Source organism: Antechinus flavipes, chromosome 1 (genome assembly GCF_016432865.1).
Source record: "Antechinus flavipes isolate AdamAnt ecotype Samford, QLD, Australia chromosome 1, AdamAnt_v2, whole genome shotgun sequence".
NCBI classification, from domain to species: Eukaryota; Metazoa; Chordata; class Mammalia; order Dasyuromorphia; family Dasyuridae; genus Antechinus; species Antechinus flavipes.
Window position 1 is genome coordinate 666439848 of NC_067398.1, and position 72089 is coordinate 666511936.

Consider the following 72089-nt stretch of genomic DNA (forward strand, 5'->3'; position numbering starts at 1 on the left):
ACAGCCAGTAAAAAGACACTGAGTCAGAAAATGAAATGTCCTGTATGAAGATCAACAGAGAGTTAAGAGTAGCTAGATGATAGTGTATGGGAGGAGGGAGTAAAGTGCAAGAAGATTGAACAGGCAGGAAGGGACCAAGTTGTGAAGGGTTAAATGTGAAGGAAATGCAAAATTATATCAGATCCTGGAGGTAATAGGGAGCCACTGGGGTTTACTGAGAGGAATAGAGGTCAGAACTGGACTTTAGGAAAATGACTTTGGCAACTGAATGAAGGATGGATTAGAATAGGGAGAGACTTTTGGGAAAGAGAACAACAACTGGCTATTGCAATAGTCCAACCCGGTGAAGAAATCCGTACCAGAAAGATGGAAATATCAGAAATAAGAAAGAGATGCATAGTAAAGAAGTAATAATGGTAAAAATGTCAAGATTTGGCAACAGTAGATACTGTGCCAAAAATGTAGAATCTCTTATATAATATACTCCTCAAAACTTCCATTATTATATTTACTCAGTCAATAAACACATATAAAGAATCTCTGAAAGCAGCCTCCTAAATCAAGATGATAGTGAGCTTACTTCTGAGAGCTCATCATGATGTACAATAGAAGTACCTTTAAAAATATTATAAAGAATTATGTAGGCATTCAATAAATGATTCCAATAAGCCAATGGTATGAGGAAGAGGAGGCTCTTTGATTGGCTGAGAAAACATTCAGATAGAATTAGTGATCAGAGCCTTGGCCATTTTTTCCTTAGCTACATTTTTGTGGTATGACTCCTTTGTGATGGCATCTGCTGAGAGATGATATTATAAGATTAAAGGCCTTGAGATATTTTCGTCTCAAGCCATGGAACTTCATGAAAAAGTAACTCTCTTTAAAAATCAATATCATTTTGTAAAAGCTAACTGATGTTGTGATCAAATAAAGTTGAGTTAAAGTACTCATTGGAGGCTAACAGTGGGAGAGGAGGGGCTTAATCCATAGAGGGTTGATAGAAAATAAGCCCCACAGAAACTCTCAAAATACTCCTGGAACCATGAAGGGGTGATACAGTAGCTGGGTCTGAGAGAAAAGAATCAGAACAGGATGCTACGTTGGGGATGAGTGACAATAACTGATATTTTTTAAATTTCCTGGGTCAAAATGAAATGTACAGACTCTTATCTGGGATAAAATTGGAGTCTTTGTTTGAAAAGACCTTGAAGAATATTTAAATTTGGATACCACAGCTTGTGAGACCTTAGAGAAATGAGTTTTTTTCTCTCCTTTTTTTAGGGCATAATTTTGTAGTTATTTTTCTGACATATATTTCCCTTACAATTCAATTCCTATTGGAATGATTTGGCATTTTTTTATTTATTAAAAGTTTAACTATTATTACCTGTTATTTAGCTTAATCATGTACAAGTATTAATATTGAGAGTAATTCAAGAAACAGGGAATTTTGATCACTAGAATGATGATGCCTAATTGAGAAACATTCAAATTGTCTAGGTCTTCAAAATTTTTTCACACACACACATACGCTTCCCAGTTTTTTTAACCACTTTACTTAACTGGCTTTTTTTAGAGGAAATTTATTGGTGGCTGTCCAGTTCCAACAAAATGAAAAGACATTAAAGAACAAAAGCATAATCATTTTGCCCCATTATCTCAGGACACACCTTCCCTATGTGACCTATGCTACCTCAGTCTGGGTGGAGAGTGGAACTAGAAGAAGATGGTCAATGAATGAATGAATCACATAAATGAATAAAAAAAGTATTTATGTACGATGCACTCACCTAAGTACCAGGAATATAAATAAAGACAGCAAGACAATATCTATTTTCAAATAAATCAGACTTATAGGAAAAACAGCACACAAAAGAAGACTCAGTTGTAGACTTCATGGAAAGGCTTAGAAATCCTAAGAGTGAAACATCTGAGCATATGGCAAGGCCTAGGGTTCCTTAGGGTTACAACAGTTGGTCAGATGACAGTGCTAGGGATCTGGAGGTAGGAAGACCAGTAAAGATGGGAGAAACTTAGAAACCAGTTCCAAGACAAATATTAAAGTCCATTATTTTTTCAACTCACTAGGAATAGAAGCAGATATCTTCAGTCTCATGAAACCTTGTGGACAAAGTTCAGGGTATAGGGAATCAGTGAAGGAAAAAGCAAGAAGGAAAAATATAAATGCTGGTGGAGGATCTTTCTACTTCCTCTCTATTCTGAATATATGTAAAGTGGTCCCACCCTGAGCAATATCATTAAGAGAAGAGGCAAGAGGGAAAAATAGTCTCTAACCCAACCCCTAGTGTTAGACAATAGTGTCAAATGAGATGGAAGGGAAAAAAATATTTTTAAAATGTCATAATATTTGGTAATTAAAATATCTTAACACTGGGCAATTAATTGATCATTATTTGAACTTTGGAAAGAACAGTTTCAATTGAGTGATCAACATCTATATAGTTTATTACCTAGTGCAGGATGATATTGTCTTCTGAAATAAAAGTTTCAAATATAATTTTGAGATTCTGTGATTCAAAAGTCGTTATAAGCAAGAATATCTGAGAGAAGGAAAGAGAGAGAGAGAGAGAGAGAGAGAGAGAGAGAGAGAGAGAGAGAGAGAGAGAGAAGCTGTGTTCCTCCATGATACTAAGTGTGCTAAGTACAAAATCACTGCTAGAAGAACCTTTGTCTCAGATACTATTGGGATGAGTCCTGTATTGAAGATTCCTGTATTCTTGGAAGCTCACCCCCTTGACCTTTCAAAGCTTGCAAAATGGAGCCTCCATATTAGACTCCTTATCTAGAAGGAAAGAACAAATACTGAGTCAAGCAAAGAATCCAGACCAAATTTTCATTAGTCCACATGACTTCAGAAAGGAAAAGGTCTAAAGCCTCTCCTGTTATAGTCCTGACAATATCCAGATAGCATCAACAAAATAATCAAACCATTAGAATGTAGTCAAAGAGAAAATGATGAGACCATGATTTCTAAACATTTTTTGAAAGTCTCAGTAGCCACTCAGAGCCTTCAATTCACCACATGGCTAGCAGATAAAAAAATGTTTGCATAGACTTTATTTTCTAAGACCTTTTCATTACATATCATCAAAACTTTCTCAGAATCAGGCTCCCTTCCCTCTTGATATGGAAATATACTATCAAAGATACTCTACACATGTCTCAGACTGTCATTACATAGACAGGTGGTAATGAGAAACTCATTATCTTTGAGGCATCCTATTGTACTTTTGGAATGCTCTAATTCTAAATAATAAGCAAAATTACATTGGAAAGAGCACTGACCACGAAGGCCCTGCCATCATTTGAATAATGGGCACAGGAGTATTTCCTCTGGAAGCCATGATCCTTGTATCATTTCAAGGCATCTCTGACAGAATAGTCAACTATAGCAATCTAGTGTTTGACAAACCCAAAGATCCTAACTTTGGGGATAAGAATTCATTATTTGATAAAAAACTGCTGGGATAACTGGAAATTAGTATGGCAGAAATAAGGCATGGACCCACACTTAACACCATATACCAAGATAAGATCAAAATGGGTACATGACCTAGGCATAAAGAACAAGATTATAAATAAATTAGAGGAACATAGGATAGTTTATCTCTCAGACTTGTGGAGGAGAAAGAAATTTGTGACCAAAGATGAACTAGAGATCATTACTGATCACAAAATAGAAAATTTTGATTATATCAAATTAAAAAGCCTTTGTACAAACAAAACTAATGCAAACAAGATTAGAAGGGAAGCAACAAACTAGGAAAACAACTTCACAGTTAAAGGTTCTGATAAAGGCCTCATTTCCAAAATATATAGAGAACTGACTCAAATTTATAAGAAATCAAGCCATTCTCCAATTGATAAATGGTCAAAGGATATGAACAGACAATTTTCAGATGATGAAATTGAAACTATTACCACTCATATGAAAGAGTGTTCCAAATCACTATTGATCAGAGAAATGCAAATTAAGACAACTCTGAGATATCACTACACACCTATCAGATTGGCTAAGATAACAGGAAACAATAATGATGAATGTTGGAGGGGATGTGGGAAAACTGGGATACTGATGCATTGTTGGTGGAGTTGTGAATGAATCCAACCATTCTGGAGAGCAATCTGGAATTATGCCCAAAAAGCTATCAAACTATGCATACCCTTTGATTCAGCAGTGTTACTTCTGGGCTTATATCCCAAAGAAATATTAAAGAAGGGAAAGGGACCTGTATGTGCCAAAATGTTTGTGGCAGCCCTTTTTGTAGTGGCTAGAAACTGGAAATTGTAGGGATGCCCATCAATTGGAGAATGGTTGGGTAAATTATGGTATATGAATGTTATGAATATTATTATTCTGTAAGAAATGACCAGCAGGATGAATAATGAGAGGCTTGGAGAGACTTATATGAACTGATGCTAAATGAAATGAGCAGAAGCAGGAGATCATTATACACTTCAACAACAATACTGTATGAGGATGTATTCTGATGGAAGTGGATATCCTCCACAATGAGAAGATCAAATTCGGTTCCAATTGATCAATGATTGACAGAATAAGCTTCACCCAGAGAAAGAACACTGGGAAATGAATTGTGACTACTTGCATTTTAAATTCTTCCCAGGTTAATTTTACCTTCTGAATCTGATTTTTCTTGTGTAAGAAGAGAACTGTATGGATCTGTATATAGCTATTGTATTTAAGATATACTTTAATATATTTAACATATATGAGATTGCCTGCCATCTAGGGGAGGAGATGGAGAGAAGGAAGGGAAAAATTGGAACAGAATTGTTTGCAAAGGTCATTGTTGAAAAAATTACCTATGCATATGTTCTGTCAAAAAAAGCTATAAAAAAAATCTGAACATGGAGATTAAGTCCTACCTAAGCCTTTTCCAGTTCTTCCAACATATGGTCATACCTTTTATTTATTTGTTTGTTTGTTTGTTTGTTTGTTTGTTTGTTTTGCTGAGGCAACTGGAGTTGTGACTTGCCTAGAGTCACACAGCTAGGAGGTGTTAAGTGTCTGAGATCAGATTTACACTCAGTTTCTTCTGGCTTCAGGGAGGTACTCTATCCATTGCATCATATAGCTGCTCTTCATCCTCATGTTCTTGGGTAGGTTTCTTTTTGATACATGAATGAAAGATTTTATTTTTATCTTTCACTTTAATAGAGTCAGTCATTCAAGATATTTTTGAATTCTAATTATGTAAAGCTGGTGAATAATTTAAACTAAATTATTATTGGACTAGAAGTGACATGAGAAAAGCAAGATCATCATAAAAGTTATCTTCATCACCACCCCCATCCTCATTTGAGTAATGGTAACATGAATATTTCTTCTAACAGACATGTTCCTAGTAGTATTGTGAGATTTTTCTAAGCTCCAGGAGAGTATGCATGGGCTAGTGTTAATGAAGCAGGGTGGGGACAAGGACAGACGATGGCAAGTGATGGAAAACATTTCTTGTCCAAACAGAAAATACTGTTAACAGTAGTAGAGAGATAAAGGGGACTGATAGAAGCATTCCTGGATCAAATGAAAGGACATAGTTGGAGCTGGGAACCATGGAAGCCCAACAAAGGAGAAACAAGGAGGAAATGTAGAAGAAAGAGAAATATATTTTGACCTGGCCCTTTTCTGGTACTGTGAGTCACATGGATGGTGGCAATCTAGAAGAAAAGGGATAGGTACTCTAAAATTCAATGTTCTTTTCTTATTGAGTTGTTTCTTAGCCAGAAATTGATGTTTTAAAGTCTACAGACCCTCTACAGATCTCTGGGGAAGGCATTTATTCACTACTGGGGTAAATTGCTGTATTTCCAGGGATACTCAAGTTCTTCTACCACTTAGAATATGAGGTTGGGAATAGTACTAAACCCCAGAGGTAGTTCTATCGGGGAGGAAGTATGCAAAGATTGTAGGGAAGGCAGGCCACTGGAGAAGGAAAGGGAGCATTTTTACATTATTTCATATTATAGTAATTTAAGTATGAGTTCATTCTTTCATCTTTTCAAGGTGTTAAAAAACACATTATTATTTGTCTTATTTCTTATTCATTTAGTAGTTTCTAGGGAAATAACAACTAGACAAGAGCTGGGCACAAGTCTAACTCATATGTTCTCACATGAAATCTTAGATAAGAATATGAGTCAAAGAGTATGATTATTAAAAATCATTCAAGAGAAAAACTTGGGTTTGCATGGGCTCAGAACATTAGAAAAAAGCCACAACCATTTAACTTGGTAATTATAAATTAAAGAGTAGCAAGAGACAGCAGATGACAGGAAGGCTAATTTCATGCAGTTTAGAAGACAAGCCTAATAGATAACCCTCTTCTTGCATACCTCAATCCATTCCCCTAAAAACCATTTCTTTCTAAATTAGGAACTTTCTGCATAGTTCCATAAGAAGTCCTTATTCTTAGTATTCAAGAAAAGAGACAACATTGAAACAGGGAAGCATTTTGACCTTATAGTCAGAAAGGCTGAATTGAAGTCCTGGGGCTACATCTTGACAGGTGTTTAATTTTCCTCTGAGTCTCAGTTTCCCCATCTGTAAAAACAGGATATTACTAGTATTCACAGCCGTAAGTAGTTAATGCTTTTTAAAGCATCACAATGATGGGGTTAATTATTATTAACCCTAGTTCTTTCATACTTTGTCCAGATTTGTCCAGAAATGTGTATCTCCAAATCTTCAACTGAACTTGCTTTCAAACTACTTTCTATGTAAATCTCAGAGTAGCTTTGAATATTATTTGGGGAGAGACTTTGAAAAACAACTCGTGGTCATTCAATGATCTCATTTTTTAAATAAGGAAAGTACAATCCAGTAAGGCTAAGACATAAGTTCAAACAGTGGGTAAAAATAAGGGACAGAGAGATCAAGATAGAAAGCCACAGAAAGAGATGTATGAAGAAATTAAATATCTTTTTTAAAAAAAAATTATCATTTATTAATAAAGTTGTTATATGTCACACATTATAAATATATATTTGGAATTTCTGCAATACAAAATTTCTGAAGTATATGATCAAAACTTACTATGCAAAATGAAATGCTGAAAAAAAATTAAAATTAAATGCAAGAAAATATAGCATATATATGAGGATCAATAGTTGGTAAATTAACTCAACTTTATTTGCAAAAATATTCATTAAACATTTTGAATAATAAATGTCTCAAGATTGCACACAATAAATCTTAATTGTATGGCTAGTTTTATTTTCTTAACTGAATTAATTGGGTTAAAAACAAAATTAGTTTAATAAATATACCAAGTAAAATACTATAAACTGCCCTTTCATCAGAGCATGTATTATATGCTGAACATTGTGCTAAGCATTGGAGATATAAAAGCAAGATGGTTCCTACTCTCTAGGAGTTTACATTGTGATAAGGGATGACAACATATAAAGAAGAGCTGAAAAGTTCCAAGGGAAAGAAAGGTACAGGATTGGACTAAGGCAGCTCAGTATAGAGATGGAATGCCCTGGAAGTGTACCAGGAGTGAACAAGATTAGGAATTCTCATGATATCCAGGCAGGAATTCATCAACAAGGAATGAACATCAATAAAAGAAAAGGATTCTCAAAAATTCATGCTTTCAAGAGAGAGCAAAAGGTGGAAATGAGTCATGTGAGATGAGTATCAAGTAGATTGTGATTCTAGGCCTAGGGCTGATAATAAGGTCAGAGAATGTTCTCCCCCATGCTATTGGATGAGAACTTAAGAAAGTAAGCCATATATAATTTTTTCTATTTGTGTTTCCAACCCTTAGCACAGTACTTAGCATATATACATACTTAAAATTCATTTTCATTCTTTCATCCATCCATCCATCCATCTAAGAAGTGTTCCATAACATAAAACCTGGATCAAAAATAAAATACATTCTAACTCTTGACCATCTCATAGTATTTTCATTAAAGTCTTGAGGGGTACAAGCTCTTGAGAAACACTTTCTTCAGAGCATCCTTTAGTTCCTTATTTCTCAGGCTAAAGATGATGGGGCACAGAAAGGGGGTGAGAACACTGTAGGAAATGCCCATCAGGGTATCTCCTTCCAGGGCTTCTAAGGCCTTTGATTTGAAGTGTACAACAGAAGAAAAAGTATAGTGTATAATCACCACAATAATGTGGGAGGCACAGGTGGAGAAGGCTTTGCGTCGGCCCTCAGCTGAGGGAATCTTCAAGATGGTGGCCACAATAAAGACATAAGATAGAAGGATAAGGAGAAAGCAACCCAATAAGACAATGATGAAAAGCAGCTCAATCCCTATTGCCACTGCTAAGGAATCTCCACAGGCTAGCTTCACCAACGGGGGTACATTGCAAAAGAAATAATGGATCTCATTAGGTCCACAGAAGGTCAAGTTGAAAATAGGAAGAGTGATCACTAGCCCCATGGCTATACCGCTTAGCCATGAGAAGGCCACCAGCCAAACACAAACCTGTGAGTTCATAAGCACATTGTAGTGTAAGGGATGGCAAATGGCCACGTAGCGATCATAGCCCATGATAGTGAGCAAGAAGCAGTGAGTGAGACCAAAGGCAAACGTGAAAAACGTCTGGCTGGCACAATCCCAGAAGGAGATGGTGTGGTGAGTGGAGACCAGGTCAGCAAACATACGGGGATTAATTGCCATTGTGTAAGAGATTTCTGAGATAGAAAGAGTACACAGGAAGAAATACATGGGTTTGTGAAGACTTTGTTCATGCCATACAGCCAACATGATGAGAAGGTTGCCCAGAAGTGTGAATAAATACATCAGCAGAAAGAGCACAAAGAATGGCAGCTGAAGTTGAGGGAATGGCGAGAATCCGATGAGGATAAATTCAGTCACTGTGGTATGGTTTTGCCCCAGCATAGAGACTATGACAGAGGAGGACATGAGAAAAATAAAGTTATCACTGAATCTCAGACTCTGAGAGTTGCAAGAGAACTCCAGAAAGCATCTAGTCCAATCTCTATTTATAGCTAAAATCTCTAGCATATCCCCAACAGGTGGTTATCAAGCCTCATCTATAAAACCTTTAGTGATAAAGACCTTTCTACCTACACAAGTAAATTACTCTGCTATAGGACAGATTTCTCTTTTAGAACATGGGAACAAAAAAGAGCCAAGAAGAATGCCTGTGAACTTAATCCATTCCACAATGGTCATTCTGCCCTTGTGCTTCTCTGTGTAAAATCAAAATCAGACTCTAACTTCTACCCATGACTACCCATGACCTACTGCTTTCAGGGATTAAACAGAACGGAACTAATCCCAAGGACTTTAAACCCTTGAAGACAGGGATGATTTTTCCCCAAATCTCATCTTTTCAGGAACAAACCAACCTGATTTCTTTAAACCATTTGTATATGACTATCTTTAGTCCCCTCCCCATCCTGTTTGTCCTGCTATAGATGATGTCAGTGGCCTTAAAATATGGTGCCTGGGTCTGAGCAGAATACATCATATTTGACTTAAGCAAGCTGAGGATCAGGACAAATCTCCCCTTGCTCTGAATAGAGTTGTACGAGAAGAGAGTGCTGAATCTGGAGGAAAAGAGTGTGGGTTTAAATATTGGTTATGTGACTATGTGACAACTATTCTAGGTCTCACCCCTAAAAATCAGGAATTTGTACTGAATGATCTCTAAAGCCTTCTCTAGTTCTACTTTTATGATTTCTTATCTCTAGGCCTCCCTTAAAGCAGATTACAAACTTCAAACTGTTGTTTGTTTGGTTTTTTGACCCACTGTTATCTCCCCTTAAAATATACTAAAAGACATATTTTGTCTATTTCCTCATTGTTCTACTACTATTAGAACTCAAAAAGACCTCAGAGGTCTTTCAGTATGATCCTTTCATTTTTTAGATGAGGAAATTGAGGATTAGAGAGATCAATGGATTTGTACATTGTCACACAGGTAATAGGTGATACCAGGACAGAATTTGAATCTGATATGTTCAAATTGTTCAAAATATGTTCAAATACTTCAAAATCCCCCAGTGGCTACATTTTCCAACTTAACTCTACCCCAAACATTAATTACTTCCCTTCTTGGCTATTCTATCACATCCTATAGCTGATTATATTTCATACCACCTATCTCCTTTCCCTTTTTACACTCTTTGCAGTGTAACTTTTGCTTTTATCTCTTTCCTCTTTTGAATTGCAAACTACACCACACCCCCACCATGGTTATCTTCCTCTCTGGCTTCCTATGTCCTTACCTCTATCTGTTTCTGAGTCCTCATCTCCTCCACCAGCATGGGAATGAGGCTGTCTTTGACACAGTATTTGCTAATATAATGATGCTCCCTCCCCTTCCCCCCCAAATGGGGATTTTCTCTGTGCCTAAGGAACTTCAGGACCTTAGATCAGAGATGAAAGATTTCAAATTGGAAGAGACCTCAGAGGTCAACTAATAAAAGTTCCTCACAGTACCAATGTGGAAACTGACAAGTGTGGGGGTGAAGCAGCTATACCCTTTCCTGACCAGCTTGGATCCTTACAATGATTTCTCAACTATTAAGTAATAATCTGTGTCTGCAGTTTCTCCCCAGTGTTCCTAAATCTGCTTTCTGGCATCAAACAGAATGAGGTTAATCCTTAGTCCCCATGAGAGTTTTCACATGGTCAATGAGAAAAATCATATTTCCCCTAACTCATTTCTTCTCCATCCTAAGAATCTATAAGTCCCTCAATCCTTCCCCCCAATTGCCTTTATCCAAAAGTGTTACAGCTGGGAAATGTTTCTTCAGGGATCTGTCTGCATAAGGTCCTTTTCAGCCCTGATAAGTCATTTTTCTAAAGGCTTTCCCAGATATGACATTCTTTGTTTTAAGGGTCCTCCCAGTTCTAACTTGTATTCTAAGTTCCTTCCAACTTTCATATTCCATGTTCTAAACTCTCTCTCTCTCTCAGGGCTATAATTCTGTCACTCTTAGCAGTGGCCAGAAATGATCACATCTTTTCTGATGAATCCTGACCAGGTTAGATGATGCCTCCATCTTTCTGCCTCTGGACTTAGCACAAACTGTTCCCTCTCTCCTGTTTGCCTTCTCTTCCCTGGATCTATCACTTATGCAATTTTCAGACTACCAAGGCCCATGTTTGTCTGCCCACTTGCAGAGGATCTCAAAAGTGTTCTGATTATTGGGATAAAGTAGAGGGCAATTCCCTTCTCCTTGGTGAATGGGGAGAAGAAAATGGCTCACCTGAGGGGGGTGGTAGTCCACAGCCTGAGTGATTGCTTATTGCTATTCAACTTGATTCTGCTTCACCTGAAGCAAGGAATATGAATGTAGTAAGTTCAAACTTAGTTCCAGAGTAAAGAGAGAAGACTGGCCAGCTTGTCCATGAAAGAGCAGTAGGTAAATCCAAAGTGGGAAAAGATCAGGATATTTATATCTTTTCTTTAGATATTGCTTTTGCTAGGCCGTAGAGGTTCCAGCTCCCTAAGGGCACAATTCCCAGCTTTTAGAAATAGAGGTGCCCCCTAGAGAAAGTTCACAGAACAGATAGAATTAAGTGTAGCCCCTTTCACTAATTGCTGATTGCTGCCAAGGGTGCACCAATTATGCTAAGGAGCATAGGCTTGAACTCAGTGTCTGGGACTCTGAAAGCTAATAATCAAGGACCACACAGGTCCCAGCCCTGACTACCAGAACAGGAAGTGTCTCTTCAGAATAGTTGTGTTTATTTCTGAGAGTATTGAGGAAGATACTTTTTTATTCTTCCTTTATCTGGGCTACAGATTGTCCTTTTGTTTGTTTGTTTGTTAAGGAAAAATCAACAGGGTATTGAGAAGCTCCTTCTGGGGAAATAAAGACTACAGAACCTATGACTCTTGAAGGGGGTAGGACAGTTATATATGAAAGGAAATCAAAACAAATTTATTAACACATATTATGGATAAGGCACTGTGTTAAGTGCTTTCAAAAATTGATCTTATTTCATCCTCTCAACATTCCTGGGAAATAGTTGCTGTCATTGGAAAATATCTGCTGTTATCATCCCCATTTTGAAGTTTAGAAAAGTATAGAAAAATATTTATAGCAGTACTTTTGAATTGAAAATTAAGCATCAAGTGAAAGATGCATGAATAACTGTAGTGTAATATTGTAATGTATAAATAAGAAATGATTAAAGAGATGAGTTTAGAGAAATCAGGAAAAGATGTTTGTGAACTGATGCAGAGTATAGTGAGCAGATCTAGGAAAACAATTTATAATATAACTGCAACATTTAAAGAAAAATACATGTGAAGGGCAAATATGAAGAGTTGTTCAAAAGACAAGTTCTAAAGAACTCTGAGCAATGAAGTAAGAATTGGACCAAAATCAAAGCATGCAATTACTCTCTGCCTAATAGTGAGGTGAGAGATTAAAAGTGTAAATATCTATTTTACACTCTCAATTTTCAATTCTAACACTCATATACACAAACAGATAGGGTATAGAATGTTCAGAGAAGACAGTTACCTCTGGTATAAGGACTTCTAAAACCCTTTTCAGGACTTTCCATTTTTGATGAATAATCCAACTCTTGCCTGTGTCTCCAAGTAACTGTTGTATGCACAGTAGACACAGTCTGGTAAATCATTTAATTAGATGAACTAAACAAGTTGAGAGTAACCAAGGGGTCACAAAACATTAGTGAATTGAAAGGGGAAGTGTTTACTCCAATCATGTGAAGACTTCCTCTGATAGAATAGGCAGATGAGAACAATTTGTTCCAATGGCCAGAAAGGTAGATGAAGCAGGTGCTATGGAGCACTTAGAGATTAATTAGACATTTAAGATGCTAAAAGTGATCCTCTGAATCCTTAGGCATTGGCAGTCTTTTGTCTTGTCACTGGACTTCAATCACTGTGGAAATGAGCGAGACTGACTACTTCACAAAACTGCCTCACTTCAATCCAGCATATGTATGAGTCAAAAGACATCACCCATACCATTTTAACATTTTTACCTATATCAACATCCTTTGGTGACAGGCAAGTGACAAAACTGCAGGTATTTAATATACTCATTGATGATGAGCTTAATGCATTCATTGCCAGAGCTAATCAGTGTTTGAAAGGCATGAAAAGAAAATCTTGGAGAGAAGGTAACATAATGCCTACTATACTGAAGGTGTACAGATCCATTGTGCTGACCTCATTGTGATATCCCTGTGAAAGCTGGACAGCCTAAAGTGCCATGTTCTGAAATGGAATCACTTCCATTTGAACTGTCTTAAGAAGATTCTGTAGATTTCCTCAGAAGATAAGGCATCAGACACTGAAGTTTTTCCATGGTTAAACTAACAAGCATTCAAACTCTACTGCAAAGAATATAACTCCAGAGGGTTACTGATGTACAAATGTTAAATGTAAGTTTGCCTAAAAGACAATTCTACAGAGAAATCATGTAAGACAAGTGCTCATTTGGAAATTAGAAGAAGAAATTCAATGACAATGTCAAAGTATCTCTGAAGAACTTTGAAGTGGATTGTGAGACATGGGAGACATTGGTCCTGAACATCCATCACCCCAACATGAAATGTCTGCATAAAAGAAAACCTGATGCTCTATGAATAGAACAAACTTGTGGTAGCTTAAAAGAAATGTGAGATGTGCAAATTTAATGACATCTCCATTCCAAATGTTCATATAGACTATTTGTGTCTGATTGTGGAAGACCCTTCTGAGCTAATTATTTTGAGATTCATCTGAGCTCCAGCAGAATATGCATGGACTAGTGTTAATAAAGAAGAGTGGGGATAAGGATAGAGTATAACATGTGATGGAAAACATTTCTTATCCAAACAGAAAATACTGCTGACAGCAGTAGAGATAAAGGTTACTGATAGAAGCATTTCTGGACCAAATGAAAACCTAGTTGGAGCTGAGAGCCATGGAAGCCAAACAAGGTAGAAACAAGGAGGAAATCCAGAAGAAAGAGAAGGATATTTTCACCTGGACATTTCCTAGTACTTTGAGTCACAAGAATGGTGACCATTTAGAAGAAGAGGAATAGGTTCTCTAGAATTTGATGTTCTTTCCTTATTGAGTAGGTTCTCAGCCAGAAATTGATGCTTTTAAGTATACAAACATTCTGCAGATCTCTGGGGAAAGCATTTACTCACTATTGGGGTAAATTGCTGTATTTCCAGAAAAACTCAGGTTCTCTTACCACTTAGAGTATGAATTTGGGAACACTATTAAACCCCAGAGGTAGTCCTATTGGGGAGGAAGTATGCAAAGATTGTAGGGAAGTCAGACCATTGGAGAGGGAAAGGGAGCGTTTTTTTACATCGCTTCATGTAATAATTAATAATAAGTAATTCAAATGAGAATTCATTCTGTCATCTTTACAATGTGTAAAAAAAATTGCTCTTTGACCTATTCCTTATTAATTTAGCAATTTCTAGGGAAATAACAACTAGACAAGAGCTAAGCACAAGTCTAACTCAAATGTTCCCACGTGAAATCCTAGATAGGAATATGAGCCAAAGACTACGATTATTAAAACTCTTTCAAGAGAGAAACTTGGGTATGCATAGGCTCAGAGCCTTAGAAAGAAGCCACAATCATTTAACTTAGTAATTATTAATTAAGTAATAGCAAGAGTTAGCAAATGACAGGAAGGCTAGTTTCATTCAACTTAGAAAACAATTCTTACAGATACATACTTCAAATTACTCCTCTAAAACATACTTCTTTCTAAATTAGGAACCTTCTACAAAGTACCATAAAAAGTCCATATTCTTCATACAAAGAAAGAGACAGTATGGGATCAGAGAAGCATTTTGACCTTGTAGTCAGAAAGGCTGAACTGATGTCCTGGGTCAACCATCTTACCAGCTGTTTGATTTTCTTCTGAGTCTCAGTTTCCTCATATGTAAAAACAGGACATTACTAGTATTTACAGCCTTAGGCAGTTATTGCTTTGTAAAGTACCACAGTGATTGGGTTAATTCTTATTAATGCTAGTTCTTTCATACTTTGTACATTTGCTCAGAAATGTGTAACTCCAATTCTCAACTGCTCTTGCTTTCAAACTACTTTCTACCTAATCTCAGAGTAGCTTTGAATATATTGTGGGAAGAGACTTTGAAAAACAACTAGTGGTCATTCAATGCTCTTATTTTTTTTTTATATAAGGGAACTATAATCCAATAAGGATAAGACACAAGTTCAAACAGTGGGTAAGAATAAGAGACAAAGAGATCAAGACAGAAAGATACAGAAATCAAAGAGACTTATAAAGGAATTAAATATTTTTTATAAAATATTATCAAACACTTTATTAATAAAATGGTTATACACTACACATTCCAAATATATATTTAGACTTTCTGAAATACAAAATTTCTGAAGTACATGATCAAAACTATGCAAAATGAAATGCTGAAAAATTTAAAATTAAATGTGAGAAAAATATAGCATATATATGAGGATCAATAGTTGGTAAATTAACTCAATTTTATTTGCAAAAATATTCTTTCAACATTTTAAATAATAAATGTCTCAAAATTGCCACAGACTAAATCTTAACAGTATGGCTAGTTTTATTTCCTAAAGGGAAATAATTGGGGTAAAAACAAAATTATTTTAACAAGCATATCAAGTAAAATACTATAAACTGCCCTTTTATCAGAACATATATTGTATGCTAAACATTGTGCTAAGCATTGGAGATATAAAAACAAGATGGTTCCTACTCACTAGGAGTTTACATGTGATAATGGATGACAACATATAAAGGGGAGCTCTAATGTTACAGGGGAAAGAAAGGTATAGGATTGAGCTAAGGCATCTCAGTATAGAGATGGCATGTCCTGGAAAGTGTACCAGAAGTAAAATAGAATATCACTTCTTGTGATATATAGGCAGGAATTCATCAACAAGGAATGGACATCAATAAAAGCAAAAGGACTCTCCAAAATTCATACTTTGAAGAGAGAGCAAAGGATGGAAATGAGTCATGTGAGATGAGTATCAAGTAGGTTGTGATTCTACTCTGAGGGTTAATAATCAGGTCAGAGCATGTCCTCTCTTCTCCTCCCACCCCCTACCCTCATTGGATATGAGCTTCTTAAGAAAGTGAGACATATGCAAGTTTTTTTCTTTGTGATTCCAACACCTAGCACAGTACTTAGCATATAGTACATATTTAAAATTCATTTTCATTCTTTCATCTATCCATCTAGGAAGTGTTCCATAACATAAGACCTAGATCAAAAATAAAATACATCCTAATTCTTGACCATCACATTGTATTTTCATTATAGTCTTGAGGGGCATAAGTTCCTAAGGAGAACTTTCTTCAGAGCATCCTTCAGTTCCTTGTTTCTCAAGCTAAAAATGATGGGGCACAGGAAGGGGGTGAGAACACTGTAGGAAATACCCATCAGGGTATCTCCTTCCAAGGCTTCTAAGGCCTTCGATTTGAAGTGTACAACAGAAGAAAAAGCATAGTGTATAATCACCACAATAAGGTGAGAGGCACAGGTGGAGAAGGCTTTGCGTCGGCCCTCAGCTGAGGGAATCTTCAAGATGGTGGCCACAATAAAGATATAAGAGAGAAGGATAAGGAGAAAGCAACCCAATAAGACTGTGATGAAGAGCAGCCCTATCCCTATGGCCACTGCTGAGGAATCTCCACAGGCTAGTTTCACCATTGGGGGTACATGGCAGAAGAAATAATGGATCTCATTAGGCCCACAGAAGGTCAGGTTGAAAATAGGAAGAGTGATCACTAGCCCCATGGCTATACCGCTTAGCCATGAGGAGGCCACAAGGCAAACACAAACCTGTGAGCTCATAAGCACATTGTAGCGTAAGGGATGGCAAATGGCCACATAGCGATCATAGCCCATGATAGTGAGCAAGAAGCAGTGAGTGAGACCAAAGGTAAACGTGAAAAACATCTGGCTGGCACAGCTCCAGAAGGAGATGGTGTGGCAAGTGGAGATCAGGTCAGCAAACATACGGGGATTAATAGCCATCGTATAGGAGATTTCTGAGATAGAAAGAGTACACAGGAAGAAGTACATGGGCTTGTGAAGACTCTGTTCACGCCATACAGCCAACATGATGAGAAGGTTGCCCAAAAGTGTGAATAAATACATCAGCAGAAAGAGCACAAAGAATGGCAACTGAAGTTGAGGGAATGGCGAGAATCCGATGAGGATAAATTCAGTCACTGTGGTAAAGTTTTGCCCCAGCATAGAGACTATGACAGAGGAGGACATGAGAAAAATAAAGTTATCACGGAATCTCAGACTCTGAGAGATGTAAGAGAACTCCAGAAAGCATCTAGTCCAATCACTATAAGGCATCAATTTCCTCTAGCATATCCCCAATAGGTTGTTATCACTCCTCAACTGAAAAATCTCTAGTATTAAAGACCTCTTTATCTACACAAGTAAACTGTTCTGCTATAGGACAGCTCTCTCTGTTCGAACATGGGAACAAAAAAGAGTCAAGAAGAATGCCTGTGAACATGATCCATTCTGCCCTTGTGCTTCTCTATGTAAAATCAAAATCAGACTCTAACTTCTACCCATGACTACCCATGACTTGTCTGCTTTCTGGAATTAACAGAACAGACCTAATCCCAAACAGCAACCTGATTCCTTTAAACAATTTGTATATGACTATATCTTCAGTCTCCTCCCCATCCTGTTTGTCCTGCTATAAATGTTGTCAGTGGCCTTAAAAGATGATGCCTGGGCCTGAACACAATACTTCACATTTGATTTAAGCAGGCTGAGGATCAGGACAAATCTTCCCTTGTTCTGAATAGAGTTGTACTAGAATAGAGTGCTGGATCTGGAGGAATAGGGCCTGGGTTCAAATGTTGACTCTGTGATTATGTGACAACTATTCTAGGTCTCACTCCTAAAAATCAGGAATTTGTACTGAATGATCTCTAAATCCCTCTCTAATTCTACTTTTATTATTTCTTATTTCTAGGCCTTTCTTAAGGCAGTTAAGAAACTCAGGCTGTTTTTTGGCCCCAGTGTCACATTGTTATTTCCACTTAAAGTATACTAAAAGCCCTACTTTGTCTATTTCCTCATTATTTTACTGCCATTAGAACTCAAAGAGACCATAGAGGTTTTTCAGTCTGATCCTGTCATTTTATAGATGAGGAAATTGAGGATTAGAGAGATCAACTGATTTGTCCATGGTGGCACAGCTATTAACTGATACTGAGGCAGGATTTGAATCTGCTATGTTCAAATTATGCAACTAATCTTTAATGCACATATAACACTTATATTTACCTCAGACACAAGTCTGGGCCCCAATTACTCCATCTGTAAAATGATGGTAGTTGACTAGCTGACATTCAAGGTCTTTTACAGCTTAGAATCTATGATCCTTGTTTAGAAGTCTCTAAGTCTTTCTAAAAGTTTCCAAATAAGCTGAGATTGCTATATACCTTTTTTGGTTCCTATGTCACATGGTTGCTTCATATTGAATATGTAGTACAAAAACCACCCATCTTTTAAAGTTAATTATCAATTTTCCATCCTCAATTTTATACTATTTGCATTGATTTTTAAAATACAATTATAGGATGTCACTTGTATATTGACTGTCATTTTTATTAAATTTGGTCCCAAATTGACCTTCCTGAGTGGAAAAAGTGACAAAGTACATGTCCCCTTCTTGTATTTCTCAGCCTAAAGGGTCAACTTTTTCTTCTTCCTTCCTCTAACTGGTCTAACAGAGCTGGAAGATTTGAATCTCACATCAACAACATCAACTGCCTCAGGAAACAGCAATCTCCTTCCCTCTGACTCTCCTCTGCTGACCACTTTCCTTAGAGCTCCATCCAATGGGGAGTCTGAAGCCTCTTCCATTATGGATATTACTCAGTCATTTCTGCACTCTGTCCACTGGGGAGAGGTCCCTACTAATAGATCATCAACAATGACATAAAAAGTTTTTCAGAGGTCACTTATACCAAGCACCTTATTTTACAAGTAAGGAAACTGAAGCCTAAAAAGGGAAAGGAATTTGTCCAAATTCCCACTTATTAGTAAGGACCTTAGTTGGGATTTGAGTTTAGTTTCTCAACCTCCAGATCTAAAGTTCTTTCTATTTTAACTCATCAACTTGTTGCCTTCTTCCCCAGGAGCTACATTTTCCAATTCAATTCTACCCCAAACATTAATTGCTTCTCTTCTTGGCTATTCTATCACATTCTGTAGCTAATTGTAATTCATGCCATCTATCTCCTTTCCTTTTTTACACTGATTTTTATCTTTTCAACTTTTGCTTTTATCTCTTTCCTCTTTTAAACTGTAAACTACATCACACCGGCACCAAGGTTATCTTCCTCTCTGCCTCCCTATGTCCTTACCTCTATCTGTTTCTGAGTCCTCATCTCCTCCACCAGCATGGGAATGAGGCTGTCTTTGACACAGTATTTGCTAATATAATGATGCTCCCTCCCCTTCCCCCCCAAATGGGGATTTTCTCTGTGCCTAAGGAACTTCAGGACCTTAGATCAGAGATGAAAGATTTCAAATTGGAAGAGACCTCAGAGGTCAACTAATAAAAGTTCCTCACAGTACCAATGTGGAAACTGACGAGTATGGAGGTGAAGCAGCAATACCGAGTCTTTCCCTTTCCTGACCGGCTTGGATCCTTACAATGATTTCTCAACTATTAAGTAACAATCTGTGTCTGCAGTTTGTCCCCAGTGTTCCTAAACCTGCTTTCTGGCATCAAACAGAATGAGGTTAATCTTCAGTCCCCATGAGAGTTTTCACATGGTCAAAGAGAAAAATCATATTTCTCCTATCTTATCTCTTCTCTAGCTTAAGAATCTACAATTCCTTCAATCATTTCACCTCATTGCCTTCATCCAGAAGTGTTACAGCTGGGAAATGTTTCTTCAGGGATCTGTCTACATAAGGTCCCTCTCAGCCCTGATAGTCATTTTTCTAAAGGCTTTCCCAGATATGACATTCTTTGTTTTAAGGGTCCTCCCAGTTTTAACTTGTATTCTAAGTTCCTTCCAACTTTCATATTCTATGTTCTAAACTCTCTCTCTCTCTCAGTGCTATAATTCTGTCACTCTTAGCAGTGGCCAGAAATGATCACATCTTTTCTGATGAATCCTGACCAGGTTAGATGATGCCTCCATCTTTCTGCCTCTGGACTTAGCACAAACTGTTCCCTCTCTCCTGTTTGCCTTCTCTTCCCTGGATCTATCACTTATGCAATTTTCAGACTACCAAGGCCCATGTTTGTCTGCCCACTTGCAGAGGATCTCAAAAGTGTTCTGATTATTGGGATAAAGTAGAGGACAATTCCCTTCTCCTTGGTTAATGGGGAGAAGAAAATGGCTCACCTGAGGAGGCGGGGTGGGAGTCCACAATCTGAATGACTGCTTATTGCTTTTCAACTTGATGCTGCTTCACCTAAAGCAAGGAATATGAATGTAGTAAGTTCCAACTTAGTTCCAGAGTGAAGAGAAAAGACTGGCCAGCTTGTCCATGAAAGAGCAGTAGGTAAATCTAAAATGGGAAAAGATCAGGATATTTATATCTTTCCTTTTCTTTAGATCTATTGCTTTCCTTAGGCCATAGAGGTTCTAGCTCCCACAGGGTACAATTCCCAGCTTTTGGAAATAAATGTGCCCCCTAGAGAAATTTCAAGGAACTGACAGAGCTAAGTGTGTTCCCCTTCTCACTAATTGCTGATTGCTGACAAGGGTGCACCAATTACTCTAAGGAGCTTAAGCTTGAACTCCAGTGACTGGGACTCTGAATACTAATAACCAAGGACTACAGATCCCAGCCCTGACTACCATAACAGGAGGTGTCTCTTCAGAATAGTTGTGTTTGTTCTTGAGACTACTGAAGAAGACACTTTTTTCTTCTCGCTTTATCTGAGCTCTAGATTGTCCTCACCTATTTTTTTTTTTTTTTTGGATAAGGAAACATCAACAGGGTATGGAAAAGCTTCTTCTGGGGAAATAAAGACTACAGAATATATACTCTTGAAGGGATTAGGGCAGTTATATAGGAAAGAAAACAAATACTTATTAAAACATATTATGAATAAGGCGCTATGTTAAGTGTTTTCAAAAATGTTATTTAATACTCTCAACATCCCTGGGAAATAGCTGCTATTATTACCCCCATTTTGAAGTTTAGAAAACTATAGAAGAATATTTATAGCAGTACTATTTGAATTGAAAATAAGCATCACATGAAAGATGCATGAATGACTGTAGCTTAATATTGTTTTTTATAGTATTTTATATATAAAACATATGCCTGGGTAATTTTTCAACATTGACCCTTACAAAAATTTCTGCTTCAAATTTTCCCCTCCTTCCCTTTACCCCCTCCCATAGATGGCAGGTAGTCCCATAAATATTAAATATATTAAAGTATATGTTAAATACAATATTTGTATACATATTTATACAGTTAATCTTGTTGCACAAGAAAGATTGGATTTAGAAAGAAGGTAAAAATAACCAGAGAAGAAAAAACAAAAATGCAAATAAACAATAACTGAGAGTGGAAATGTCATATTCTGATCCATAATCATTCCCCAATGTTCTTTCTCTGTGTGTAGCTGGTTCTGTTCATCACAGATCAATTGGAATTGATTTGGATCCTCTCATTTTTTGAAGAGAGCAAGAAGAATTGATCATCATGTAGTATTGTTGTTGAAGTATATAATGATCTCCTAGTTCTGCTCATTTCACTCAGCATCAGTTCATGTATGTCTCTCCAAGACTCTGTATTCATCCTGCCAGTCATTTTTTATAGAACAATAATATTTCATAATATCCATATACCACAATTTATTCAGCCACTCTCCAATTGGTGGGCATCGCTTCAATTTCCAGTTTCTAGCTATTACTAAAAAGGCTGCCACAAACATTTTTGCACATATGGGTCCTTCCCCTTCTTTAACATCTCTTTGGGATATAAGCCAAGTAGTAACATTGCTGGATCAAAGGGTATGTACAGTTTGATAACTTTTTTTAATGTAGTTCCAAATTGCTCTCCAGAATGTTTGGATCCATTCACAACTCCACGAACAATGCATCAGTGTCCCAGTTTTCCCGCATCCCCTCCAACATTTGTCATTCTCTTTTCCAGTCACCTTAGACAATCTGAGAGGTAGGTGTGTAGTGGTATCTCAGAGTTGTCTTAATTTGTACTTCTCTGATCAACAATGATTTGGAATACCTTTTAATGTGACTAGCAATACTTTCTTTTTTTTTTAATTTTATTTTATTTAATAATAACTTTGTATTAACAGAATCCATGCCAGGATAATTTTTTTACAACATTATCCCTTGCACTCGCTTATGTTTCGTTTTTTTCCCCTCCCTCCCTCCACCCCCCCAAGATGGCAAGCAGTCCTATATATGTTAAATATGTTGCAGTATATCCTAGATACAATACATATTTGCAGAACCGAACAGTTCTCCTGTTGCACAGGGAGAATTGGATTCAGAAGGTAAAAATACCTCGGGAAGAAAATAAAAAATGCAAATAGTTCATATTCAATACCCAGTGTTCCTTCTTTGGGTGTAGCTGTTTCTGTCCATCATTTATCCATTGAAACTCAGTTAGGTCTCTTTGTCATAGAAATCCACTTCCATCAGAATACATCCTCATACAATATCGTTGTTGAAGTGTATAATGATCTCCTGGTTCTGCTCATCTCACTTAGCATCAGTCCAGACTAGCAATACTTTCAATTTCTTCATTTGAAAATTGTTTCTTCATTTCCTTTGACCATTTATCAATTGGAGAATGGCTTGATTTCTTATAAATTAGAGTCAATTCTCTGTATATTTTGGAGATGAAGCCTTTATCATAACCTTAACTGTAAAAATGTTTTCCCAGTTTATTGCTTCCCTTCTAATCCTGTTCGCATTAGTTTTATTTGAACAAAAGCTTTTTAACTTAATAAAATAGAAATTATCTATTTTGTGATCAATAATGAACTGTAGTTCTTTGGTCACAAATTCTTTCCTCCTCCACAGGTTTGAGAGGTAAATGATCTTATGTTCTTGTAATTTATTTATAATCTCATTCTTTATGCCTATATCATGAACCCATTTTGATTTTATCTTGGGGTACAGTGTTAAGTATGGGTCCTTATTGAGCACGGAATAGAAAATTTTTATTATATTAAGTTAAAAAGTTTTTATACAAACAAAACTAATGCAAACAAGATTAGAAGGGAAGCAATAAACTGGGAAAACATTTTGCATTCAGTGGTTTTGATTAAGGACTCATTTCTAAAATAAATAGAGAATAATTTAAATTTATGGAATTCAAGCCATTCTTCAATTGATAAATGATCAAAGAATATGAACAATTTTCAGATGAAGAAATTGAAACTATTTATAGTCATATGATAAATTGCTCCAAGTCACTAATGATCAGAAAAATGCAAATTAAGACAACTCTCAGATACCACTACACCCCTGTCAGATTGGCTAATATGACAGGAAAAGATAACACTGAATGTTAGAGGGGATGCGGGAAAACTGGGACACTGATACATTGTTGCTGGAACTGTGAAAGAATCCAGCCATTCTGGAGAGTAATTTGGAACTATGCTCAAAACATTATCAAACTGTGCATACCCTTTGACCCAGCAGTGTTTCTACTGGGTTTATATCCCAAAAAGATCTTAAAGGAGGAAAAGGGGCCCATATGTGCAAAAACATTTGTAGCAGCCCTTTTTGTAGTGGCAAGAAACTGGAAACTGAATGGATGCCTATCAAGTGGATAATGGCTGAATAAATTATCATGTATGAATGTTATGGAATATTACTGCTCTGTAAGAGTCTACCAATAGGATGATTTCAGAGAGGTCTGGAGAGACTTATATGAACTGATGCTAAATGAAATAAGCATGACCAGGAGATCATTATAGATGGCAATTACAATACTATACGATGTTCAATTCTGTTTTCAAATAATTCATAGACTTGTTGGGAAAATGGCACACAAAAGAAGCTCAGTTGTAGACTTTGTGGAAAGGCTTAGAAATTCTAAGAGTGCAACTTCTGAGTGGCAAGGTCTAGGGCTCTTTAATTTACATCAATTAATTAGATGATAGTGCTATGAATCTAGAAATAGGAAGAACAGTAAAGATGGGAGGAAGTTAGGAACCAATTCCAAGAGAAATATTAAGGTTCAATATTTCTTCAACTCACCTTCAGTTTCATTGAAGCCTTGTGGACAAAATCCAGGATGTGGGAAACGTTGAGGAGAAAAGCGAGAAGGAAAAACAAGAATGCTGGTGGTGGATCTTATCCTGGATAGGTATAAAGTGGTTTTACTCTGAGGAATATGGTTAAGAGAAGAAACAAAGAGGAAAACTATTCTCTTCCCCACCCCTTAGTGTTAGTCAATAATGTCAAATGAAACAAAAAGGCAAAAAAAAAGATTTTTAAAATGTCATAATATTGGACAATTAAAATATCTTAATATTGGTCAATTAATTGGTCATTATTTGAACTTTGTAAAGAATAATTTCAATTGAGTGATAGACATCTATATATTTTGTTATGTAGTGCATGATGATATTCATCATTCATCTTCATTCATATTCAGATATTCTTCTGAAATAAAAGTGTGGCATGTGAATCAGAAATTATATGTTTCAAATATATTTTTGAGATTCCATAATTCAAAAGTAATTATAAGTAAGAATATCTAAGAGAGAAAGAGAGAGAGATAGAGACAGAGAAAGAGAAGCTGTGTTCCTCCATGACACTGAGTGCACTAAGTAAAAAATCACTACTAGAAGAACCCTTGTCTCAGTTAATATTGGGATGAATCCTATATTTGAAGACTCCTGTATTCCTGGAAGCTCACCTCCTTGATCTTTCAAAACTTGCAAGAATGGAGCCTCCATATTAGACTCCTTTATCTAGAAGGAGAGAACAAATACTGAGTCAAGCAAAGAATCAAGACCAAATTTCTATTACACCACATGACCTCAAAAAGGTCAAAAGCCTCTCCTCTTGCAGTCCTGATAATGAAAAGATGTGATCAACAAAGTAGTCAAACCAATGGAATGGAGTCAAAGAGAAAATGTTGAGGCCATGACATTTTTTGAAAGCATCTGTAGCCAATCAAATCCCATTCACCATGTGTCTTGCTTCCCAGAAGCAGATACAGAATGTTTGCATATACTTTATTTTCTAAGGCCTTTCCATTGCATATTAACAAAACTTTCTCAGAATCAGGCTTCTTTGCCTCTTGATATGGAAATATACTATCATAGGTACATATAGACAGATGGCTATGCAGGTGCTAATGAGAAGCTCATTATCTCTGAACCATCCTATTGCAACTCTAATTCTAAATAATAAATAAAAAAACTATATATTGGAAAGAGCACTAACCATGAAGGCCCTACCATTGAATAATGGGCACAGGAGCATTTCCTCTGGAAACCATGTTCCTTGTATCATTTCAAGACATATCTAAGCCTCATGGAGATATTCATGGACTGATGCTAGTCTCTAATGGTTAGGAAGGATAACTGGTGCTAAGAAATATCTGGATTCAAATCTCAACTGTGACACTCACCCCTGAGTGTTTATAGAAGTCACTATCTTTCTGAATCAAAGTATCTTCATCTGTAAAATGGGACTTATAATATCTGTGCTACCTATTTTCAAAGATTATTAAACCTATCAAATATGATAATTTATGAAGTGTTTTAGCAAACTTAAACCTAGCTTTGGGTGGCTGTCCAGATCCAACAAAATGGACTCTGACCTCTATAATTTCCACTGATAGAATCCAGTCATTCCCTGAGAACCAAAAACCATGGGAAAAGCCATTGTCAGAGAGTAGTGAAAGGATCCTGAGATGTAGAATCAGAAAGCCAAAGTTTTGAATCTTTTTTTTTAATTTTTATTTTTTTTTGTTGTTCTTTTTTTTTAATAACTTTTTATTGATAGAATGCATGCCAGGGTAATTTTTACAGCATTATCCCTTGCATTCACTTCTGTTCCGATTTTCCCCCTCCCTCCCTCTACCCCTTCCCCCAGATGGCAAGCAGTCCTTTACATGTTGAATGGGTTGCAGTATATCCTAGATACAGTATATGTGTGCAGAACCGAACAGTTTTCTTGTTGCGCAGGGAGAATTGAATTCAGAAGGTATAAATAACCCGGGAAGAAAAACAAAAATGCAAGCAGTTTATATTCATTTCCCAGTGTTCTTTCTCTGGGTGTAGCTGCTTCTGTCCATCTTTGATCAATTAAGGCTCTCTTTATTGAAGAGATCCACTTCCATCAGAATACATCCTCAAACAGTATCGTTGTTGAGGTATATAATGATCTCCCGGTTCTGCTCATTTCTTTTTTTTTTTTAATTTTTATTTAATAATTACTTTATATTGACAGAATCCATGCCAGGGTAATTTTTTTTACAACATTATCCTTTGCACTCGTTGAGCAGCTTCTACAATAAAGGTTCAGAGGACCTGGAATACCATATTCTGAGAAAGCAAAGTACTTGGAATTGAAAACAAGAATTAATTATCCAGGGAGAATGACATCATCTTTCAGGGGAAGTGATGCATCTTCAATGAAATAAGATAGTTTCAATAATTTCTATTTAAAAATCAGAACTAAACAGAAATTTTAATCTACAAACACAGGACTCAAGAAAAGTATAGAAAGGTAAACAGGAAAAAAAAATATATATATATATATATCTTATTCAAAGATTAAACTGTTTACATCCCTATGTGGGAAAATATCTGCAACTCTTGAGAATTGTATCTGTTACAGAGGCAGACAGAAGGGGGTATCACATGGACAGAAGGGTATGGTTAGGTCTGGACTTTGATGTGAGGATATCAAAGAAAAAAACATTAAGGGATGGAAAGAGAATTGTATTGGAAGAGGAAATGGGATGTATAATAGGACAAATTATATCACATGAAGAGACACAAAAGACCTAATAAAATCTAGGAGGGCAAGAGAGAGAGATGAACATTGTCTGAAGTTTGATCGCATCAGTTTTGGCTCTAAGAGGAAAAAACTTAATCATTCATTTGGATATAGAAATATATAAAATCTAAAAAGAAGAAGGAGAGAAAGAAGAAAGAAAAGGGATGGGCTGGACAGAAGAGAGGGCAGAAACAGTAGGGGGGAAAAAGGTTAAAGAAGAAGGAAGTGGTGATACAAGATAAGGTAGTGAGTGGGGTAGATTAAAAAAAAACACCAAAACACTAATGAGGAGAAGGTGGTAAAAGAACAAAAGAACTGGGGAGAAAATAGATTGGAGGGAAATACAGAGCCTGTAATCATAACACTCATAAAACAGAAGCAAATAGCAGAATGGATTAAAAACAGAATCCTACAATATGCTATTTACAAGAAACATATTTGACAGAGAGACACATACAAAGTAAAGGTAAAAGGCTGGATTTTATTATGCTTTGGCTGAAGCAAAGAAAAGTCAGGGTAGCAACTCTGATCTCATATAAGGCAAAAGTAAAAATAAAAATAATTAAAAGAGTTAAGGAAGGAAAGTACATTTTGATAAAGGGTGCCATAAACAATGAAGTATTAACAATATTAAATCTATATGCACCAAGTAGTGGAGCATACAAATTCCTACAGAATATATTGAACCATTGCAGGAAAAAATAGACAACAAAACTATATTAGTGAGGAACCTTAATTTTTCCCTCGTAGAATCAGATGAATCTAACAACAAAATAAACAAGAAAAAAATTAGGCAGTTTAATAATATCCTAGAAAACCTGAGATATGATAGACATCTGGAGAAAAATGAATAGAGAAAGAAAAGAATACATGATTTTCTTGACAGTACATGGCACCTACACAAAAACTGACCATGCATTGGGGTACAAAAACCTCACTATCAATTTAGACCACAATGCAATAAAAATTATATTCAATAAAAGACCAGGGAAAGATAGAATAACACCAATGGGAAATTAAGTAATACAATTCTAAAAAGTTAGTGGATCAAAAAACAAATCACAGAAACTATCCATAATTTCATTCAAGAGAATGACAGTAATGAGAATACATATCAGAACAAAAACAAAAAGCTATGGGAGAGAGAAAAAAAAGGGGGGGGGTGGGGAAGGGGGAAGAAGTGAACATAGCATGTTTTGATTTATATTCAATCTCCATAGTTCTTTTTCTGGATACAGATGGCATTTTCTATTCAAAGCCTCCTGGGATTGCCTTGGATTACTTTAACTTCCAATAAGAACATAGTCTTTCATACTCCATCATCGAACATACTTGTTATTGTGTACAAAGTATTCCTAGTTCTATTTGTTTAACCCAACATCAGTTCATTTAAACCTTTCCAAGCCTTTCTAAAATTAGCTTGTTCATCATATTTATAAAACAATAATATTCCATTACCTTCATATGCCATAATATATTAAGTCATTCTCCAATAGTTATTTTCATCTTTAAGACTCTGTGTCTCCTTTTCTAAGTTAGTTAATTTTTTTCCATAATCTTGATTTTGTGGGATTTCTTCCTCAATCTTCCTCTGCTCTGCCCTATGACCTGAAGTCCCAGATTAAAAACTCCATCCTCTTCCAAGTGTCCAAAATCAGCAGAATCCCTGTCCCACTAGTTCTGCACTAACAGAAGGTGCTGGTGCCCTTTCACCAAAGGCTGTCTCTTGAACACAACTGGGCCTGCAATTCCTAATCAGCCAAGGTTCCCTCTGTCTTACTAGACTTAGACCATGACTCCCCTTGCTATCTGGGAGGAGAAAAGTTTCTGTGGTTCCACCCGAGACTCTAGCCAAGCCCATTCAGCCAAAGAGGACCCCACATGGTGTTCATTATGTTCCACAGTTTATTCAGCCATTCTCCATTTGATGGATATCCATTCAATTTCCAGTTTCTAGCCACTACAAAGAGGGCTGCCACAAACATTTTTGCACATCTGGTCTCTTTCCCTTCTTTAAAACCTCTTTAGTGGACTTCCGGTTAAGATGGTGGAGAGGAGGCTCACAGCTGCATAAGCTCCACGCTTTCTCTCACTATCCATTTCATTACAAGCCTCTGAATCAATGCTTGACTGAAAAAAACCCACATATAGTTACCAAGAGAAGCCATCCTTGAGATCCGCCAAGAAAGGTCTGTCTTTACTGGAGGGCTGGGGCGGTTTTAGATCGGGCGCAGGCGGCGGGCAGCGGCAGTGAGAGCACGGGAGCAGACTGGAGAGGGGGTGGGGAGTGATTGTAGCCGTCTCTGCGGGGAGAGCTTCGCTACAGGTTTGGATACTTTGCTCCGGCAGCAAGTCAACAGCCCAGCAGAGAAGCTAAAAACACCGGGCTGAAGAATACAACCCCAAACAGCTGGAGTCTCTCAGGACCTGGCCGCCCCCCCCTTCCCCCCCCTCAGTGACTCAGCACGCTTTGGGATCTCAGAGCGCAGGCGCAGCACAGTCCTGCTAGTGCCTCACTGCTGCCCCCTGCAGTCTGTAGAGGAAGCTCGATAACACACCCAGCCCCCCCCCCAAAGAAAGACTCCAGTTTTTTCTGTTTTTCTTTGGTAGTTTGTCTCTGATTAATAGACAGAATGAGCAAGAAGCTGAAGAGGACTTTAACCCTTGACAGCTTCTATACAGATAGAGAGCAGACTCTAAATCCTGAGGAGACTAAAAACAGGCAGTCCCCAGGTGAATCCCCAAAGGAGGAGATCATCTGTTCCTCAGCACAGATGAACCTCATAGAAGTGATTAAAAAGGCTCTCACAAGGGAGCTAGAAGAAAAATGGGAAAAGAGCCTGGAGAAGTCAGTTAAAGAGAGAGTGGATAAAGAAGTAAAATCCTTGAAAAATAGGATTAGTGAACTGGAAACAGAAAACAGCTCTCTAAAAAACAAAATTGGCGAAATGGAAAAAAATTCCACAGAACAAAAGAACTCAATTGGACAATTAGAAAAAGATTTTTAAAAAGTGAGTGAAGAGAATACTTCACTGAAAATCAGAATTGAACAAGTGGAATTGAATGACTCGAGGAGACAAGAAGAATCAGTCAAGCAAATCCAAAAAAATCAAACAATGGAGAAAAATGTGAAATACCTTCTGGGGAAGACAACAGACCTGGAAAACAGATCCAGGAGAGACAATCTGAGAATCATTGGACTCCCAGAAAAACATGATGAAAAAAAGAGCCTGGACACTGTCTTCCAGGAAATTATCAAAGAGAACTGCCCAGAAGTCATAGGAACAGAGGAAAAAATAAACATTGAAAGGATTCATCGATCACCCACTGAAAGGGATCCTAAAATCAAAACACCAAGGAATATAGTGGCCAAATGCCAGAACCCTCAGATGAAAGAAAAAATATTGCAAGCGGCTAGAAAAACCCAATTCAAGTATCAAGGAGCCACAATAAGGATCACCCAGGATCTGGCAGCATCCACATTAAAAGATCGAAGGGCCTGGAATATGATATTCCGAAAGGCTAAGGAACTTGGTATGCAACCAAAAATAACTTACCCAGCGAGAATGAGCATCTTTTTCCAGGGAAGAAGATGGACATTCAACGAAGTAAGCGAATTTCATCTATTTCTGATGAAAAAGCCAGAACTTAACAAAAAGTTTGATCTACAAATATAGAACTCAAGAGAAATCTAAAAAGGTAAAGATTAATCTTGGGAACTATATTTTGACTATATAGATGTATAAAGAATACATGTATACCTTGTTCTAGAAATTGATGTGGAAAGGACATTGTACCAGAAAAAGGGTAAAGTGGGGGTAGTACATCTCATGAAGAGGCATAGGAAACCTATTATATCTGAGAGAAAGAATGGAGGGGGATGAATATAGTGGGTATCTTACTGCCTTCAGAATTGGCTTTAAGTGAAAAATCTTAAGACATATTCAATCTATGGTGAAACTTCTCCCATCTCATTGAAAAGTGAGAAGGGAAAAGTGGAAAGGGAAGGAATAAGCTAAGCGGAAGGGAATACGGGAACTGGGAGGGAAAGGGGTAAGATAGGGGGAGGAACTCTAAGGCGGGGGGAGGGATACTAAAAAGGGAGGGCTGTGAGAAGCAAGGGGTGCTCACAAGCTTAATACTTGGAAGGGGGGGAAGGGGAAAGAAGGGAGGAAAGCATAAACCGGGGTTAACAAGATGGCAAGTAATACAGAATTGGTCATTCTAACCATAAACGTGAATGGGGTAAACTCCCCCATAAAGAGGAAGCGGTTAGCAGAATGGATTAAAAGCCAGAATCCTACAATATGTTGTTTACAGGAAACACACCTGAAGCGGGGAGATACATGCAGGTTAAAGGTAAAAGGTTGGAGCAAAATCTACTATGCTTCAGGTGAAGTCAAAAAAGCAGGGGTAGCCATCCTGATCTCAGATCAAGCTAAAGCAAAAATTGACCTAATTAAAAGAGATAAGGAAGGACACTATATCTTGCTAAAGGGTAGCATGGATAATGAAGCACTATCTATATTAAACATATATGCACCAAGTGGGGTAGCATCTAAATTCTTAAAAGAGAAACTAAGAGAGCTGCAAGAAGAAATAGACAGTAAAACTATAATAGTGGGAGATCTTAACCTTGCACTCTCAGAATTAGATAAATCAAACCACAAAATAAATAAGAAAGAAGTCAAAGAGGTAAATAGAATACTAGAAAAGTTAGATATGATAGATCTCTGGAGAAAATGTAATGGAGACAGAAAGGAATACACTTTCTTTTCAGCAGTTCATGGAACCTATACAAAAATTGACCATATATTAGGACATAAAAACCTCAAACTCAAATGTAGTAAGGCAGAAATAGTAAATGCATCCTTTTCAGACCACGATGCAATGAAAATTACATTCAACAAAAAAGCAGGGGGAAGTAGACCAAAAAATAATTGGAAACTAAATAATCTCATACTAAAGAATGATTGGGTGAAACAGCAAATCATAGACATAATTAATAACTTCACCCAAGAAAACGATAATAATGAGACATCATACCAAAATGTATGGGATGCAGCCAAAGCGGTAATAAGGGGAAATTTCATATCTCTAGAGGCCTATTTGTATAAAATAGAGAAAGAGAAGGTCAATGAATTGGGTTTGCAATTAAAAATGCTAGAAAAGGAACAAATTAAAAACCCCCAGTCAAACACTAAACTTGAAATTCTAAAAGTAAAAGGTGAGATCAATAAAATTGAAAGTAAAAAAACTATTGAATTGATTAATAAAACTAAGAGTTGGTTCTATGAAAAAACCAACAAAATAGACAAACCCTTAGTAAATCTGATTAAAAAAAGGAAAGAGGAAAATCAAATTGTTAGTCTTAAAAATGAAAAGGGAGAACTCACCACTAACGAAGAGGAAATTAGAGCAATAATTAGGAGTTACTTTGCCCAACTTTATGCCAATAAATTCGACAACTTAAATGAAATAGAAAAATACCTCCAAAAATACAGCTTGCCCAAACTAACAGAGGAAGAAGTAAATATCCTAAACAGTCCCATCTCAGAAAAAGAAATAGAACAAACTATCAATCAACTCCCTAAGAAAAAATCCCCAGGACCAGATGGATTTACATGTGAATTCTACCAAACATTTAAAGAACAATTAACTCCAATGTTATATAAACTATTTGAAAAAATAGGGATTGAAGGAGTCCTACCAAACTCCTTTTATGACACAGACATGGTACTGATACCTAAACCAGGTAGGCTGAAAACAGAGAAAGAAAATTATAGACCAATCTCCCTAATGAATATTGATGCTAAAATCTTAAATAAAATATTAGCAAAAAGATTACAGAAAATCGTCACCAGGATAATACACTATGACCAAGTAGGATTTATACCAGGAATGCAGGGCTGGTTCAATATTAGGAAAACTATTAGCATAATTGACTATATCAATAACCAAACAAACAAAAACCACATGATCATCTCAATAGATGCAGAAAAAGCATTTGATAAAATCCAACATCCATTCCTAATAAAAACACTTGAGAGCATAGGAATAAATGGACTTTTCCTTAAAATAGTCAGGAGCATATATTTAAAACCATCAGTAAGCATCATATGCAATGGGGAAAAACTGGAACCTTTCCCAGTAAGATCTGGAGTGAAGCAAGGTTGCCCACTATCACCATTATTATTTAATATCGTATTAGAAACACTAGCCTCGGCAATAAGAGTCGAGAAAGATATTAAAGGAATTAGAGTAGGCAATGAGGAAACCAAACTATCACTCTTTGCAGATGATATGATGGTATACCTAGAGAACCCCAGAGATTCTACCAAAAAGCTATTGGAAATAATTCATAATTTTAGCAAAGTAGCTGGCTACAAAATAAATCCCCATAAATCCTCAGCATTTTTATACATCACCAACAAAACCCAACAGCAAGAGATACAAAGAGAAATTCCATTCAGAATAACTGTTGATACCATAAAATATTTGGGAATCTATCTACCAAAGGAAAGTCAGGAATTATATGAGCAAAATTATAAAAAAGTCTCCACACAAATAAAGTCAGACTTAAATAATTGGAAAAATATTAAGTGCTCTTGGATCGGCCGAGCGAACATAATAAAGATGACAATACTCCCTAAACTAATCTATTTATTTAGTGCTATACCAATCAGACTTCCAAGAAAATATTTTATTGATCTAGAAAAAATAACAACAAAATTCATATGGAACAATAAAAAGTCGAGAATCTCAAGGGAATTAATGAAAAAAAAATCAAATGAAGGTGGCCTAGCTGTACCTGATCTAAAATTATATTATAAAGCAGCAGTCACCAAAACCATTTGGTATTGGCTAAGAAATAGATTAGTGGATCAGTGGAAAAGGCTAGGCTCACAAGACAGAATAGTCAATTATAGCAATCTAGTGTTTGACAAACCCAAAGCCCCTAACTTCTGGGAAAAGAATTCATTATTTGATAAAAACTGCTGGGATAATTGGAAATTAGTATGGCAGAAATTAGGCATGGACCCACACTTAACACCATATACCAAGATAAGATCAAAATGGGTCTATGACCTAGGCATAAAGAACGAGATTATAAATAAATTAGAGGAACATAGAATAGTTTATCTCTCAGACTTGTGGAGGAGAAAGAAATTTGTGACCAAAGATGAACTAGAGACCATTACTGATCACAAAATAGAAAATTTCGATTACATCAAATTAAAAAGCCTTTGTACAAATAAAACTAATGCAAACAAGATTAGAAGGGAAGCAACAAACTGGGAAAACATTTTCACAGTTAAAGGTTCTGATAAAGGCCTCATTTCCAAAATATATAGAGAACTGACTCAAATTTATAAGAAATCAAGCCATTCTCCAATTGATAAATGGTCAAAGGATATGAACAGACAATTTTCAGAGGATGAAATTGAAACTATTACCACTCATATGAAAGAGTGTTCCAAATCATTATTGATCAGAGAAATGCAAATTAAGACAACTCTGAGATACCACTACACACCTGTCAGATTGGCCAAGATGACAGGAAAAAATAATGATGAATGTTGGAGGGGATGCGGGAAAACTGGGACACTAATGCATTGTTGGTGGAGTTGTGAACGAATCCAACCATTCTGGAGAGCAATCTGGAATTATGCCCAAAAAATTATCAAATTGTGCATACCCTTTGATCCAGCAGTGTTTCTATTGGGCTTATATCCCAAAGGAATACTAAAGAAGGGAAAGGGACCTGTATGTGCCAAAATGTTTGTAGCAGCCCTCTTTGTAGTGGCCAGAAACTGGAAAATGAATGGATGCCCATCAATTGGAGAATGGCTGGGTAAATTGTGGTATATGAATGTTATGGAATATTATTGTTCTGTAAGAAATGACCAGCAGGATGAATACAGAGAGGACTGGCGAGACTTACATGAACTGATGCTAAGTGAAATGAGCAGAACCAGGAGATCATTATACTCTTCGACAACGATATTGTATGAGGACATATTTTGATGGAAGTGGATTTCTTTGACAAAGAGACCTGAGTTTCAATTGATAAATGACGGACAAAAGCAGCTACACCCAAAGAAAGAACACTGGGAAACGAATGTGAACTATCTGCATTTTTGTTTTTCTTCCCGGGTTATTTATACCTTCTGAATCCAATTCTCCCTATGCAACAAGAGAACTATTCGGTTCTGCAAACATATATTGTATCTAGGATATACTGCAACATATCCAACATATAAAGGACTGCTTGCCATCTAGGGGAGGGGGTGGAGGGAGGGAGGGGAAAAAAAATCGGAACAGAAACGAGTGTCAATATAAAGTAATTATTAAATAAAAAATTAAAAAAAAAAAAACCTCTTTAGTAACCCTGCTGAATCAAAGGGTGTGCACAGTTTGATAACTTTTTGAGCATAGTTCCAAATTGCTCTCCAGAATGGCTGGATGTATTCACAACTCCACCAACAATGTATCAGTGTCCCAGTTTTCCAACATCCCCTCCAACATTCAGCATTATCTTTTCCTGTCATCCTAGCCAATCTGAGAGGTGTGTACTGGTATCTCAAATTAATGTCTTAATTTGTATTTCTTTGATTAATGATGACTTGGAGCATCTTTTCGTATGGCTAGAAATAATTTCAATTTCTTCATCTGAAAATTGTCTTGAACAAGCTTATTTTAGAAGGCCTGGAACTCCAGTATGATTGTGTATCTTTCCAGGGAACTCCACTGTGATTGTGTCAAAAGTACATGTAAAGCTACAAAGGTAAGTTGGAGCTAGGTAATTAAGAATTATACTAGCCACCTGGAGGCATATTTGTTTTATCCTCTCTTTTGTTACAAATCAGAACTTGATGTGTTGTTTGGATAGATTGTCTGGACTTAAGAAAGTGATGAAGAAAATATTTTTTTTTTACTATTTTTTTAAATTTTTATTTAATAATTACTTTATATTGACACTCATTTCTGTTCCGATTTTTTTTCCCTCCCTCCCTCCACCCCCTCCCCTAGATGGCAAGCAGTCCTTTATATGTTGGATATGTTGCAGTATATCCTAGATACAATATATGTTTGCAGAACCGAACAGTTCTCTTGTTGCATAGGGAGAAGGTATAAATAACCCGGGAAGAAAAACAAAAATGCAGATAGTTCACATTCGTTTCCCAGTGTTCTTTCTTTGGGTGTAGCTGCTTTTGTCCATCATTTATCAATTGAAACTCAGTTAGGTCTCTTTGTCAAAGAAATCCACTTCCATCAAAATATGTCCTCATACAATATCGTTGTTGAAGTGTATAATGATCTCCTGGTTCTGCTCATTTCACTCAGCATCAGTTCATGTAAGTCTCTTCAAGCCTCTCTGTATTCAGCCTGTTGGTCATTTCTTACAGAACAATAATATTCCATAACATTCATATACCACAATTTACCCAGCCATTCTCCAATTGATGGGCATCCATTCATTTTCCAGTTTCTAATCACTACAAATAGGGCTGCTACAAACATTTTGGCACATACACGTCCCTTTCCCTTCTTTAGTATCTCTTTGGGGTATAAGCCCAGTAGAAACACTGCTGGATCAAAGGGTATGCACAGTTTGATAACTTTTTGAGCATAGGTCCAAATTGCTCTCCAGAATGGCTGGATGTGTTCACAATTCCACCAACAATGTGTCCCTGTTTTCCCACATCCCCTCCAACATTTAGTATTATCTTTCCCTGTCATTTTAGCCAATCTGACAGGTGTGTAGTGGTATCTCAGAGTTGTCTTAATTTGCATTTCTCTGATTAATAATGATTTGGAGCATATTTTCATATGTCTATAAATAGTTTCAATTTCTTTGTCTGAGAATTGTCCATTCATATCCTTTGACCATTTATCAATTGGAGAATGGTTTGATTTCTTACAGATTAGAGTCAATTCTCTATATATTTTGGAAATGAGGCCTTTATCAGAACCTTTGATTGTAAAAATGTTTTCCCAGTTTATTGTTTCCCTTCTAATCTTGTTTGCATTTGTTTTGTTTGTACAAAAACTTTTCAATTTGATATAATCAAAATTTTCTATGTTGTGGTCAATAGCAATCTCTAGTTCTTCTTTGGTCATAAATTCCTCCCTCTTCCACAGGTCTGCGAGGGAAACTATCCTATGCTCTTCCAATTTATTTATCATTTCATTCAAAGTTTTGAATCGTGATTCCACCACTTAATGCTTATGGTACCTAATGGAAGTGAGTCATTTGACCTCAGCTAAACAATCTGTCAAATGAGGATGTTGGACTTGATGACTTTTTGGGATCCTTGTAACTTAAAATCCTATAAATGTAATCCCTCTTATACATTGAACATGGAGATTAAGTCCTACCTAAGCAATGTCCAGTTCTTCCAACTCATCCTCATATTCCTTGTTTTATTTATTTATTATTTATTTGCTGAGGCAATTGGGTTAAGTGACTTTCCTAGGGTCACACAACTAGGAAGTGCTAAGTATCTGAGGTCATATTTGAACTCATGTTTTTCTGGTTTCAGGGCTGGTACTATCTTGTTCCTCCTCATCCTTATATTCCCGTGTAGATGTAATTTTGATCCATGAATGAAAGATTTTATTTTTTTCTGAATATCTTTCACTTTAATAGTGTCAGTCTATTGTCTTATTCATCCAAGATATTTTTGAATTTTAATTATGTAAGACTGGTGAATATTCTAACCTAAATTATTGAGATGCCAGAGTCTATTGAATTAGGAGTAACATGTGAAAAGCAAAATCATCATAAAAGTTATCTTTTTCATCATCATCCCCCTCATCATTTAAATAATGGGCACATGAATATTTCTTCTAGCACACAGGTTCCTAGTATTATTTTGAGATTTTTCTGAGCTCCATGAGATATGCATGGACTAGTGTTAATGAAGGAAGGAGGGGACAAGGACAGATGATAACAAGTGATAGAAAACATTTCTTATCCAAACAGAAAATACTGCTGGCAGCAGTAAAGAGATAAAAGGCACTGATCAAAACATTCCTGGATCAAATGAAAGACCTAGTTGGAGCTGGGAGCCATGGAAGCCCAACAAGGGAGAAACAAGGAGGAAATCTAGAAGAAAGAGAAACATATTTTGACCTGGCCCTTTCCTGGTACTGTGAGTCACATGGATGGTGACAATGTAGAAGAAGAGGGATAGGTACTCTAGAATTCAATGTTCTTTCTTTATTGAACTGGTTCTCAGCCAGAAATTGGTACCATTAAGTCAACAGAACTTCTACAGATCTCTGGGGAAGGCATTTACTCACATTTGGGGTAAATTGCTGTATTTCCAGGGAAACTTAAATTCTTTTCCCATTTAGAGTATGACCCTAGGTTTACTACTAAACCACAGAGGTAGTACTATTGGAGTGGAAGTATGTAAAGATCTTAGGGAAGCCAGGCCACTAGAGAGGGAAAGGGGGTATTTTTTACATCATTACATATTGCAATAATTCAAATAGGAGTTCATTCTGTCATCTTTGTAAAAGATTTGCTCTTTGTCTTATTCCTTATTAATTTAGTAATTTCTGGGGAAATAACAAGAAGACAAGAGGTAGGCACAAGTATAACTCATGTTCTCACATGAAATCTTAGATAAGAATATGAGTCAAAGAGTATGATTATTAAAAATCATTCAAGAGAGAAACTTAGGTTTACATGGGTTCAGAGACTTAGAAAGGAGCCAAGACCATTTAACTTAGTAATTATAAATTAAATAGTAGCAAGAGACAGTAGATGACAGGAAGACTAGTTTCATTGAGCTTAGAAGAAAGTCTAACAGATAACCCTCTTCTTGCATACCGCAATCCAATCCCCTAAAACCTACTTCTTTCTAAACTAGGAACATTCTGAATAGTTCCATAAGAAGTCCATATTCTTCATATAAAAATAAAGGAAAGAGACAGCATGGAATCAGGGAAGCATTTTGACCTTTGTAGTCAGAAAGGCTGAATTGAAATCCTGGGTCTAACGTCTTAATAACTGTTTAAGTTTTCTTTGAATCTCAGTTTCCTCATCTCTAAAAATACAATATTATTAATATTCACAGCCTTAGGCAGTTATTGCTTTGTAAAACACCACAATGATGGGGTTAAATATTATTAATCCTAGTTCTTTCATACTTTGCCCAGAAATGTGTATCTCAAAATCTTCAACAGCCCTTGCTTTCAAACTACTTTCTATTGATATCTCAGAGTAGCTTTGAATATGATGTGGGAAGAGACTTTGAAAAACAACTAGTGGTCATCCAATGCTCTTCTTTAAAATAATAAGAAAATATTAATAAGGAAACTATAATCCAGTAAGTCTAAGACACATTTTCAAACAGTGGGTAAAAATGAGAGAAAGAGAGAACAAGATAGAAAGACACAGAAATCAAAGAGACCTATAAAGAATTTAAATCTCTTTTCTTTTTTAAAAACCATTATCAAATATCTTTATTAATAAAATTGTTATACACAACACATTCTAAATATGTATTTGAATTTCTGAAATACAAAATTTCAGAAGTACATAATCGAAACTTACTACACAAAATGAAATGCTGAAAATGTGAGAAAAATATAGCCTATATATGAGGATTGATAGTTAGTAAATTAACTAAACTTTATTTGCAAAAATATTCATTAAACATTTTTGATAATAAATGTCTCAAGATTTCCGTGGACTAAATCTTAACTGTGTGGCTTGTTTTGTTTCCTTAAAGGAATTAATTTGAGTAAAAGAAAATTATTTTAATAAATATACCAAGTAAATACTATAAACTACACTTTCATCAAAGCATGTGTTATATGCTGAACATTGTGCTAATCATTGGAGATATAAAAACAAGTTCCTAATCTCTAGGAGTTTACATTGTGATAAGTGACAACAACATGTAAAGGGGAGCAGAAAAGTTCCAAGAGAAAGAAAGGTACAGAATGGGACAAAGGCAGTTCAGTATAGAGACAGAATGCCCTGGAAAGTGTACCAGAAGTGAACAAGATTAGGACTTCTCATGATATCCAGGCAGGAATTCATCAACAAGGAATGAACATCAATAAAAGCAAAAGGATTCTCAAAAATTCATGGCTTCAAGAGAGTGCAAAGGGTGGAAATGAGTCATGTGAGATGAGTCTCAACTAGGTTGTGATCCTATAACTAGGGCTAAGAATCTGGTCAGAAGATATTCTCTCCCCCTCCCCCCACATTGGATGTAAACTTCTTGAAAAAGTGAGCCATATATAATTTTTTTCTATTTATTTTCCCAATACTTAGAACAGTACTTAGCATATATACATAAATAAAATTCATTTTCATTTTTTCATCCATCCATCTAGGAAGTATTCCATAACATAAGACCTGCATCAAAAATAAAACACATTCTAATTCTTCACCATCACATAGTATTTTCATTATAGTCTTGAGGGGCATAAGCTCCTGAGGAGAACTTTCTTCAGAGCATCCTTCAGTTCCTTGTTTCTCAGGCTAAAGATGATGGGGCTCAGGAAGGGGGTGAGAACACTGTAGGAAATGCCCATCAGTGTATCTCCTTCCAGGGCTTCTAAGGCCTTGGATTTTAGGTGTACAACAGAAGAAAAACCATAGTGTATAATCACCACAATAAGGTGGGAAGCACAGGTGGAGAAGGCTTTGCGTCGACCTTCAGCTGAGGGAATCTTCAAAATGGTGGCCGCAATAAAGGTATAAGATAGAAGGATAAGGAGAAAGCAACCCAATAAGACTATGATGTAGAGCAGCCCAATCCCTGTGGCCACTGCTGAGGCATCTCCACAGGCTAGCTTCAGCAAAGGGGGCACTTGGCAGAAGAAATGATGGATCACATTAGGCCCACAGAAGGTCAGGTTAAAAATAGGAAGAGTGATCACTAGCCCCATGACTATACCACTTAGCCATGAGGAGGCCACCAGCCAAGCACAAACCTGTGAGCTCATAAGCACATTGTAGCGTAAGGGATGGCAAATGGCCACATAGCGATCATAGCCCATGATAGTGAGCAAGAAGCAATGAGTGAGACCAAAGGCAAATGTGAAAAACATCTGGTTTGCACAACCCCAGAAGGAAATGGTGTGGTGAGTAGAGACCAGGTCAGCAAACATACGGGGATTAATAACCATCGTGTAGGCAATTTCTGAGATAGAAAGAGTACACAGGAAGAAGTACATGGGCTTGTGGAGACTCTGTTCACGCCATACAGCCAACATGATGAGAAGGTTGCCCAGAAGTGTGAATAAATACATCAGCAGAAAGAGCACAAAGAACGGCAGCTGAAGTTGAGGGAATGGCGAGAATCCAATGAAGATAAATTCAGTCACTGTGGTATAATTTTGCCCCAGCATAGAGACTATGACAGAGGAGGACATGAGAAAAATAAAGTTATTGCTGAATCTTAGACTCTCAGAGTTGCAAGTGAACTCCAGGGAGCATCTAGTCCAATCTCTATGTAAGGCATCAATTTCCTCTAGCATATCCCCAAAAGGTGGTTATCCAACCTCAACTCCAGTGATAAAGATCTCACTACCTATACAAGTAAACTATTCTGCTATAGGACAGATCTCTCTGTTAGAACATGGGAACAAAAAAGAGCCAAGAAGAATGCCTGTGAACTTAAACCATTTCCCAGTAGTCATTCTGCCCTGGTACTTCTCTGTGTAAAATTAAAATCAGACTCTTTACTATCTACTCATCACTATCTATGACTCTTCTTCTTTCTGAGATTTAACAGAACAAATATAATCCCAAACAGTACTTTAAACTCTTGAAGTCAGGGATGATTTACCCCCAAATCTCTTCTCTGGAATAAACCAACATGGTTCCTTTAAACAATTTGTATATGACTATATCTTCAGTCCCCTTTTCATCCTGTTTGTCCTGCTATTGATGTTGGAAATGGTCTTAAAAGGTGATGCCTGGGTCTGAGCAGAATACATCACATTTGACTTAAGCAGGCTGAGGACAGAACAAATCTCCTCTTGTTTTGAATGAAGAATGGTATAGAGAGTGCTGGATCTGCAGGAAAAGGGTCTGGGTTCAAATGTTGACTCTGTAACTATGTGACAACTATTCTAGGCCTCTTTCATCAAAATCAGGAATTTGTTTTGGATGATCTCTAAAGTCCTTTGTAGTTCTACTTTTATGATTTCTTATCTCTATTCCTCTCTTAAGGCAGCCTAAGAATCTCAAGCTTCTTTTTTTGGCCTCTGTGTCACATTGTTATCGCCACTTAAAATACACTAAAAGCCTCACTTTGTCTATTTCCTCTTTCTTCTACTGCCTTTAGAACTCAAAGAGACATTAGAGGTTTTTCAGTTTGATCTTGTCATTTTACAGATGAGGAAACTGAGGATTAGGGAGATTAACTAATTTGTCCATGGTGACAATGCTAATAAGGGATACCGAGGCTGGATTTGAATCTGTTGTGTTCAAATTGTGCAACTGATCTTTTGAATGCACATATAAGACTTTATATTTACTTCAGACACACATCCAGACCCCAATTACTCCATAAAATGATGGTGTTTGACTAGATGACATCCAAGGTTCCTTCCATCTTAGAATCTATGATCCTTATTCAGTGTTCTCTAAGTTTTCTTAAAGTTTCCAAATAAGCTGAAATTGGTGTGACTTTTTTAGTTTCTATTCACATGGTTGCTTCATACTTAATATGTAGCACATTAAACACTCACCTTTTAAAGTAAACTATCAATTACACTTCCTCAATCTTATACTCATTTGCATTGATTTTAACCCAATTATAGGATGTCACATTTAATTTATATTGACTCTCATTTTTATTAAATTTGGTCACAAAGTGACCTCCCTGAGCGGGAATGAAGTGAGAAAGCATGGGTCCCCTTCTAGCATTTCTCAGGCTAAAGGGTCAACCTTTTCTTTTTCCTTCCCCCAACTGGTCTAAGTGAGTTGGGAAGATTTGTATCTCACATCACCACCTCAAATGCCTCAGGAAAGAAGAATGTCTTTCTCTTTGACCTTTCTCTGCTGACCCCTTCCTATAGATCTCCATCCAGTGGGGAGTCTGAAGCCTCTTCCATTATGGATATTACTCAGACATTTCTGTACCTCTGTTTCCCCAGTGCGGAGAGGTCCCTACCCAACAGTCATCAGCAATGATATAAAAAGTTTTTCAGAGGTCATTTATATCAAGCACCTTATTTTACATGTAAGGAAACTGAGGCTTAAAAAGGGAAAGGAATTTGTCCAAATTCCCACTAATAGTAAGAACCTTAGTTGGGTTTTGAGTTCAGTTTCTTAAGCTCCAGATCTAGAGTTCTTTCTATTGTAACTCACCAACTTGTTGTCTTCTCCCCCAATTCCAATTCCACACTACCCCAAACATTAATTGCTTCTTTCTTGGCTGTAGCTGATTGTTTTTCGTGCCACCTATCTCCTTTCCTTTTTTACACTGATTTTTATCCTTGCAACTTTTGCCTTTCTCTCTTTCCTCTTTTGAATTATAAACCACACTCCACCACTACCAAGGTTATCTTCCTCTCTGACTCCCTACTTCCTTATCTCTACCTGTTTCTGAGTTCTCATCTTCTCCACAAGCTTGGGAATGAGGTTGTCCTTTACAAAATGTTTGCTAATATAATGATGCTCCTCCACAAAATGGGGATTTTCACTGTGCTTGAAGAACTTCAGGACCTCAGATCAGAGATTAAAGATTTATAATTGGAAGTGACCTCACAGGTCAATACAAGTCCCTCACTGTACCAATGAGGAAATTAAGGAGCTGGGAGGTGAAGCAGCTTTACTAAGTCTATCCCTTTCCTGACCAGCTTAGATTCTTACAATGATTTCTCTGCAATTAAGTAATAATCTGTGTCTGTAGTTCTCCCTAGTATTCCTAGACCTGATGTCTTTGGTCAAGCAAAATGAGGTTAATCCTCCATCTCCATGACAGTTTTCACATGCTCAAAGAGAAAAATCATATATCTCCTATCTTATCTCTTCTCCAGCTTAAGAATCTACAATTCTTTCAATCCTTTCACCTCATTGCCTTCATCCAAAAATGTTACAACTGGAAGATGTTTCTTCAGGGATCTGTCTGCATAAGATCCCTCTCAGCCCTGATAGTCATTTTTCTAAAGACTTTCCCAGATCTGACATTCTTTGTTTTAAGGGTCCTCCAAGTTCTAACATGTATTCTAAGTTCCCTTCCAACTTTCATATTCCATGTTCTAAACTCTCTCTCTCTCTCTCAGTGCTATAATTCTGTCACTCTTAGCAGTGGCCAGAAATGATCACATCTTTTCTGATGAATCCTGACCAGCTTAGATGATGCCTCCATCTTTCTGCCTCTGGACTTAGCACAAACTTTTCCCTCTCTCCTGTTTGCCTTCTCTTGCCTGGATCTATCACTTATGCAATTTTCAGACTACCAAGGCCCATGTTTGTCTGCCCACTTGCAGAGGATCTCAAAAGTGTTCTGATTATTGGGATAAAGTAGAGGACAATTCCCTTCTCCTTGGTTAATGGGGAGAAGAAAAGGGCTCACCTGAGAGGGTGGGTGGGAGTCCACACCTGAATGACTGCTTATTGGTATTCAACTTGATGCTGCTTCACCTGAAGCAAGGAATATAAATGTAGTAAGTTCAACCTTGGTTCCAGAGTAAAGAAAGAGGACTGGCCAGCTTGTCCATGAATGAGCATTCTGGTAAATCCAAAGTGGAAAAAGATCAGGATATTTATACTTTTCCTTTTCTTTAGATATTGCTTTCCCCAGGCCATAGAGGTTCCAGCTCCCACAAGGCACAATTCCCTGCTTTTGGAAATAAATGTGCCCCCTAGAGAAACTTCAAGGAACTGATAGAGCTGAGTGTACCCCCTCTCACTAATTGCTGATTGCTGCCAAGGGTGCACCAATTATGTTAAAGAGCTTAGGCTTGAACTCCAGTGACTGGGACTCTGAAAGCTAATAATCAAGGACCACACAGGTCCCAGCCCTGACTACCAGAATAGGAACTGTCTCTTCAGAATGGTTGTGTTTGTCCCTGAGACTACTGAGCAAGACACTTTTTTCTTCTTGCTTAACCTGGGCTCCAGATTGTCCTCTGGTTTTTTTTTTTTGTTTTGTTTTGTTTTGTTTTGTTTTGTTTTGTTTTGTTTTGTTTTTAATGAGGAAACATCAACAGGGTATTGAGAAGTTCCTTCTGGGGAACTAAATATTACAGAATCTATGGCTATGGTCAGGGCAGTTATGTATGAAAGGAAACAAACATTTATTAACACATAATATGGATAAGGCACTGTGTTAAGTGATTTCAAAAATTATATTATTTAATCCTCCCAACATCCCTGGGGGAAAAATGCTTTTATAGGGAAATAACAGCTGTTATTATCCCCATTTTGAAGTTTAGAAAATAATAGAAGAATATTTATAGCAATAGTTTTTATTGAAAATTAAGCATCAAATGAGAGATGCATGAATGACTGTAGTATAATATTTAATGGAAAAGTAAGAAATGATGAAAGGGATAAGTTTAGAGAAATCAGGAAGGATGTTTGTGAACTGATGCAGAGTATAGTGAGCAGATCTAGAAGAACAATTTATAGTGCAACTGCAACATTTAAAGAGAAATAAATTTGAAGGACAAGTTTTAAGAGTTATGTTCTAAAGAACTCTAATCAATGCAGCAATCATTGGACCAAAATCTAAGCATATAATAACCCTCTATCTAACAGAGAGGTGAGAGACTCAAGGTGTTAATCTCTCTCCTACACCTCCAATTTCCTTTTCTAAGAAACACACACACACACACACACAAACACATGAGGTGTGGAATGTTCAGAGAAGGTAGCTACCTCTGTATAAGGGCTCCTGAGTCCTTTTCAGGACTACTTTCCATTTTTGGTGTCCACCTAAATCATTCAACTCTTGCTTGTGGCTCCAAGAACCTGTTGTATGCACAATAGACACAGGCTGACAAATCATTTAAATAGATGAACTAAACAAATTGAGAATAACAAGGGGTTGCAAACCCATTAATGAATCAGGAAGGGAAGTGTTTACTCCAAGCATGTGAAAACTTCCACTGATGAAATAGGAAGATGAGAGTAATTTGTTCCAATGGCCACAAAGGCAGCTGAAGCAGGTGCTATGGAGCACTTAGAGCTTAGTTACACATTTAAGATGCTAATGTGATCTTCTGACTCCTTAGCTATATGGCAGTCATATTGATTTTTGTCTTGTCACTGGACTCCAATAACTCTGAAAGTGAGTGAGGCTGACTACTTCACAAAACTCCCTCATTTAAATCCAGGGTATGTATGAGTTAAAAGACATCACCCATACCATTTTAACATTTTTACCTATATCAAGTCCTTTGGTGACAGGCAAGCGACAAAACAGCAGACGTGACTATATTGGGAATTGTAGTCACAGATCTGCAAATACACAGCCCAGGCCAGACAGTCCTACTGTCTCTTAACTGAAGCAGCAGATGGATTCAGCATCTCCTGTGTATCTAAGCAGCCTTTTAAAGGGATTACACTGGTTACTTCCTGGTGTGAGGAAAGGGCTAGAAAGAGTGCTCTTAAATTATCTGTTTCACCCAAGCCTAATGTGCTTGCTGCAACAGGAGGGTATCTTACTTAGCAGTTAAAACACAAAAAAGTGTACAAGAACTTTTGCAAAAATGATTCCACTCACTATTGGTTCATGGAATGTGCGCACACTTATGGACAATGTGAAATCCAGTAACCTAAAAGACAAACAGTTCTTGTTAGATATAAGGGATCTCAAGAGGTATCACATCTAAAATGCAGCCCTGAGTGAAACAAGACTGGCAAATGAAAACTAGCTTACCAAAGTTAGAGTAGGGCAGTCCTTCTGTCTCTCGAAGATAATCAAAGCCAAAGTACAAGTGAAACTTATATTCAGGATTCTTGGCTCAGTAAAAAAAAAAAAAAACAGATGAAATTTAGTTTACACTGGATTGTTATCACAATTCAAAATTCTTGTATAATGCACTGAATGCTATTTATGGGAGAAAGACCTATGGTGTATCTCAATTATTCAGAACTGATGGAGCTACATTGATTAGTGATATGGACATGATCCTAGAGAGATGGGCTGAACATTTTTGTAGTGTTTTCAACAGATTGTCATTATTCAATGCTGAAGCTACTGACTGTATATCTCAACTTGAAATCATTTCCTCTCCAGACAAATTTCCAAAGGAAGTAGATGTTTTGTTCTGTGAGAGAACAACCTATTCTTTTTTTCCTTTTGCCATAGTCTTCCATAGTAGACTGATCCTTCACCTGGAAGATATTTATCTATACAAGAATTAGTGTGGATTCAAAAAAGACCAAAGAATTGTTGGTAGGGTGTTTGCTGTTGGACAATTCCAGAAGAAATGCCCCAAAACAGAACAATAATCTGTATATGCCATTCAAAGGTCTAACAAAAGCCTTTAACACTGTCAATTGTAAAGGCTTTTGGGAAAATATGGCAAATTTTGGTTACCTGCAGTTCATCAGTGTTTCATGTTAGTTTTATGATGACATATTTGCCCATGTTCTGGATAATGGACAAAGCTCTCACTTTTTCCCAGTCACCAGTGAAATGAAGTAGTGCTCAGTGCTTGCTCTCATGCTTTTTAGCATGTTTTCTGTAATGTCATCAGACTTCTTTAACAAGGAAAAAATGGCATCGAGATCAACTACCACACTGTTGTTATATTCTTCAACTCTAAGCAAAAGCATAGAGATACACATACGTATTCATACATATTCAGAAACATACATATTCAGTCACATAGAGGGCTGCAAGTCACTCATATGAGGGAGATTGAATCACACAAAGATTTGGGTAGGAGTATATACTCAGAGGGAGGTCCAGACAGAAATGTTCTATCTTAAAAATAGATTTAGTTGAGAACAGGTAATTTATGACAGATATAAGGAGAGAAATTCCTAGTCATAATTGGATGTAATGGAAAAATTCCTTGGATCATTTATTGGTACCAGAAATTGAGAATTTGAGAAGGTAATTAGGTACCACAGAAATGGGTATTGGTTCCTTGACTCTGCAATCTTGTCTAATCAAGAACCAGGATTATTTATGTGTTTTACTCAGAGTCAGAATGAGTCAAGACATATTTTCTGTTATTATTTATATGCATATGGTCTTTAGGACCACTTAGCCTAAGTGACTTCATATTGAACTCCTATTATTTATGATATCAAACAACATGTTTGAAAATCACAATTATTACAATATTACAATATAATATGTAGATTGTATATATACAGATATATACATTGATATAAATATCTATATAGATATAGATGTTTTCCCCTTATTTGAATGTAAGTTCTCTGTGGACAGAGACTCTATTGCTTTTGTGTATATATTCACATCACTTGGAATAGTGTTTGGCATATAGCAAGTGTCTAAATGATACTTTTTTACTTAGCCAAGTAGAGACATATATGGGTATGCATGTATTTTTTTTAACTATAGGACATTTGAGAATGAAAAGAGATGTAGTAATAATAATGGCAAAAAAATAATGAAAATTAAATTGAAATAAGAATGATCTAAATATTGTTTAGATAAATGATCTAAATTTGACTTATAAATTTCCATCTTTCCTTAATATCAATTAGTTATTCTTGAACTGGAAGATGCTTCATTTTCACATTTTTAATAAATCATTTCAAAACCCTTTGAAAATCATCATTTAGAATAATTTTAAAACATTAGAATAATGGGTTACCAAACGTAGATGCATATCATTTGAGTAATGGCTAAAAAATTATAATACATAAGTTTAGAGGATATTATTGGGCTATAAAAGTATCAAGGGCAATGAGGTTGTTCACTGAATACTGTGCCAGGTCTGAAGTCAGCAATATTCATCTTCCTGAATTCAAATCTAGCCTCAGATAGTTACTAGATGTGTGGCCCTAAACAAGTCACTTATCCCAATTTACCTCAATTTCTTCATCTGTAAAATGAACTGGAGAAGGAAATGGCAAACCACTCTAGTAACTTGAAAAGAAAAACCCAAATGGAGTCAAAATGACTCAAAATGACTTAACAAATTTTTAAAATGCCAGATATAAAGATAATAAAGAAGCAGTCATTCAGTCAACAAACATTTAAGTACTCACTACAAGCCAGATACTGTGCTAAGTGCTAAGAATGGTTCGTTGGTTATTGTCCTTAGTCCTCAAAGAGGACTAAAATGACAACATTACATTGGAGTACAAGATGTCTGACCATGGTTAGTCAGACCTATATGAGCTCAGCTCTGCTACATGTTGATCACAAATAATCTAAATGAACATTTAGAATGGATAGGGCTCTAGATATGTGCATCTCACATTTCTTTTGAACTACTGAAGCATTTTTTAGTTTCACCTGCAAATTGAGATTCCCCACTTGCCATGGCAAGTAGACCAGAGTTAGATTAGGTGAAGCAGATGCTTTTTAGGGCACCTTTTCTAATGAATAAAAAAGTAGTCTTTGCAGGGGAGGATTTCGTAGAACCAAGACTGTGGAGTAATCAGTAAATCATCTAATCTCTCCCATATTCATCTCCAAACAATCATAAAATAGCACTCCAAAATAAATTCTGGAGCAGCAGAAACAGAAAAAGAAAAGGTGAAAGAAACTTTTGGCTCAAAAAATTGAAGACTGGCAAGAAAGTTCTCCTCACTTGGATAAAAGGGGAACACAGGCTAGACAGGAAATATCCTAGCAGTTGCCCTCTATCACCATTATTATTTAATATCGTATTAGAAACACTAGCCTCGGCAATAAGAGTCGAGAAAAATATTAAAGGAATTAGAGTAGTCAATGAAGAAACCAAACTATCACTCTTTGCAGATGATATGATGGTATACCTAGAGAACCCCAGAGATTCTACTAAAAAGCTATTAGAAATAATTCATAAATTTTAGCAAAGTAGCTGGCTACAAAATAAATCCCCATAAATCCTCAGCATTTTTATACATCTCCAACAAAACTCAACAGCAAGAGATACAAAGAGAAATTCCATTCAGAATAACTGTTGATACCATAAAATATTTGGAATCTATCTACCAAAGGAAAGTCAGGAATTATATGAGCAAAATTATAAAAAAGTCTCCACACAAATAAAGTCAGACTTAAATAATTGGAAAAATATTAAGTGCTCTTGGATTGGCCGAGCGAACATAATAAAGATGACAATACTCCCTAAACTAATCTATTTATTTAGTGCTATACCAATCAGACTTCCAAGAAAATATTTTAATGATCTAGAAAAAATAACAACAAAATTCATATGGAACAATAAAAAGTTGAGAATCTCAAGGGAATTAATGAAAAAAAATCAAATGAAGGTGGCCTAGCTGTACCTGATCTAAAATTATATTATAAAGCAGCAGTCACCAAAACCATTTGGTATTGGCTAAGAAATAGATTAGTGGATCAGTGGAAAAGGCTAGGCTCACAAGACAGAATAGTCAATTATAGCAATCTAGTGTTTGACAAACCCAAAGCCCCTAACTTCTGGGAAAAGAATTCATTATTTGATAAAAAACTGCTGGGATAATTGGAAATTAGTATGGCAGAAATTAGGCATGGACCCACACTTAACACCATATACCAAGATAAGATCAAAATGGGTCTATGACCTACGCATAAAGAACGAGATTATAAATAAATTAGAGGAACATAGAATAGTTTATCTCTCAGACTTGTGGAGGAGAAAGAAATTTGTGACCAAAGATGAATTAGAGACCATTACTGATCACAAAATAGAAAATTTCGATTACATCAAATTAAAAAGCCTTTGTACAAATAAAACTAATGCAAACAAGATTAGAAGGGAAGCAACAAACTGGGAAAACATCTTCACAGTTAAAGGTTCTGATAAAGGCCTCATTTCTAAAATATATAGAGAACTGACTCAAATTTATAAGAAATCAAGCCATTCTCCAATTGATAAATGGTCAAAGGATATGAACAGACAATTTTCAGAGGATGAAATTGAAACTATTACCACTCATATGAAAGAGTGTTCCAAATCATTATTGATCAGAGAAATGCAAATTAAGACAACTCTGAGATACCACTACACACCTGTCAGATTGGCTAAGATGACAGGAAAAAATAATGATGAATGTTGGAGGGGATGCGGGAAAACTGGGATACTGATGCATTGTTGGTAGAGTTGTGAACGAATCCAACCATTCTGGAGAGCAATCTGGAATTATGCCCAAAAAATTATCAAATTGTGCATACCCTTTGATCCAGCAGTGTTTCTATTGGGCTTATATCCCAAAGAAATACTAAAGAAGGGAAAGGGACTTGTATGTGCCAAAATGTTTGTAGCAGCCCTATTTGTAGTGGCTAGAAACTGGAAAATGAATGGATGCCCATCAATTGAAGAATGGCTGGGTAAATTGTGGTATATGAATGTTATGGAATATTATTGTTCTGTAAGAAATGACCAGCAGGATGAATACAGAGAGGACTGGCGAGACTTACATGAACTGATGCTAAGTGAAATGAGCAGAACCAGGAGATCATTATACACTTCGACAACGATATTGTATGAGGACATATTTTGATGGAAGTGGATTTCTTTGACAAAGAGACCTAACTAAGTTTCAATTGATAAATGACGGACATAAGCAGCTACACCCAAAGAACGAACACTGGGAAACAAATGTGAACTATCTGCATTTTAGTTTTTCTTCCCGGGTTATTTATACCTTCTGAATCCAATTCTCCCTATGCAACAAGAGAACTGTTCGGTTCTGCAAACATATATTGTATCTAGGATATACTGCAACATATCCAACATATAAAGGACTGCTTGCCATCTAGGGGAGGGGGTGGAGGGAGAGAGGGGGAAAAAAAATCAGAAAAGAAAGGAGTGCAAGGAATAATGTTGTCAATATAAAGTAATCATCAAATAAAAAATAAAAAATTAAAAAAAAAAAAAGGAAATATCCTAGCAAGTTAGCAGCAAGTCCCATCTTAGCAAACCATCAGGAGATCCCAAGGCCCAGTGCAGTGGAGGAGGCAAACATTAACACCAGGACCCTCCCCACCCCACACACATGCAACTCTTTTTTGATGGCAAAATATTGGAAATTGAGGGGATGCCTATTAATTGAGGAATGGCTGAACAAGTTGTGGTATATGAGTGTAGTAAAATATATTGTGTAATAAGAAATGGTGAACAGCCAGATTTCAAAAAAAAAAAAAAACCTGGAAAGATTTATAAAAACTGATCTTAAGTAGAATGAATGGAACCAAAAAAACCCATCATAAACAGTTTCAGAAATAGTTTATCAAAATCAACTACGAGTGATGGCTCCTCTTAGCAATTCAATAATTCAAGACAAAGGAAAATGCTATCACATACAGATAAAGAACTGATGGACTCTAAATGCAAACTCATGGATTTGAGACTCCTTCAGTTACTATTTAACAGCTTTAGTTTATCTATCAAAACAGTTTATTGGGTTATGGCTTCTGATCCTTCTATAACTACTTGAAGCCACAGGTGAGAAATGGGTAAATCAGACAGACACCAAATGTGGATGAATTAGTATCTCACTAGAGACATTAATCTTTGGTAAACATTTTTCCATGCCAGAGCTGTGGTCCACAGCATTTGCTACCCTGACTGGTTATTTTTTTTTCAACTTTACAAAATAAAATACCCCTCCCATATTTAATCTCATTACAATGCTTCTAACTCAAATCTTGACTGACACTGTCTCCTTCAGCCTCTTCATAGCTCTGACTGAAGATATTGGTGGGGAAACTAGACTTCTGGCCTTGCTCCATTCAACATTTGCTACTCTGTCTGATTACCTTTCCATGGAACAAGTTTCCTCTGCACTGAGTCCCTAGTGTCTCCATCTTTTTTTATGGCGGATATCCTTTTGTGCCCCTCCCATTAAATTGTAAGTTTCTTGTGTGTAGGAATGACCTTTTTAAAAAAAAAATTAATTGTATCCTCATCACATAATACAGTGTCTGACAGATTGGAGGTGTTAATAAATATTTATTGTGTTTATTGTATTGGGTTTTATTATGGAAGAGCTCATGTTCCAATAGGAGACACAATATTCAAATAATTATGTACATTCAAAATATAGATATATATATATAGATAATAAATTGAATATAATCTTGAAGGGAAGGTGGTAGCATTAGGATGAGTGATTTAGGGGGTACAAAAAGGTGGGATTTGAGTTAACTCTTAAAGGAAACCTGGGAAGCCAGGTGGTTGAAATGCATTCTAAAAATAGGGAAATGCCAACGAAAGAGCTCAGAGTTGGGAGACAGTGTCAGTTAAGGCAGTATGAAGATACAGACCCAAAAGGGAAAAATTCATTACAAAATATAGAAGGTGAAAAAGAGTGTCCTTCAATCAGCATTCAAACTTCATAAAACCTTTCTCTGGAAGTTAGCGTTTTTCGTCATGAGTCTTTTGGAATTGTCTCTGATCATTCTATAGAATAGTCAAGTTATGCACAATTTATCATCCCACACTGTTGCTTTTATTATGTACAGTGTCTTCCTGGTTCTGGTCATTTCACCTTGTATCACATCATTTAAATCTTTCCAGGTTTTTTCCCCTGAAATCTGCCTGTTCATCATTTCTTTTAGCACAGTAATATTTCATCACAATGATGTACAGAACTTCATCCATTCCCCAAAGTTGGTCTTCCCCTCAATTTTCAATTCAATGCTAAAAGGAGCTGCTATAAATATTTTTGTGCAAATAGGTCATTTCCCCTTTTTCATCTCTTTGAGATACAGACCTAGGAATGGTATGCTTGATTAAAAGGCATGTACACTTTGTAGTGCCTTGGGCATCATTCCAAATTGCAATCCAGAATGGTTGGCTCAGTTCACAACTCCACTAAGAGTATGTTCATATCCTAAAGTAACTTCTTAATCTAACATACCTGCTCTAGTCTAAACTCTCTTTCAGCTTTGACTATCTATTTTTCTTGTTTTAAAGTTACTTTTTACTCTAATATTTTATGCTCAAAGATGATTTCTACTTCTAAAATTCTGTTCTTTTTTTAAATTCCCTTTCAATTAGGATAGCTAGCATTTATATGATACTTTTAGGTTTGCAAAACAATTTATGTATGTTCTTTCATTTGAGCTTTACAGATACTATGAGAGGCAGAGAAAATAACTATTTTAATTTTATAGGCAAGGAAACTGAACCAAGTAAAAGTTAAGTGGTTAACTCAGGATCACACAGCAGGTAAGTGTCTGATAAGGAATCTAAACTTCTATCTTCTTGAGTTTAATTCTGTAGCTTTCCAATATATCATTTACGCACCAATTTTAGTTTTTGTGACACAAAAATTACCAATCATAATCTTTGTGACTATGTTCGTTTTCTCTCTTTCTCTCTCTCTCTCTCTCTCTCTCTCTCTCTCTCTCTCTTTCTCTCTCTCTCTCTCTCTCTCTCTCTCTCTCTCTCTCTCTCTTTCTCTCTCTCTCTCTGTGTGTGTGTGGGAGTGTGTGTGAGTGTGTCTTTGTCTTTTTCTCTCTCATTCGAAATTTCATTTTCTCTTTCTCTCTTTCCAATGTGAAATAATGTTGTGAAAACCACAGTTATAGAGAATGCTTCCATTCTTTCTTTCCCAATATGTTTTGGAAGGAGTCCTAGACAATTAGAAAAACTCCTTCCAACACTCCAGAGGAAATTAAGCTGTACTGAATCAAATGAGAGAACACATTAAGATGATCTCCCCAACTTGAAAACCATAGTAGATGCAGACATAGGAATGATGTCCATAACCCAGATGCCGAGGAATAAGGACATCATTCTTTGATAATTCCCTCTAAACCAACATAAAATTTCAAAGAAACACCAATTGTAAGTTGAAAGGGGAAAACATGGGGTCAAATTCAAGATGCCAGAGTAAAGGTAGCAGCCCAGACACACTCTCCCAACATTGTCTTCCAAACAACTTTAAAATAATATGTCAAATCAAATTCTAGAGTGACAAAATCAAGAAAATGTCAAGATCAGACATTTTTTCCAGCACAAGACAATTTGGGAGATAAGTAGGAGAGGTCTTTGATGCTGCGTTCGGGATGAGGGGGTCAAGGGAATAATGTTAGCCCAAAGAATGCAAAGCAGCAACACCATTGATAGATCTTAGAGACCATAAAGCACCAGCAGTTTCTGAAATTCTAAGTCTGGAGACATTGTGAAGGAGGATATAGCATTAACTTTTGGAGCTGAAGGGGAGCAAGGGTCCTTTCTGGGAAAAGGCCAGAGCAGAGATCAAGAAAGTACTGATTATACCCAGGTCATGCCACCCTGGAAGTGCTCAAAACACACAGATCCCTAAAACTAGCTCTGAAAACAACAGCACAAAAACAAAAACACTTGACACTTGGGAGAGTGCCCTCCCTTCCTCTCCCCCAAGTCCAACTATAATATGAAGTCCAAGATCAATAAATCGAATGGGAAAATAGGCAAAGAAAATGATGACAAGAAATATCAAGATACACACTCAGAAGGCAAAAAGTGAAGCCTCAAAGGAAAAAAAAAATACAAATCGTAAATTGTACACAAGCCCAATAAATTCCTGGGAAAGTTAAAGAAAAAGATAAGAGAGGTAGAAGAAAAATTGGAAAAGAAAATAATGAAAAGAAAATTAACAGTTTGGTAAAATAAGGAAAAAATCACACACACACACACACACACACACACACACACACACACACACACACACACAAAACACTTCAGATTTCTGGTGGCAGAGCCAAGATGGTGGAGAACAGACATGGCTCTCTGTAACCTCCTCTTACCTTCTCTCAAACCAACAGCTGATTATGCCTCTAAATTGGTTTTGAAGTAAAGAATCCACAGATATTTGGAGTATTACACATTTCTAGAAGAAGATACCTTGGAAGAACTTCAGAACAGGTCTGTTTCAATCAGGCAGGGGGAAAGTCTGCTGAACCCAGACCACAGCATAGGGAGACCAGGGCAAGAAGGTGGAGCGGAGAGTCAGAGCATTGTAGCTTGCATGCACCTGGGAATTTTCTTTGAGGCTCTTAGGTCACTCTGTCCTGGTTATAAGCAGGTAGTTTGGCATATTTGCCTTTTTAAAAGACAAATTGTAAACCATTGAGCCGTGGAAGAACCCTGGACCTAGCCACCATTATCCAGCACTGGAAATCAATCAGCAGAACTGCCCCAGGGCAATTTAAAGCAGCTGTCACTCCTTTGCATTGAACAGACCTCAAGCCTTGACTGGCTTTTCTAGAGGGAAATTTAGTGGTGGCTGTCCAGTTCCAACAAAATGGAATTTTGCCTCAATTCCTCAGAACACACCCTTCCCCATGCTACTTCCTCCTTGGTGGATAGTGGAACTAGAAGATGGTCAATGAATGAATGAGCTATATAAATGAATAAAAAAGCATTTGTGTACCATGCACTCTCCTAAGTACTAGGGATATAAATAGAGACAGCAAGACAATACCCGTTTTCAAATAATTCATAGACTTGTGGGGAAAACATCCCACAAAAGAAGACTCAGTTGTGGACTTCATGGAAAAGCTTAGAAATCCTGAGTGCAGCTTATGAGCGTATAGCAAGGTCTAGGGCTCTTTAGTTTACACCAGTTGATCAAATGATAGATAGTGCTATGAATCTGGAGGTCAGAAGAACAATAAAGATGAGAGGAACTTAGGAACCAGTTCCAAGAGAAATATTAAGGTCCAGTATTCCTTCAACTCACCAGGAATAGAAGTAAATATCTTCAGTCTCATTGAAACCTTGTGGACAAAGTCCAAGATATGGGAAACAGTGAGAAGAAAAGCAAGAAGGAACACACAAATGCTGGTGGTGGAACTTTCTAATTCCTCTCTATCCTGGATGGGTGCAAAGTGGTCCCACCCTGGGGAATATGGTTAAGGGAAGAGGCAAAGGGGAAAAATACTCTCAACTCCACCCCCTAGTGTTAGTCAATAGTGTCAAATGAGACAGAAAGGCAAAAAAAATTTTAAAAATGTCATAATATTGGACAATTAAAATATCTTAACATTGGTCAATTAATTGATTATTATTTCAACTTTGTAAAGAATAATTTCAATTGAGTGATAGACATCTATATATTTTGTTATGTAGTGTATGATGATATTCATCATTCATCTTCAGATATTCTTCTGAAATAAAAGTGTGGCATGTGAATCAGAAATTATGTTTCAAATATATTTTTTGGGATTCTATAATTTAAAAGTAATTATAAGTAAGAATATCTGAGAGAGGGAAAGAAAGAGAGAGAGAGAGAGAAAGAGAGAGAGAGAGAGAGAGAGAGAGAGAGAGATAAGTTGTGTTTCCCCATGACACTGAGTGCACTAAGTACAAAATCACTACTAGAAGAACCCTTGTCTCAGATACTATTGGAATGAGTCCTGTATTTGAAGATTCCTGTATTCCTGGAAGCTCACTCCCTTGACCTTTCAAAACTTGCAAGAATGGAGCCTCCATATTAGACTCCTTTACCTAGAAGGAGAGAACAAATGCTGAGTCAAGCAAAGAATCAAGACCAAATTTCCATTAGGTCACATGACCTCAAAAATCAAAAGGTCTAAATCCTCTCCTCTTGCAGTCCTGACAATGACAAGTTGTCATCAACAAAGTAATCAAACCACTGGAATGGAGTCAAAGAGAAAATTTGAGGCCATGATCTCTAGACATTTTTGAAAACCTCTGTAGCAAATCAAAGAGCCTCCCATTCACCATGTGGCTAGCTTCCCAGAAGCAGATACAGAATGTTTGCATATACTCTATTTTTTAAGGCCTTTCCATTACATATCAACAAAGCTTTCTCAGAATCAGGCTCCATTGCCTCTTGATATGGAAATGTACCATCAGAGGTACATATATACAGGTGGCTATCCAGATGCTAATGAGAAGCTCATTATCTCTGAAGCATCCTATTGCACCTCTAATTCTAAATAATAAAAAATACCATGTATTGGAAAGAGCACTGATCATGAAGGCCCTGCCATTGAATAATGGGCACAGGAGCATTTCCTCTAGAAGCTATGTTCCTTGTATCATTTCAAGACATGTTTGAGCCTCATGGGGATATTCATGGACTGATGCTTGTCCCCAATGGTGAGGAAGGATAATAACTGGTGGTTGGAAATATCTGGATTTAAATCTCAACTCTAACACTCACCCTGGGTGTTTATTAAAAAAGTCACTACTTTTCTGAATCAGAATGTCTTCATCTGTAAAATGGGACTTATGATATCTGTGCTACTATTTCCAAGATTGTTGCAACTATCAAATATGATAATTTATGAAGTGTTTTAGCAAACTTAAACCTAGCTTTGGGTGGCTGTCCAGTTTCAACAAGATGGACTCTGACCCTCTATAATTTCCACTGATAACATCCAGTTATTCTCTTAGAACCAAAAACCATGGGAAAAGCCTTTATCAGAGAGTAGTGAAAGGATCCTGAGATGTAGAATCAGAAAGCCAAAGTGTTGAGTCTTGATTCCACCACTTAATGCTTATGGTACCTAATGGAAGTGAGTCATTTGACCTCAACTGAACCATCTATCAAATGAGGATATTGGACTTGATGACTTTCTGGGTGTGATGACCGAGTATTTAAAATCAGCTGGAGTCAGGAATTCAGGTTAAGGGAAAAATCTTCAATCTTTATTGAAGTGAAGAGGTGAAAAAAGATTGCGATAGCAATATGGGGAAGAAGGATTGCGATAGCAATATGGGCAGCTGCGACAGGAGGGGGATTGGAGATGAAGGGCCTTTGCAATGGCACTGTGAGCAGCTTTGTCAAGACGCCAGCCAGCAGTCTCTCCTTTCGCTTCCCTTTCTACTCCCTTGCCTCCACCCACCAAAAACATCATTTTCTATACAACATATCGGGACTTGCACAAAGAGTGGGTGGGGGCCATTTTTTCTCCAAGCATATATATTAATAGAGTATGGTCCAATTACTATTTAGCCTCACGTGCTTGGGACCTCAGTGCATCAACTCAAGCCTCAGCCCATTACATCTGGGGTCCTTGTAACTTAAAATCCTATGTATGTAAAACCTCTTCTACATGAAAGATCTTTAAAAATCTGAACATGGAGATCAAGTCCTACCTAAGCCTTTTCCAGTTCTTCCAATGCATCCTCACATTCTTTATTTTATTTATTTATTTATTTATCCATTCATTCATTCATTCATTTTTTTTTTTTTGCTGAGGCAATTTGAGTAAAGAGACTTGCCTAGGATCACAGAACTAGGAAGTGTTAAGTGTCTGAGGTCAAATTTGAACTCAGTTTCTTCTGTCTTCAGGACTGGTACTTTATCTACAGTACCATCTAGCTGCCCCTCATCCTCATATTTTTTTTTCCTATTGAAGTTTTTTTTATTTACAAAACATATGCATGAGTAATTTTTTAACACTGACCCTTGCAAACCCTTTTGTTCCAAATTTTCCCCATATTGCCCCCATTTTCTCCCCTAGCTGGCAGGTATCTCAATACATGTTAAATATGCTGGAATACATGTTAAAGCCAATATATGTATATATATTTGTACAGTTATCATGCTGCACAAGAAAAATCGGATCAAGAAGGAAGAAAAAAACTGAGAAAGAAAACAAAATGTAAGCAAATATCAATAGAGAGAGTGAGAATGTTCTGTTGTGGTCCATACTCAGTTCCCACAGTTCTCTCTCTGAGTGTAGATAGCTCTCTTCATCACTGCACAAGTGGAACTGATTTGAATCATTTCAATGTTGAAGAGATAATCCTCATATTCTTGTGTAGGTGTATTTTAGATCCATGAATAAAAGATTTTAGTTTTTTTCTGAATATCTTTCACTTTAATAGAGTCAGTCAGTCTACTGTCTTATTCATTCAAGATATTTTTGAATCCTAATTATGTAAAGCTGGTGAAGAATCTAACCTAAATTATTGAGATGCCAGAATCTATTGAACTAGAAGAAACATGTGAAAAGCAAGATCATCTTAAAAGTTATCTTCTTCACCATCATCCCCATCATCATTTGAATAATGGCATATGAATATTTTTTTTCTAGCACATGTTCCTAGCATTACTTTTGAAATTCTTCTGAGCTCCAGGAGAGTATGCATGAGCTAGTATTAATGAAAGAGGGTAGGGACAAGGATACAGGATGACAAGTGATGAAAACATTTCTTATCCAAACAGAAAATATTGCTGACAGCAACTGATAGAAGCATTCCTGGACCAAATGAAAGACCTAGTTGGAGCTGGGAATCATATAAGTCCAACAAGGGAGAAACAAGGAGGAAATCTGGAAGAAAGAGAAACTTATTTTGACCTGGCCCTTTCCTGGTACTGTGAGTCACATGGATGGTGACAATCTAGAAGAAGAGGGATAGGTTCTCTAGAATTCAATGTTCTTTCCTTATTGAGTTGGTTCTCAGTGAGAAATTTATGTTTTAAAGTATACAGACATTCTGCAGATCTCTGGGGAAAGCATTTACTCACTATTGGGGTAAGTTGCTGTATATCCAGGGAAACTCAAATTCTTTCCCACTTAGAGTGTGAGCTTGAGGGTACTACTAAACCAAAGAGGTAATATTATTGGAATGGAAGTATGCAAAGATCCTAGGGAAGGCAGGCCACTGGAGAGGGAAAAGGAGCATTTTCTACATAGTTACATATTGTAACTGTGAGTTCATTCTGCCATCTTTGCAATGTGTAAAAACAAAAAAACAAAAAAACAAACAAACCTTGCTCTTTGTCTTATTCCTTATTAATTTAGTATTTCCTATGGAAATAACAACTAGATAAGAGCCAATGACAAGTCTAAATCATATGTTCCCACGTGAAATCCTAGATAGGAACATGAGCCAAAGAATATGATTATTAAAAATCATTCAAGAGAGAAACTTGGGTTTGCATGGGCTCTGAGCCTTAGAAAGGAGCCCAAACCATTTAACTTAGTAATTATAAGTTAAATAACAGCAAGAAATAGCAGATAACAGGAAGGCTAGTTTCACTGGGCTTAGAAGAGAAGTCTAACAGATAACCCTCTTCTTGCATACATCAATCCAGTCCCCTAAAACACACTTCTTTCTAAACATTTCTAAACGAAATGTTCTGCATAGTTCCATAAGAAATCCATATTCTTCAAATCCAAGGAAAGGGATAGCATGGGATCAGGGAAGCATTTTGAAAATGCTGAGTTGAAGTCATGGATCTAACATCTTAACAACTGTTTGATTCTCCTGAGTCTCAATTATTAATATTCTTTGCATTTGATAGTTATTGGTTTGTAAAGCACTACAATGATGGAGTTAAATATTATTAATTCTAATTCTTTCATACTTTGTCCAGATTTGCCCGGAAATGTGTATCTACAAATCTTCAACTGCCCTTGCTTTCAAACTACTTTTTATTTAAATCTCAAAGTAGCTTTGAGGATGATATGGGAAAAGACTTTGAAAAACAACTAGTGGTCATGCAATGCTCTTGTTTTTTAAATAAGGAAACTACAATCCATTAAGGATAAGACACAAATTCAAATAGTGGTAAGAATGAGACAAATAGATCAAGATAGAAAGACACAGAAATCAAACATACTTAAAAAAATTTAAATCCCATCTCTTAAAAAATAATCATACATCTTTATTAATAAAATTGTTATACACTATACTTTCCAAATATATATTTGGAATTTCTGAAATATAAAATTTCTGAATTGTGAAAAATGAGTTCATGATCAAAACTTACTACACAAACTGAAATGCCAAAAAGCTTTAAAATTAAATGTGAGAAAAATATAGTATATATATGAGGATCAATAGTTGGTGAATTAGCTTATTTGCAAAAATATTCTTTAAACATTTTTAATATAAAATATCTCAAGATTTCCACAAACTAAATCTTAACTGTGTGGCTAGTTCTATTTCTTTAAGTGAATTAATTGGGATAAAAACAAAATTATTTTAATAAGCATATCAAGTAAAATATTATAAACTGCCCTTTCATCAGAACATGTATTATATGCTGAACATTGTGCTAAGCATTGGAGATATAAAAAAAAAAGATGGTTCCTACTCACTAGGAGTTTATGTTGTGATAAGGGATGACAACATATAAAGGGGAGCTCTAATGTTACAGGGGAAAGAAAGGTACAGAATTGGGCTAAGGCATCTCAGTATAGAGATGGAATGTCCTGGAAAGTGTACCAAAAGTAAACAAAAATAGGACTTCTTGTGATATGTAGGCAGGAATTCATTAACAAGGAATGGACATCAATAAAAGCAAAAGGACTCCCCAAAATTCACACTTTGAGGAGAGAGCAAAGGATAGAAATGAGTCATGTGAGATGAGTATCAACTAGTTTGTGATCCTACTCCTAGGACTAATAATAAGGTCAGAGGATGTTCTCCCTCAACCTCCACATTTGCATGTGAACTTCTTGAGAAAGTGAGTCATATACATATACATATATATGTATGTGTGTGTGTGTGTGTGTGTGTATTTGTGTTCCCAACACTTAGCACAGTACTTAGCAAATAGTACTTATTTAAAATTCATTTCATTCTTTCATCCATCTATCTGGGAAGTGTTCCATAACATAGGACTTGGATCAAAAATAAAATACATTCTAACTCTTAACCATCACATAGTATTTTCACTATAGTTTTGAGGGGCATAGGTTCCTGAGGAAAACTTTCTTCAGAGCATCCTTCAGTTCTTTATTTCTCAGGCTAAAGATGATCGGGTTTAGGAAGGGGGTGAGAACACTGTAGGAAATACCCATCAGGGTATCTCCTTCCAGGGCTTCTAAGGCCTTCGATTTGAAGTGTACAACAGAAGAAAAAGCATAGTGTATAATCACCACAATAACGTGGGAGGCACAGGTGGAGAAGGCTTTGCGTCGACCTCAGCTGAGGGAATCTTCAAGATGGTGGCCACAATAAAGATATAAGAGAGAAGGATAAGGAGAAAGCAACCCAATAAGACCATGATGAAGAGCAACCCAATCCCTATGGCCACTGCTGAGGCATCTCCACAGGCTAGTTTCACCATCGGGGGTACATGGCAGAAGAAATAATGGATCTCATTAGGCCCACAGAAGGTCAAATTGAAAATAGGAAGAGTGATCACTAGCCCCATGACTATACCACTTAGCCATGAGGAGGCCACCAGCCAAATACAAACCTGTGAGCTCATAAGCACATTGTAGCGTAAGGGATGGCAAATGGCCACGTAGCGATCATAGCCCATGATAGTAAGCAAGAAGCAGTGAGTGAGACCAAAGGCAAACGTGAAAAGCATCTGGCTGGCACAGCTCCAGAAGGAGATGGTGTGATGAGTAGAGACCAGGTCAGCAAACATACGGGGATTAATAACCATCGTGTAGGCAATTTCTGAGATAGAAAGAGTACATAGGAAGAAATACATGGGCTTGTGGAGACTCTGCTCATGCCATACAGCCAACATGACGAGAAGGTTGCCCAGAAGTGTGAATAAATACATCAGCAGAAAGAGCACAAAGAATGGCAGCTGAAGTTGAGGGAATGGCGAGAATCCGATGAGGATAAATTCAGTCACTGTGGTATGGTTTTGCCCCAGCATAGAGACTATGGCAGAGGAGGACATGAGAAAAATCAAGTTATTGCTGCATCTCAGACCCTTAGAGTTGCAAGAAAACTCCAGAGAGCATCTAGTGTAATCTCTGTATAAAGCATCAATTTCTTCTAGCACATCCCCAACAGGTTGTTATCACACCTCAACTGAAAAATCTCTAATATTAAAGACCTCTTTATCTACACAAGTAAACTGTTCTACTATAGAACAGATCTCTCTGTTAGAACTTGGGAACAAAAAAGAGCCAAGAAGAAAACCTGTAAACTTGATCCATTTCCCAATAGTCATTCTGCCCTGGTACTTCTCTATGTAAAATTAAAATCAGACTCTTTGACTTCTATCCATAACTACCCATGACTCTTCTGCTTTATGGGATTAAACAGAATGGATCTAATCCCAAACAGCACTTTAAATCCTTGAAGACAGGGATGATTTCCCCCAAAATCTCCTCTTTTCAGGAATATAGCACCCTGGTTGCTTTAAAGTTTAAAGGTTGGGAAGGGGACTGAAGATATCGTCATATACAAATATGAAGATATCGTCATATACAAATTGCTTAAAGTTTAACAATTTGTATATGACGATATCTTCAGTCCCCTCCCTATCCTGTTTTTCCTGCTATTGATGTTGGCAATGACCTTAGAAGATGGTGCCTGTGTCTGAGCAAAATATATCACATTTGACTTAAGCAGGCTGAGGATCAGGACAAGTCTCCTCTTATTCTAAAAAAAGAGTTGTATAAGAAGAGAGTTATAGATCTGGAGGAAAAGGGTCTGAGTTCAAATGTTGAGTCTGTACCTATGTGACTTAACTATTCTAGATCTCACCCCTAAAAATCAGGCATTTGTACTGAATGATTTCTAAAGCCCTCTCTAGTTCTACTTTTATTTCTTTTCTCTAGGCCTTTCTTAAGGCTGTTTTGGCCCCAGTGTCACATTGTTGTTTCCACTTAAAATACACTAAAAGACCTACTTTTTTATTTCCTCATTGTTTTACTGCCATTTGAACTCAAAGAGATCTTATAGGTTTTTCATTCTAATCCTGTCATTTTACAGATGAGGAAACTAAGGATTAGAGAGAGTAACTGATTTATCCATGGTGACATAGCTAATAATTGATATTGAGGCAGGATTTGAATCTGGTATGTTCATATTGTGCAAATGATCTTTTGAATCCACATATAGGACTTTATGTTTACTTCAGACACATGTCTGGGCCCCAATTACCTCATCTGTAAAATGATGGTATTTGACTAGCTGACATTCAAGCTCTTTTCCGCTTAGAATCTATAATCCTTGTTCAGTGGTCTCTAAGTATTTCTAAAAGTTGACAAATAAGCTGAGATTACTTTAACTTTTTTGCTTCCTATGTCACATGGTTGCTTCATATTTAACATGTAGTACAGACAATACCCATCTTTTAAAGTTAACCATCAATTTCCCTTCCTCACTCTTATATTATTTGCATTGATTTTTAACTCAATTATAGGACATCACATTTTTATTGACTCTCATGTTTATTAAATTTGGACCTACAGTGACCTTCTTGAATGGGAAGGAAGTGGAAAAAGCAGGTGTCTCCTTCTTGCATTTCTCAGGCTAAATAGTCAAACTCTTCTTCCTTCAACTGGTCTAAGAAACTTGGGAAGGTTTGTATCTCACATCACCAACTTCAACTGCCTCAGGAAACAGGAATGTCCTTCCCTCTGACCCTCCTCTGCTGACCACTTCCCCTAGAGTCCCATCCAGTAGGGAATATGAAGCCCCTTCCATTATAGATATTATTCAGACATTTCTGCACCTCTGTTTGCCCTGTGGGGAGAGAGCCCTACCCAACTGTCATCAACAATTACATAAAAAGGATTTCGGATGTCATCAGATGTCAAGTAAGGAAACTAAGGTCTAAAAAGGGAAAGGAATTTTTTCAAATTCCCACTAATAGTAAATGATCAACAAATAGTTGGGATTTGAATTCAGTTTCTCAACCTCCAGATCTAGAGTGGCTACATTTTCCAACTCAACTCTACTCCAAACATTAATTGCTTCTCTTCTTGGCTATTCTATCACATACTGTAGTTGATTGTATTTCATGCTACCTATCGCCTTTCCTTTATTACACTGATTTTTGTTCTTGAAAAATTTTGCCTTTATCTCTTTCTTCTTTTGAATTTATAAACCACACCATACTCCCACCAAGATTATTTTCCTGTCTGACTCCCTAATTCCTTACCTCTATCTGTTTCTGAGTCCTCATCTCCTTCACAAACATGGGAATAAGACTGTCCTTGATGCAATCTTTGCTGATATAATGATGCTCTCTCCCTGCCAAAATGGGGATTTTCTCTGTGCCCTGGGAACTTCAGGACCTCAGATGAGAGATTAAAGATTTACAGTTGGAAGAGTCCTCAGGGGTCAACTAATAAAAATCCCTCACAATACCAATGAGGAAACTGAAGAGTATGGAGATGAAGCAGCTTTACCATGTTTATCCCTTTCCTGACCAGCTTGGATCCTTACAATGATTTCTCGACTATTAAATAATAATCTGTGTCTGCAGTTTCTCCATAGCGTTCCTAGACCTGCTCTCTGCAGTCAAGCAGAATGAGGTTAATCCTCTATCCACATGACAGTTTTCACATGCTCAAAGAGAAAAATCATATTTCCCTTAATTCATCTCTCCTCTAGCCTATCCCCCTCCCCCCAACATTGTCTTCATCCAAAAGTCTTACAACTGGGTTTCTTCAGGGATCTGTATGCATAAGATCCCTCTCAGCCCTGATAGTCATTTTTCTAAAGGCTTTCCTCCCAGTTCTGACTTGTATTCTAAATTCCTTCCAATCTTCATATTCCATATTCTAAACTCTCTCTCAGGGCTATAATTCTGTCACTCTTAGCAGTGGCCAGAAATGATCACATCTATTCTGATGAATCCTGACCAGCTTAGATGATGCCTCCATCTTTCTGTCTCTGGACTTAGCACAAACTGTTCCCTCTCTCCTGTTTGCCTTCTCTTCCCTGGATCTATCTACTATGCAATTTTCCCACTACCAAAGATCATGTTTGTTTGCCCACTTGCAGAGGATCTCAAAAGTGTTTTGATTATTGGGATAAAGTAGAGGGCAATTTCCTTCTCCTTGGTGAATGGGGAGAAGAAAAGGGCTCACCTGAGGGGGTTAGAATCCACAATCTCGTGACTGTTTATTGCTACCCAACTTGATGCGGCTTCACCTGAAGCAAGGAGCATGAATGTAGTAACTTCAAGCTTGGCTCCAGAGTAAAGAGAGAAGACTGGCCAGCTTGTCCATGAATGAGCAGTAGGTAAATCCAGAATGGGAAAAGATCAGTATATTTATACCTTTCGTTTTCTTTAGATGTTGCTTTCCCCAGACCACAGAGGTTCCAGCTCCCACAGGGCACAATTCCCAGTTTTTAGAAATAAAGGTGCCCCCTTGAGAAACTTCAAGGAAGAGATAGAGCTGAGTGTGTAGTCCCTCTCACTAATTGCTGATTGCTGCCAAGGGTGCACCAATTACACTAAATAACTTAGGCTTGAACTCCAGTGACTGGGACTCTAAAAGCTAATAATCAAGGACCACACAAGTCCCAGCCCTGACTACCAGAACAGGAGGTGTTTCTTCAGAATAGTTGTGCTTGTTCCTGAGACTACTGAGGAAGACATTTTTTTCTTCTTGCTTAATCTGGGATCCAGATTGTCCTCTCCTTTATTTTACTTATTTATTTTTTTTGATGGGGAAACATCAACAAGATATTGAGAAGTTCCTTCTGGGGAAATAAATATTACAGAATCTATGGCTATGGTCAGGGCAGTTATATATGAAAGGAAACAAACATTTATTAACAAATAATATGGATAAGGTACTGTGTTAAGTGCTTCCAAATTTATTCAATTCTTTCAACGTTTCTTGGAAAAATTGTTGTTATTGCGAAATAACTGCTGTTATTATCTCCATTTTGAAGTTTAGAAAACTATAGAAGAATATTTATAGCAGTAGTTTTCAATTGAAAATTAAGCATCAAGTGAGAGATGCATGAATGACTATGGTTTAATAATGTAATGGAGAAATAAGAAATGATGAAAGGGATAAGTTTAGAGAAATCAGGAAAATGTTTGTGAACTGATATAGACTATAGTGAGCAGATCTAGGAGAACAATTTATAATACAACTGCAATATTTAAAGAAAAATTAAGTTGAAGGACAAGTTTTAAGAATTGTTCTAAAGATAAGTTCTAAAGAATCCTAGGCGATGCAGTAAAAATTGACCCACAATCGAAGCATGTGATTACCCTCTGCCTAACAGAGAGGTGAGAGACTCAAGGTTTAAATCTTTCTTCTATACTCTCAATTTCCGATTCTAACACTCATACACACACACACACACACACACACACACACACACACACACAAACAGATGGGGTGTAGAATGTTCAGAGAAGACAGCTACCTCTGTATAAGGGCTTCTGAGCTTCTTTCAGGACTGCTTTCCATTTTTGGTGTCCACTTGAATAATCCAACTCTTGCCTGTATCTCCAAGTAACTGTTGTATGCACAGTAGACACAGCCTGGTAAATCATTTAATTAGATGAACTAAACAAGTTGAGAGTAACCAAGGGGTCACAAACCATTAGTGAATTGGGAGGGGAAGTATTGACTCTATGTGAAGACTTCTACTGATGGAATAGGAAGATGAGAACAATTTCTTCCAATGGCCACGAAGGCAACTGAAGCAGGTGTTATGGAGCACTTAGACCTTAATTAGACATTTAAGATGCTAAAGTGGTCCTCTGAATCCTTAGGCATTAGCAGTCATATTTACTTTTGTCTTGTAACTGGACTTCAATAACTCTGGAAGTGATGAGACTGACTACTTCACACAACTCTGCCTCACTTAAATCCAGCTTATGTATGAGTTAAAAGACATCACCCATACCATTTTAACATTTTTACTTATATCAAAGTCCTTTGGTGACAGGTAAGACACAACAGCAGGTGTTTCCAGGAATATACATGTTAATGATGAGCTTAATGCATTCATTGCAGAGGTATTTCAGTGTTTAGGAGGCTTGAAAAGAAAATCTTGGAGAGAAGGTGATATAATGCCTACCAAACTGAAGGTCTACAGAGCTGTTGTGCTGACCTCATTGTAATATCCCCATTGTAATAGCCTAAAGTGTTATGTTCTGAAATGGAATCACTTCCATTTGAACAGTCTTAGGAAGATTCTACAAATTCCTAACAAGATAAGGTATCAGACACTGAAGTTGTTCTGCAGTTAAATTGCCAAACATTCAAACCCTACTGCAAAGAGCACATCTCTAGTAGACCATAGATGTTGTTCAAATGCTAAATATGTATTTGCCTAAAAGACAATTTTACAAAGAAATCGTATAAGACAACTGCTTATTTGGAAATCAAAAGAAGAAATTCAATGACATTGTCAAGGTATTTCTGAAGAACTTTGAAATGTATTTTGAGACATGGGAGATATGGGCCCTGGACATCCTATACCCCACCATGGAATGTCTACATCCAAGAAAGCCTCAGGCTATATGAGCAGAACAAAATTGTGATATTTCAAGAGAAATATGAAATGTGCAAATTTAGAGACATCTGCATTTCAAATATTCATGTGGACTATTTGTGTCTGAACTGTGAAAGACCCTTCTGAGCTAACATTGGTCTCTGCAGCTAGTCAAACATGCAGTACCTCAATCCCCAACATAGTGATGTCATTTGGGTCCTCTTTGAGAATAGAGGACAACGCACAATCAATATACGTATATACACTCATATGCATATAAATATAAATATATATACACATACATATTTTTCAGGTTATGCCAGTAAATACTTAGCAATCAACTTTCCCAAAAGGCATGCCACAATTTAAAACTTAATATACATTATTAATATTTTTGGCATTACTCTTTTAAGCCTAGACAATTATCAAGACAATAAATCAGCCTGCTTTGCAGCATCTGCCAATTTAGAAATGTAAATGTTCACATTGAAGATTTAACAATTGACACTCTTGTGTCAAGAAGAATAGATTCCTACACAATCCTCCATATGTATATAGATAGATAAATGATAGATTATATGAATATATCTATCAATAATGTTCATATATGTATTTGTGTGTAGGTATTTTATGGGTCCCATGACTTGCATTAGAGTAAAGAGCCAGGTTCAAGATTTTTCAAGAAATTGGTACTGGGGAAGCGTGTACACAAGTAGGCACTTTATTATTGTAAAGTGCAGCAAGCACAAAAAGCAAAAGTTTAGAGATACATATACAATATGAAAACATACAGATTCAGTCACACAGAGAGCCGCAAGTCACTCATATGAGGAAGATGTGAACCATGGCAAAGATCTGGGTACGATTATATACTCAGAATGAGGTCCAGACAGAAATTTTCTATCTTAAAGATAGATTTAGTTGAGAACAGGTAATTTATGACAGACATAAGAAGAGGCATTCCTAGTCAGATTCAGATGTGATGGAAAAATTCTCTGGATCATTTATTGGTATCAGAAATTTATTGAGAGTTTGAGTAGGTAATTACGTACCCCACAAATGGGTATTGGCTCACTGTCCCTGCAATCTTTTCTAATCGAACATCAGGATTATTTATATTTTTGACTCAAGGTCAGAATGAGTCAGGATATTTTTCTGTCATTACTTATCTGTATATGATCATTAGGACCACTTAGACTAAGTGACTCCAATATTCAAGTCCTACTATTTATAACATCAAACATGTTTCAAAAATCACAATTATTACAATACACCCATATGTAATATGTAGATTATGTATACATGTGTATAAATTGATATAAATATTTGTATAGATATAGATGCTGTTCCCTTATTAGAGTGTAAGTTCTCTATGGGCAGAGACTCTATTGTTTTTTTGTTTATATTCATACCACTTGGCATAGTGTTTGTCATATACCAAGTGCCTTAAATGCTTTTTTACTTTTCTAAATAGACATGTATGGGTGTGTATGTATTTTTTTTAATGGTGGGAGATTTGAGAGTGAGAAGAGATCTAGTAATAATGATGGCAAAAATTAATATAAAAACAAATGACATCAATGTTAGTAGATTTTTTTAATGAGACATATATTTCCATCTTTATTTAATATCAGTTATTCTTGAACTAATTGGAAGATGCTTCATTTTCACATTTTTAACAAATCATTTCAAAACCCTTTGAAAATCATCATTTAGAATAATTTTAAAACATTAGATTATTGAGTTACCCAAAGTAGATATATATCATTTGACTAATGGCTAAAAATATAGTACATGAAGTAAGAGGATATTACTGTAATATAAAAATGCCAAGGGCAGTTAAAATACTCAGTGGATAATATGCCAGGCCTGAAGTCAGCAATATTCATCTTCCTACATTCAAATCTAGCCTCAAACACTTACTAGATATGTGGTCCTATGCAAGTCACTTATCTCTCACCTCATCTATAAAATGAGCTGGAGAAGGAAAGAGCAAATCATTCTAGTAACTTGACAAGAAAAACCCAAATGAAGTCAAAATGACTTAACAATTTTTTTTAAATGCTAGATATGAAGATGATAAAGAAGAACTCATTCAGTCAACAAACATTTGATTCCTCACTACAAGCCAGATACTGTACTAAGTGCTAAGACTGGTTCACTGGTTGTTGTCCTTAGTTTTCAAAGAGGACCAAATTGACATCACTACATTGGAGTACAAGGTGTCTGATTATGGTTAGTCAGACATATATCACTCTGCTCTGCTACATGTTGATCACAAATAGTTTATATGAACATTTGGCGTGGATCTCACATTTCTTTTGAGCTACTGGAACATTTTTTTTTGTTTCATCTGCAAAATGAGATTCCCCACCTGCCATGGCAAGTAGACCAGGATTAGATTAGATGAAGCAGATGATTTTTAGGGCATGTTTTCCAATGAATAAAAAAGCAGCCTTGACAGTGGAGCATTTCCTGGAGCTAAGATTGTGGAATAATCAGTAAACATCTTTCCTTTCCCATATTCACCCTCAAACAACCATAAAATAGCAACCCAAAATAAATCCAGGATCAGTGGGAACCAGAAAAAGAAAAGGTGAAAGAAGCTTTTTGGCTCAAAAAACTTGAAGACTGGCAAGAAAGTTCTCCTCACTTAGATAAAAAGGGAACACAGACTAGATAGGAAATATCTTAGCAAGTTAGGAGCAAGTCCCACCTCAGCAAACCATGGGGAGATCCCAAGCCCCAGTGCAGTGGAAAAAGCAAACATTAACACACACACACACACAAACACAAACACACACACACACGGAACCCTTTTTGTGGTGGTAAAATATTGGAAATTGAGGGGATCCCTATCAATTG

General features: G+C 36.7%; 4 protein-coding genes across 4 annotated transcripts; all 4 read right to left on the reverse strand.

Moving 5' to 3' along the window:
* Positions 1 to 7956: 7956 nt before the first annotated feature.
* On the reverse strand, positions 7957 to 8904 carry LOC127545039 (olfactory receptor 10H2-like). The gene has a single exon (XM_051972060.1). The coding sequence runs from the start codon at positions 8899 to 8901 to the stop codon at positions 7957 to 7959; it is 945 nt and encodes a 314-aa protein (XP_051828020.1). The 5' UTR covers positions 8902 to 8904.
* Positions 8905 to 16299: 7395 nt separating this feature from the next.
* LOC127545037 (olfactory receptor 10H1-like) lies at positions 16300 to 17247 on the reverse strand. Its single transcript, XM_051972058.1, has one exon. The coding sequence runs from the start codon at positions 17242 to 17244 to the stop codon at positions 16300 to 16302; it is 945 nt and encodes a 314-aa protein (XP_051828018.1). The 5' UTR covers positions 17245 to 17247.
* A 23189-nt stretch (positions 17248 to 40436) lies between these two features.
* Positions 40437 to 41384, reverse strand: LOC127545038 (olfactory receptor 10H1-like). The gene has a single exon (XM_051972059.1). It carries the CDS (start codon positions 41379 to 41381, stop codon positions 40437 to 40439), a length of 945 nt encoding a protein of 314 aa, XP_051828019.1. The 5' UTR covers positions 41382 to 41384.
* Positions 41385 to 62728: 21344 nt separating this feature from the next.
* On the reverse strand, positions 62729 to 63675 carry LOC127543012 (olfactory receptor 10H1-like). The gene is given in 2 exon segments (XM_051968996.1): positions 62729 to 62979; positions 62982 to 63675. Coding segments are annotated over 2 exon segments (942 nt in total). The 5' UTR covers positions 63673 to 63675.
* Between the last annotated feature and the right edge of the window lie 8414 nt (positions 63676 to 72089).

Bases quoted from the DNA above. Each gene is read 5' to 3' on its own strand.
- LOC127545039 (XM_051972060.1), bottom strand. From the start codon at position 8,901: ATGCTGGGGCAAAACCATACCACAGTGACTGAATTTATCCTCATCGGA.
- LOC127545038 (XM_051972059.1), bottom strand. From the start codon at position 41,381: ATGCTGGGGCAAAATTATACCACAGTGACTGAATTTATCTTCATTGGA.
- LOC127545037 (XM_051972058.1), bottom strand. From the start codon at position 17,244: ATGCTGGGGCAAAACTTTACCACAGTGACTGAATTTATCCTCATCGGA.